Source organism: Ostrea edulis, chromosome 4, assembly GCF_947568905.1.
Source record: "Ostrea edulis chromosome 4, xbOstEdul1.1, whole genome shotgun sequence".
NCBI lineage: Eukaryota > Metazoa > Mollusca > Bivalvia > Ostreida > Ostreidae > Ostrea > Ostrea edulis.
The window spans coordinates 89,606,505-89,678,593 of NC_079167.1; the positions used below are offsets into that span (position 1 = coordinate 89,606,505).

At 36.7% G+C, this 72,089-nt stretch overlaps 2 protein-coding genes across 11 annotated transcripts in view; both read right to left on the reverse strand.

Annotated features, from left to right (window-relative positions):
• Positions 1-3,610: 3,610 nt before the first annotated feature.
• Positions 3,611-51,242, reverse strand: LOC125668373 (uncharacterized). 4 transcript variants are annotated; one of them, XM_048902487.2, is made up of 21 exons: positions 46,942-51,242; positions 44,471-44,554; positions 35,941-36,035; positions 27,609-27,764; positions 18,437-18,730; positions 17,255-17,375; positions 16,978-17,159; positions 16,566-16,720; positions 16,154-16,298; positions 15,791-15,885; positions 15,365-15,566; positions 13,627-13,763; positions 10,907-11,078; positions 10,254-10,418; positions 9,903-10,061; positions 7,744-7,831; positions 7,514-7,589; positions 7,325-7,384; positions 6,848-7,148; positions 6,612-6,734; positions 3,611-6,367 (listed from the first exon to the last, which is right to left on the reverse strand). In XM_048902487.2, the coding sequence occupies exons 2-21, from the start codon at positions 44,542-44,544 to the stop codon at positions 5,457-5,459; spliced, it is 3,711 nt and encodes a 1,236-aa protein (XP_048758444.2). In that variant the 5' UTR covers positions 44,545-44,554; positions 46,942-51,242; the 3' UTR covers positions 3,611-5,456. The 4 variants fall into 4 exon arrangements, with proteins under 4 accessions (XP_048758444.2, XP_048758445.2, XP_048758446.2 ...); XM_048902488.2 differs by having other exon boundaries at positions 18,437-18,715; positions 46,942-51,241; XM_048902489.2 differs by lacking the exon at positions 44,471-44,554 and having other exon boundaries at positions 46,942-51,240.
• Positions 51,243-69,856: 18,614 nt separating this feature from the next.
• Positions 69,857-72,089, reverse strand: part of LOC125669229 (uncharacterized) — a 93,635-nt gene continuing 91,402 nt past the window's right edge. For 6 of the 7 annotated variants that reach the window (XM_056164237.1, XM_056164241.1, XM_056164238.1 and 3 more), the window contains one exon: positions 69,857-72,089. This exon is cut by the window's right edge and continues 3,477 nt beyond it. The gene's annotated coding sequence lies outside the window, so the exon portion shown is untranslated. The other variant, XR_008802743.1, reaches the window with a different exon arrangement.

Genomic DNA, 72,089 nt, shown 5'->3' on the forward strand with positions numbered 1-72,089 from the left:
TAATTCCAATCTTATCATCCGAATTTGTTTACATTTTCTCTGAGCCGTGTTGGAGTATTCACGTACAGCAATATCTCAATTTAGACCGCCTATATGCATTTTGTGTCTTCTTTTTTATCACTGATAACGATACATGATTTCCACAAATTTCGGAGAAACTGTTGTATATGCCTGGCTGGTGTCCATCTACAGTTGTACTATAATGCTTTAAATTATTTTCCAAGTACGTCATCACTCACATTTTAAACAATACAGAATCCTCCAGCGTTTTCAGATAGATGACTGATTGTATATTGTTTCACGTCCCGCTCGAAAATATTTCACTCATATGAAGACGTCACCATTACCGGTGAAGGGCTGCAAAATTTAGGCCTATCCTCGGTCCTTAGGACCTATGAGCAAGGATTGATCTTTATCGTGTTACAGCTGCTGTGATACGTGACCTCGTTTTTTTTTACGATCTCATCCAAAGGACTGCTTCATTTACTAGTTTTTACGACAAGCAAAGGATACTGAGGAACTATTCTTATCCGGATTCCCACGGGCTTTTCAGAAAGACTGTCAACAGATCCCTGAAGAATGTAAAATGTTGACCATGAACTTTTGAGTTCCCTGTAAAAATTCAGTCTCAGTTCAGTTTATTAACTCAAACCATAGACAATGAGTTACAAACAATGTGTAGCGATAAATTACAAATACATGTTATACTGGTCAGAGGTTCAGCGTGTACATGCAAGGTGAAGATAACGAACAGTGATCAATCTCATAACTCCTACAAGCAATACAAAATAGATAGTTGGGCAAACCCCTAGACACACCAGAGGTGGGATCAGGTGCCGAGGAGGAGTAAGCATCCCCTGTTGACCGGTCACACCCGCCGTGAGCCCCATATCCTGATCAGGTAAACGGAGTTATCCGCAGTCAAAATCAGTGTACCAAGAACGGCTTAACAATCGGTATGAAACACGTCAGACAGCATTTGACCCAATGCGAGGTTGTATTGACAAACTAGATCGTTATAACGACCATAGAATTTGCGAAATGCTGACTTCAATCGAGACTGTTGAAATCCCTGTACCATCAACTTGTTTGTCAGTAGCTTACCTCGATTTAAAAACTGACTATACCCAGAACAAGCTCTTGCATATCAAATCAGTTGAGATATATAAACACCATATGCAGGTGATAATGGAATATTGCTACATAAATGTGGGAAGTTGACGATGGAGAAGCTGAAATCATCCCGTTTGTCATACAGTTGAGTTGTCAGTTTGCCGTTAATGTCTACTTTCAATAAAATATCTAAGTATGAAGCAGAAGTGGACGACTCTGTGGTGTCCTTTATTTCGAGCTCACAGGGATATATCAAATCGACATATGAATGAAAGCTATCATTGTTAATAGACAAAACGTCATCGATATATCTAAAAGTCGAATTGAAGGTCACAGCGAGAGATTTTTTTTTTCTCGCGTAGAAGTTTTCAAAAAAATTCTGCTTCATATGAATATAAAAACAGGTCAGCTGACAAAGGAGCACAATTCGTGCCACGGGAATTCCAACAGACTGTTGGAAGACCTGATCACCAAAGACCACGAAGATATTGTCAATGAGGAAGTCTAGCATATTTTTTATTTCAACTTCAGAGTACTTGTGCGTGGAATCAGAGTGGTGTTTAACAAAGTAAGTTTTTGAATGACTGATCACTAGATATGAATATTTCCGTTTTCCGTTTTTGTTGAAGAAGCAACTGTCTATGATGTAAAAAAGTCTAGTCTTTAATTTATCGTGAGGAATGGTCGTGTATAGTGTTGAAAAGTCATAGGTTTTAATGCTATTGATTTGGGAAAAATTCTGTGATTTCAAGTTTACTTAAAGTGTTAAGAATAAGTTATAAAACAAGATGTGTTTGTGAAACACAAATACCCCCGATAATGGCCAATTCCGAAGATGGACAAGGTCACAAGGACAAATATCTTGGTACCAGTAGAAAGATCTTGTCACAAGAAATGCTCATGTACGATATGAAAGCTCTAATATTTACCATTTAGAAGTTATGAGCAATGTAAAAAAAAAAACAATTAAAAGTAGGTCAAATGTCAAGGTCAAAATGTTTAGTACCAACGAAAAGGTCTTGTCACAAGGAATACGCATGTGAAATATCAAAGCTGTATCACTTACTGTTCAAAAGTTATAAGTAAGGTTAACATTTTCAAAAAATATGTCAAACTCCAAGGTCACAGGGTCAAAAAGGTTGGTACCCTTGGAAAAGGTTTGTCACAAGGAATACTCATGTGAAATATCAAAGCTCTATCACTTACTGTTCAAAAGTTATTAGCAAGGTTAAAGTTTCAGACAGAATTACAAGATTACAGAATGACAGACAGGACAAAAACAATATGCCCCCCCCCCCGATCTTCGATCTTGGGGGCATAAAAATAAAGATAAACATCGTATGTACATGTATAGAAAAACCAAGTCACATTCATGGAGGATAGACTAATTCATAAATCTTTACAATATATGTAGTTTTCTAAGGTCAATCCGATACGCATGTATGCCTTGCCTCTGCCTCTGTTGCCTTTGAAGACAAATAATATCATATTCTTAGTGGTTAACTGAGGCACATTGCTGTCACATTATTGACACGAACTATTAATTGCACATATTCATGTGTACTTTAATTATTTCCACTTCATTATGTCAATATAGGGGGCATCTCTCTCCCTTCTCTCAATGTATATAGAGATATACTATGAATACAGCTACATGTATATATTTCTTATACATTGAAAAAAAGTTTGAAAATGTGTCTGCTTGTCAAATAGGTCTTGACATATTGATAGCACTCATGCAACAGATGTGTTGGAAGACATACATATAAATTAATACTCTCCTTCTCTGCATTTATTAGGGAGGCAAAATGGGTTGTGATTGAGTTTTTTCAATAGCACCATGTAAGGTGAAGATAACGAACAGTGATCAATCTCACAACTCCTATAAGCAATACAAAATAGATAGTTGGGCAAACACGGACCCCTGGACACACCAGAGGTGGGATCAGGTGCCTTGGAGGAGTAAGCACCCCCTGTTGATCGGTCACACCCGCCGTGAGCCAGAATTCCCCAAACTCCTCGGTTTATTTTTACACGATGTTATTGATTCATTAAAACTTCACGATGCTGGAAAAAGATTTCTCCAAACCATTAAAAATAGCATATGTTCCCCTGATAATTACTGCATCATCAGTAATGATTTGCCCGTATTTTTTTTCATCTTGTTTATTTCTGCTTTTTTGTGGTTCTACATATATTGTCACATAGAATCATCAGTAGCTTTAGGTGAAACGTCACAAAATTTGACTTGCGCACGGGGCTTACGGCCGTAGCAGTGGGGTTCTTTGACGTTCCAACGCCTACCGTGAGAAGGGGGTTTCCGTTTCAAGTCCATGTACAAAACGTACGAACGACCCCTGAATTTCACTTCCAATACTAGGTGTTAAGCGAAGCAAGTCACTACCTATGTTAAACATGATTGGTTTGAATCGGCATCGGTACCAAGAATCGTATACAGGCTTTTCTGTTGCGAAGCCAATAACAGCCGCAACAGGTATACACGCGCAGTGATTTTATTCCAGATACCATAACACTGTTGTTAAAAACAAATTGAAATCCTTCAGTTATGATTGTAGTCAAGTAAAATATGAGGGCTGTTCGATATGAAATGTGTATTGTACGATATCTCAAAAACATTCGACTCAAATAGTGAAATGAACATTAAATTCCTTCAAAGTATTAACTGTTTGAAATACAGCATTTCAATCTCTGAATCCATTTCTGAAATGCGTCACGGTATGCTGATTTAGGTAGACCTTTGAAGCACTGACTGATGGCTGAGCCAAGGGCTTGTCGGGATTTGTAATGACGACTAGGATATAAGAACTTTTAAGTTTTGGAAAAAGGAAAAAAGTCGCATGGGGTTACATCTGGAGAGTATGGTAGGTGTGGCAAGACGGTAACCTTCTCCTACTTCATAAATGGCTTCACAAGCTCAGATGTATGTGATGGAGCATTATCATGAAGTAGACGAACATGCCTAAATCCTGACAAAGGGCCGTTTATGATAATATTTCTTGACCATTTTTAGTATAACATCTCGGTAATACCGACCTGTAACACGTTTGCCGTTCGGCAACGCCATTTGTACGGCTATACCATCACATGAGAAGAATATGCAATAAAAAACCTTATTTGTGCTTATGGTCCTTTTGGCAACTACAGGCCGTGTTTAGTTAGCCATATTGTGTTTCCAATATTTCTTACTGGTTCGAAATAGTGAACCCATGTTTCGTTACCAGTAACAATGTTTGCAAATTGCCTTTGATTGGATTTGGGAAACATTTTGAGCAATTGCTTAGCGGTTTGTACTCTTTCCCGTTTCTGGTCATCTGTCAATATATGCGGTATCAATCTAGCAGAAATATTTCCTACTTTCACAATACGCTTCAAAATAAAAATGCACCCACGATAGCGATATGCCAACAGCTTTGGTAATAGCACGAATCATGTATCTGCCATCACTTTAAATTATTTCCCTGAATTTTGAGACATTTTCCTTGCCTGTTACAGTCACAGGTCGGCCAGATTTTGCTGCATCTTTGACGGACGTTCTTTCTCCACCTACGAACTGTCTCATAAGATACCTTATCATACCCAAATACTTCCTACAATTCAGTAAAAAATCTGCATTTCCGAATGACCAAGTTTTGTACGAACTCTTATTTAAGCTCTAATTTCTTCAATATTCCCAACCCGTTTCCCAACCATTTTTACAACAGTGGTCAACGACTGCCTCTATTGAAATGACTATAAGTTTAAAAGCTCGTGTTTATACCGTTGGAAAGGTAGTGAATAGAGCTGTGTGAATAGAGCTAGAAGTGCAAAGCGTTATCGCGCTGTGGTACAACACACATTACATATCGAACAGCCCTCGTAATTTTGGATTGTTTTCGCTTTTTGGATTGTCAATCAAATATGAAACTGTAGCTCGAAGAAGAGAATATATTTTGTAGTAGTTTGGTGTTTGTTAACAGAATGAAGTATTTTTTGTTGTCAGTAATCCATGCACAGCTTCATTAACATCATGTGGAAAGTACTGGTCTTCTCATCAAACAGCGTCTATAGCACGTTCATTATTTTCATGTAGAATATGTTTGCTTGGACGATGGATTTGCATTGTTTTTTCTTATAATATCATGTCATGAGATTCAGTAGTTAGTCTGTCTTAGTGTTTCTAATTCATTAGAGACAAAGCGATGTCAGGAAGAACGTAATTCAGAGAGACACCTAGAACATCAGAAGGACTACTTAATGATTGTTCTGAGCAAATACTCCTGGATTTCGCAGTTTGAAGTATCACATCTCCCCATTCCGTCTGCATCGAGTACATAATCCATGCGCTATTCAACGATGACAAGAGACTTATCAATCTCGTCTGATGACCAATCGCACCAATCTTCGATCTTATTACCAACATAGTCTGATTGCCCTACATTGACCAATGGTTTGCTCAACTCATCCGACGACCAATCGCACCAATCCTCGATCTTATTACTAACATAGTCTGGATGCGATACACTGACCAGAGACTTGTCATTCTCGTCCGATGACCGATCACACCAATCTTCAATCTTATCACTAACATAGTCCGATTGTTCTACACTGACCATAGACTTGTTATTCTCGTCCGATGACCGATCACACCAATCTTCAATCTTATTACTAACATAGTCTGGATGTTCTACACTGACCAGATACTTGTCATTCTCTTCCGGTGACCGATCACACCAATCTTCAATCTTATTACTAACATAGTCTGATTGTTCTACACTGACCAGAGACTTGTCATTCTCGTCCGATGACCGATCACACCCATCTTCAATCTTATCACTAACATAGTCTGATTGTTCTACACTGACCAGAGACTTGTCATTCTCGTCCGATGACCGATCACACCAATCTTCAATCTTATCACTAACATAGTCTGATTGTTCTACACTGACCAGAGACTTGTCATTCTCGTCAGATGGATCTTGGCACCAATCTTCTGTGTTATTACTGACATATTGTGCATCATGCACTGAACAGTCAGTAAGACAATCTGGGGATGCATTTAAAATGTTGTTTTGACCATTTATGTATTCATACAATCCACCTTTATAGTTTTCGATTTCGGGATTATCCATTGGTTGTTTCAGATTTTCGCGACTTCCATTTGCATCAATGTCATCCTCACAAGAATTGCGTGATGTAAAATTTGTTTGTGGGGCCTGAACCACATATGTAATCATCTCAAGATGAGGATATCTATCTACAATATAAATGTTTTACGTTAATTATATTGGGGGGGGGGGGGTGTCTATGAAAAGGGTGCTATATAAATATGGTATTATTATATTTTATCGAATACAAGCTTCACTTTGTTAAAATTAAATTCGTGTTTATTGATTCAATATATCCTTTGATTTCCTGTGTGTGTAGAAAAGGAAATTCAGTATAATTCCTCTGACTTCATCTGTAGGAGAATGATAACTATATCAATAATTAATCCCTACCTGGAATGCAATCCTCAAACTTCTTGTAGCAATTGTCCCATTGTACTCTACACTCTTCAGCATCTGATTCAAACTGTGATGTATTTGAATCGTTTGTACTATCAGCTGAAGACTGCTGTAAACCTTAAAAAATAATCAGAATGAAATATTGAATGAATTAGGAATTATGGTGATTGTTTTACATTTTCCGTCTCAAACATATTGTACATTCTACCATTTTGTATTTCATTCATTACCTTGAACTGTTACTGTGGTGGCCCTAACATAATTAGTTGATATAACTGGTGAGTCACCATTCAATACCAGTCTCTCTTTTATCATTGACTCTCCAGATGAAGGAGATAGATTTGGTAATGAGAGAGTAACACTTCCATGCGCGTTGTTTTCTTTTTTCCCTCCTTTACTTCCAATAACTTCCAATTGGTCACTGCAAGAATTAGAAGATGGAATTCGTTGTCGACTTCTATCCAAGTACTTTATTAGTGTTTCTTGAGAGTCTGAATGAAAACTCGTTTCAACTGATGATTGTCCTTTGATCTAAATTGTGAAAGCATGTGTCAATTGGATTGGACATGTGTATATCTCAGAATCATGATAGTATCTATTGGTATGTTTCCAATAGCAACACAAAGAATCTTTCATTTTGTATTGTACTAAGATATAATCAACGCAATTCCAGACGAACATGCTTTAGCTTGATAGTAATAACTTACGGCTAAAAGTGGAGTTCGGGTTGTATAATTTTCTGAATTAATATCTGGATCTTCCCGAGACTGCAAAAGATTAACCATAATAGATAAATAACTGCAGAAAATTGAGCGCTTAAATCTTATACATAAATAGGGAATTGTTTTTTTTTTCTTACAACCCTTTAAGAAAATATTTCACGATATTGATCTTACCATGGATTTCATTGGCACTATTTGAATGGTTTGGATGGGGTACTTTTCATGAATCCCGAGTTTGTTTCCCAGATGTCTATGTATCAAAATGTAACGTTCAAATAAATTGCTCACTCATCCTTATTGTTTGAAGTAATAAATTCAAAGATTATAACGCAGTGAAACAGAGCAAAAGATAAAGTTTTTAAAGTTGTGTCAAAACAAAATTTAAGGAATATTTACAGACTTACCGTAAAATGTAAACAATTCCGGATAGCACCAGGACGAGAGTGAATCCTCCAGCAACAACTATCCCACCAAGAGCACCATCTGATAAATCTGTCCAAACAATGTGTTCTATTCAACATTAACATTCAACGCTTATTTGTGAATTTCAAATACATTGCACTATTACATTGTTCTCCCTTTAAGCTTCTCTGGTGTTTTAGCTCTGGGAAAAACTACCATATATTGTTTTACAAGTACTTCCCATTCACGAAGTGGGTTTGTTTTCATTTATATTGGGACATCGCCAGCTGTAGGAGAATGCCACAATTTTTTACGAATATGTGCTTGAATATCAAAGATGTGGTACTCTACACTGACACGGGACTTCAGTTCTATAAAGTTTCATCCAAAAGTCCCGTTACTTTTACTTTCATCGCCTGGGGCTTGTCGAAGGGACGACTTAGGGGTCTATCACAACTCATCGAAAGACAACTCGTCGAAAAATTCATAAATATGACAAGTCGTCAATACGACAAATCATAGTGTGGACATTTCATAAATATACAACAATCTATCGACACTCATCGAAACTAGTAAAAAAAAAATACAGGAATTATAATTTTCTTTATGCTTTTTTATTAACTGTTTCAATAAAAAATTATTGCGTGCCCGACCCTCAATTTATTTTCCAATTTCTACCATGGAAGAAAGTGAAGATACAATAGTATAATTTTTATGTTTCTTTTAATTTCCTTCTTGCGAGGAAGATCAATCTCGTCAACATGCACAAGGGAACTTCCGTTCTGGACTGTTCTAAATATCCTTTAAGAGAAGATATTTTGTAGATGTCGGGGTGCGATACACCGACAACACACGAGGAGGTTTATAACACCCTTTTACATGTAAAAAGAAATGTTGTGCGGGGGTCATTGGTTAAAACGGGATCCGAATCCAGTGCTCAATGGAATAACGGGCTTGTTAGTTTGCCATGTTTAAAACTACTTTTGTAATGACCGATAAAGTGTGTCTCGGGTGACAGTGATGAAATATACACACACACAAAAAATAAATTTAAAAAATTCTCTATTTTATTATTCAATACAAGTGACGTCGATAAGTTGTCTTCATCCATGAGTTGTCATTCTCTGACTTCGGTGAGTTTTACTTTAGATTTTAGTACTTCGTTACTAGCTTGAAAATACGGATGTATATTTAATTGCTGTTATAAAATTTAGAAATTCATTTCAAAATTAAGGATTATCTTCCTCATGCATAGCTCTTATCCTTGGACGAATTTGGCTCCACTTTTTTTTTGGCACGCTGTTTTTGGCTATATTTAGCTCCAAAAACTTCATAGTTATTTCGGATTTCAAACATTTCGGTTGAGCATCACTGAAGAGACATTATTTATCGAAATGCGCATCTGGTGCATCAAAATTGGTACCGTATAAGTTTTACATTATGACCCCTGGGTCGAGGCCTCTGCTGGTGGACTGTTAGTCCCCAGGGGTCTCTACAGCCCAGTAGCTAAGTACTTCGTTATTAGCTTGAAAATACGGATGTATATTTAATTGCTGTTATAAAATTTAGAAATTCATTTCAAAATTAAGGATTATCTCCCTCATACATAGCTCTTATCCTTGGATGAATTTGGCTCCACTTTTTTGGCACGCTATTTTTGGCTATATTTAGCTCCAAAACTTCATAGTTATTTCGGATTTCAAACATTTCGGTTGAGCATCACTGAAGAGACATTATTTGTCGAAATGCGCATCTGGTGCATCAAAATTGGTACCGTATAAGTTTTACATTAGATGACTTTCGGCGAGTTATCGTTCGATCAACATCTTCGGTTTCACCTAGCTGACGGGAATCAAACCGGGAACCTCACGGTTGTGAAGCGAGCGCCATAACTATAACGTTATCGTAACCAGTACCACCCCACTCCCAGTTCACTTAAACATTTTAGTCATAAGCGAAAATATAGTCCAAATGATATCTAATATGGGTGAAAATTTCAACAATAGACTCTTATTTAAAAAGGTCAAATCTATGAATTCAAATGGCATTACTAGCAAATGTAACATTGTTTATATGATGAAATGCTTATTTTTATTCAAGAATAATTCCAAGGACGGAAGTAATTTCAGCACGTGTTGTATTTATAACATGCAATCCGTACCGTTATTGGTAGGTTGACCAGTCACCATGATACTGATAGGTCCCTGATTTGTCAGTGAAACTGCTCGTACCCACACACCATAAGTGGCATCTGGGACCAGATCTTTTATTGTCAGCTGCGTTTTGCCAGATGCTGAAACCTCTATTCGATTTGGTTCACCTATATTTATGATTTTAAAAAAGAAGTATAGTGCAGTAAAACGAGAAATGAACATACATTAACATATAATTTATCATTAACGGTTTCCTATTAACACGAAAATCATAATCAGGGTGATCTTATTTTCAGTACTTCATATTCCAAGGTTTACGATACATTATGCAGTAATATTATCTGCACAGATATGCTTACCTTTGCAATGACCTTGGGAGCTTATCTCACAGTACGTTATGAGGTAAGAGTGTACATAGACATTATGTGTAATTGAGGCATCACACGTGACCGCCGACCAAGATACCATGAGGCTGTTCTCGGGGGCTTCAGGAAGAAGTTCCACGTCTGTGATATTATTTGGTACTGTAGGAAAAGGCTACAAGTTTTACTTATATTGATATTCGATTTGTGTGGATATCAGATGTGTGGATATCGGATCTGTGTGGATATAAGATCTTTGTGGATATCAAATCTGTGTGGATATCACATCTATTTCATATATATGTGGATATGTGCAGTACACTTAAAATGTCTAGTTTGTAAGATGTTTTAAGAACTAGTATTCTTTTTAATCAAAGTTCAAAGTTTGCACGTCAAATAGTCTCGATTGTATTTTTTACCTGGATTAGTACTACTCTAATACCCTTTGACATGTAAGCTACGATAGCACTTGTATATCTATATACCTAGATGTCATTAAAAAATTCCAAAAGGACAAACGAGAGACTTCTGACACTGGTATATTTGTCCTTGAAGCGTACTCTATTATGTCATTGTTAGGTAATTGTAATTTTTCATTGTAAATTCATGTAGATTTTAAAGATAATAAAGTATCACATTCATTTAGTTACCTGTATTTCTGATGTATCTACATTCCTTCTGCCATCTAATCCCACTGCTGATATTTTGCTCGTTGAGGATAGCCACACCAAAGATGACGCTGTCCACAGGCGCGTCGACAGTGTCCGAATCCAAAACAATACTATGATTACTGCCATTCATACGTAGTGTGCGTATTTCATCCTGATGAACAATTAAATCATTCATATATATATATATATATATTATATATATATATATATATATATATATATATATATATATATATATATATAATTATATTGTTTCTATTGTTTCAAGTATCTTCTGCCGTTAAGACCAACCAAAGCTCCTAATGTACATGCTCCAATTTTATCATTTAATCCAATTTTCTGACAAGTTTTGTAGATACATGCAGCTATCTAGACAACTATAACAGGTGTGATGAGAGTCAATTCATCCGAAGTATCAAAATTCATTGTAAAGACATGCTTAGAAACAGTCACAAACATCCAAACCCCAATCTGCAAAAGTTAAACAAAACACAACAAATCAGTATTGGTTATAAAGATCTATAAATTCTACACACTTTTTGACCAAAATACAATCCGCGTGAACAGTTTCGCCAAAGTCACCAACAACAAACTCATTTGTTATGTGCTACCGAAGTTATATAATACATAGTAAAAAAAACAAGAAGCCCATCTGAGCAACAGTTCCTTGCAATAAACAAGCTTGAGCAAAACTATCGTTATACAAGTAGCTTGGTTCAGAAAATACTTTTCAAAGGTAAAGACTAAACATTCATTAATTATCAAGCTTAATCATTAAATTTGACTACAAATTCATTAATTATCATTGCTGTTGTAGATGAGTATGGCTTTCATATTAATACATTTCATCTAAGGATGCTTTGTGCCAAGTTTGGATCCCTATACATTCGCATGTAAAACTTTATTCCCCTATTCTGTCCCTAACCCCCCCCCCCCCCCCCCCCCCGTCATGATTTTTACAAACTTGAATCTCCACTTTGTCCGTACATTTTCATGTAAATTTCGGCTCCTCTGGCCAAGTGGATCTTGAAAAGAAGATTTCTAAATGCCCTCCCTTGCATTGTTGTAATTATCTCCCCTTTGAGGGGACATGACCCTTCATTTTAAAAAAAAAATTGAATGCCCTTCACGCAAGGATGCTTTTGTGACAAGTTTGGTTGAAAGCTGAAATTGGCCCAGTGGTTATGAAGAAGATGAATATGAGAAAAGATTACGTCGACAAACAACAGAAAGTTTTGATCAGAACATCTCAATTAAGCCTTCGGCTCAGGTGAGCTAAAATTCGAAACATCACTCTGATTCTGCTCATAAGTACTCTGAAGTTGAAATAAAAAATATACTAGAGTTTCACATTGACAATATCTTCGTAGTCTTTCAAGATCAGATCCTCCAACAGTCTGTTGGAATTCCCATGGTCACAAATTGTGCTATTTTGTTAGTTGACTTGTTTTCATATTGTTATGAAGCAGATTTTATTTCAAAAACGGATCCCCGGACATACTTGAGGTGGGGTCAGGTGCCTATGAGGAGTAAGCACCCCCTATCGACCGGTCACACCCACCGTAAATCCTATATCTTGATCATGTAAATGGAGTAATACGTAGTCAAAAAGACTCTACATGAGAAGAAAAAAATCTCTTTTTGTGGCTTTCAACTCAGTGTTTATATATATCGATGACGTTTTATTTCTTGAAAATAATCATTTTCACCCATGTTTCGATTCAATATATCCTTGTGACTTTGAAATAAAAAGACACCATATAATCTTCCACATTTGCATTGAAAATAAATATTATATTGAACAGCAAATTGAGAACTCAACTTTATAACAAACGAGATGATTTAAGCTTCTTCATCGTCAACTTCCCATATTTATGTAGCAATCTTAAAACATAGCCGATGTAGGCCCTCTCCTAAAACATAGCCGATGTAGGCCCTCTCCTAAAATATAGCCGATGTAGGCCCTCTCCTAAAACATATATTTAGTTTGCTGGGGGCTACGGTAATATTTTCTGGTTTTAACAATGTCAAGTTAACAAACGTTGACTTTACATATTTTCATCTCTTCAAGAAATACTGGTCCAATTTCAACTCTAGTTGCCACAAATTCCACAAGTCGTGCTGATTCAAATAAAAGACCACATCGCCTTTCGGTGGGAGATAATTAGGAAATCGTTTTTAAAAAATCTTGATATGCAGCAAAATATCGTTAGATATTTATCACCGTCTAACAAAATAATCCATATTTGCAACATCCACTTTTTCAGACAAAACTCGCAACAACAACAAAATGATACGTAATTACAGTGTACAGTAAAGTTGTTTAAATAGTGGTACCCACTGTCAGCACGAGGTTACAACCTAGGTTCCAGTTTTATATACGAATATATTTGGAAATTTGAAACATCTTTCTGTTACGAACAAAACTATAATTTGAATAGCAATAGAATAAATGCAGCGAGTGTAAATGATATGCGAACAGCTTGGTACATGCAGTGTACAATGTTTCCGAATAATGAATCTTCGATTGTTGTTATGAATCTCGTTTTCTAAACAACGTGTTTTCTGTGAGCATTGTGGTATATGGGTATCTTGCTTTCACGATAAATATCAAGGCATTTTCATCTACCTGTACATGTACATAATGAGCATACCGTACTACATTCAATTTTCTCACAGACCAAAGCAACACCGAATACCTTGCACTGCAATACGGCGGGTAGACCACTACACCACACAATGTCTGCCGCTGTCTGATGTACTGCTTCAAACCATGATAAGTGCCATTTAGACCTGCCGCTGCTTTCCATTACCACGAACCGCAGAGGAGTAATATCTGTTAAATGCAAAACCAAAATTAATATTCGATAACAATTCAATTTGAACATACCATATAATAGGATCTCCCATGGTTTGTGGTATAGTATATATGGTAGTATAGTAGATGGTTAACTCTTTATGGCGGTATTGTAGGTGGATGACTAACTCTATATGTCTTAAGGTGTGACCATGTTTGAGGGCGAAGCAAAAAGTGTAAGTATTAGTATTCATATTCATAACAGGATAAAAGAAATTCTGAAGTTATCTGGACGTGTATGTATAGATGTCAAAGCACATAACACCTTGTTACAGGACTCAAGACATTTGATCCCCTATTCATTGAGAGCGGGAAAAATTACGCAATTGCTGTAAAAATGCATTGTGGCGTTATATTTAGCATCGGTGTTTAGAAAATTTACAAACATAGGAGACGACTGGTACAATCGAGGAGTGATAATATGGTTTACAGCTTTTACGGATTTTTTTAAACATCTCAGAACGGCTTGATCTTCGGTAGACGAAATTCAAAATGGCAAGATACATGTCCTCGCGATTGCATACATGTGACCTTATTGGGAGAGCTCGCCTCTCACCGCCCTTCAGGGATTCGCTCTCTATGGCAGTATGGTAAGTGGATGATTATCCCTATATATTAGTATAGTAAGTGGATAATTAACTCTATGAGTGGCATTGATTGTATATTGTTTAACGTCCTTCTCAAGAATCTCACACTAATTTGGAAAGGTCACCGTTCCCGGTGAAGGGCTGCAAAATGTTGGCCTATGGCCTATGATCAGCGGTTATGGCCATCAATCAGAGAGGGATCTTAATGGTACCTTCACATTCACGGAATTTTCTTACGGATCCTTACGTATTCCACAAATCCGTAAAAGTACACGGATTGTTACAATTTAGACACGGATACCAACGAGTGGTTTACGAATGCTTGCGATTGACTACAAGTCGGAGATCCGTAAGGACTCGTAAGAAAAATCCGTGAGTGTGAAGGTGGTATTATCTTGCCACACCTACTGTAACATGAGGTCTTGGTATTTTTTGGTCTCATCCGAAGGATCAAACCGTCACGGTGGTCTAGAGGAAGGTCTCATGGGTTCGAATCCCGACCGCGACAGACGGAAGTCGTTAAAACAGGTAGTGACAGTTCCATCGCCAAACGCTCGGCACCAGGTGTGGATGTCATGGGTCCTCGGAAATGACTTTAGAAACGGATGTCCCGTGTCACGGTAGGTGTGGCATGCTAAAGAACCCTTACTGATTAAAAGCCGTAAGCGCCGAGCAAAGGCCTAAATTTGAAGCCCTTCACCGGTCTCGATGACGTCTCCATATGAGTAAAAAGTTTACGAGAGGGACGTTAAACAAGATACAATCAATCCGAAGGATCGCCCCATTTAGTCGCCTCTTACAACATGGGGAACTGAGGACCTATTCTAACTCAGATTCCCACAGGAACTATTGGTGATATTGTAAGTAGATGATAAACTGTGTATAGAGGTATGGTAAGTGGATGATTACTTCATGAAAGGTGAAGATAAGGTGAAGACGAACAGTGATCAATCAATTCATATGGCGATATGCATGTAGTAAGTGAATGCTTACTTTCGTATGATGGTATTGTAATGGACGCTTCTGTAGAACACCCTTGCCGATTACATCCCCTTACAGATATAACACGACTGCCTTCACATGGAATAGAAATATACCCGAAAGAGTTGCTTGCCCCTACTCTGGTCTGATTACCGGAATCAGAAGTAATTTCGTAGTGAGTCAATTTTCCATTTCGATTCTTCTTGGGAATTTTCTGTAATCGTTTTAAATTATTAGCTTCACAATACAAGACAACATCCTAGATCGTTATACTAAACAGTTGACGAAGGAGTAGATTGACCTTGTTGATTTTAAACTAATATCCATTTCAGAAATGAATAATTCATATATAATACAATATTCATAAATCAAATAAAACTTAGGACAAATATATCTAATCTAGATATGCATTCTTTTAAATCATCTTACGTGTATTACCTTCCAGTAAATTGTTACTGTGCGAAATATAGAATTGCCATCGCATTTACTGGCGGAATATCCACTAGAGAACATAGTAGGTTTCTTTGATGGAGCTAAAATTAGAGTAAACTAGATATCATTGTGTAGGCAAGCACCATGAAAGGACATTGTTTGCTACGTTCAAAGTTCATAACTCTTTCAATAGAGGTCACGAAAGCCAAATCCAAACGTGATCTGTAAAGTTTGGAAACTCTCAATGAACGAATAGATGGACGCACAGGCTGATTGCAACAAGGCCCCTAGCTATTGACGGGCTCTAATGATATTCTTTGCACAAACATTTTAAAATATGTCTAAATTCAATGGAGGCCTTATCCTTGCCTGTTGAGCATGTGGTAAATTCCACTTTCTTCGCTTCGCTATAGTACTTTCCTCCCGTTGGCTTCAACTGAATCTCAACCTTATACACGGAGGCGGGTACCAGATTACACACGTTTAATCTGGTTTTCACTTTCACATTATGTACCTATAATACAAAGTCTCACTGTGAGTTTTTCATCTGCCTGGTACCATGGTTCAAATAGGATATTTACTATATTAAATACATCTTTTGATTTTCTTACAGATGTAATCTAAATATTTCCGGAAATCAACATTTCAATAATAAAACAAATTATCTTAGTTTGAAATAAATTGTAATACTTTTTCCGTTGAATTGCACGTTCTGAGAAATACATAACACGTTAAAAGTTACACTGAAGGAGATTGAATAGAAATTTATATAAAGCCTTACCCAAGAATCCTTGTTCCACGCTGAGAGGGACTTTACAGAAACTCTGGAGGATAGTTCCTTGATCCCGGGAAGCCCCTCCCACGATACGGTCACACATTTACATTCCGTACAGTTCTCATGTCTGACGTCTATAGTATTAGTTGGATTGTATTTTGCTACAAAATTTATATAAAAAATATTTGCCCTCTTTCGACTGATAAGTTTATATTCTTCGATGGGCTTCTTAAATACATGAATTATATTGTCAGAATTCCACATGTAAAATATAACGATTGTTCAGTTTTCACTGAAGGCATAAGATTCATCTTAATATTTGCAACTAATTTATTCACACTTACATGTAATAAAGAAAGCGGGCTTTACATCGTCCAATGAAATACAGGGTATCAAAAGAAAACAAAAGAATACTTACTTATATACCGAGTAATGTAATCCCTCCGAAATGATTTTCTGATTTTAAATTCTTTGTTAGTTATGTTCAGTAGAACGATTCTTGACATTGATCCTATTTCGCCGTCTGCTGCTGTCCATGTACAATTTTGTAGCACCTTTCTCTGTGGACAGGGGATGGTTGTTCGGCCATTGTCAGTCGACCTGAATAATGTCAACGTGGCGTTATACACTTTTCTCTTATTCTTTTTTATATGTTTAAAAATCAGATGATATATTGAGAATAAATAAAGAATTACATGACTATCTTGATGTCTAGGTATGCCCGATGTTTATATTTTCCAAGGTCCCAGCTACAGGAAAACTTTTCGTGTTGGTGTAAGATACAGGAAAAAATTTTAACGTCCCGTACAGGCTCGTCTGAAACAGATACAGCACAATTCTATGGTCGTTATAACGATCTAGTTTATCAATACAACTTATCATTGGGTCAAGTGCTGTCTGTTACACCCCAAACGTCACCCCATCCCAAATCGTCGCCGGCGACGATTTGGAATGACATTTCACCCCCAATCATCGCCTGGCATCCCAAATCGTCGCCCCGGCCACGATTGGGACAAAATTGCACTATCATTAGGGGTGACGTTTTGGGATGTACTATAGTACACCCAAATCGTCGCCTGCCAATATTTTATTGACGTTTTTAGGATAGATTACACAGAAGTTTTTCTATTGTACCCCCTCCTATATGGGGGGGGGGGGGTACATAGGTTTCACTTGGACGTCTCCATATGAGTGAAATATTCTCGAGAGGGACGTTAAACAATATTTAATCAATCAATCAATCATGTTTCTGTTGCTTGTCGATCGGGCTGAAATTTTGTATGTAGATTACAAGTCACCCTCGGATATGCCTCCTTAAAACTGAGAAGTCTGGAATGAGAGCTTAAAGCGCCGCGAGTTGCCAATTTGGGACGGGCGACGATTTGGGGTGTAACATTGTCTGACGTGTTTCATGCCGATTGTTCGGCCGCTCTTGGCACACCGATTTTGACTACGAATAATTCCGTTTACCTGATCAAGATATAGGGCTAACGGCGGGTGTGACCGGTCGACGGGGGATGCTTACTTCTCCTAGGCACCTGATCCCACCTCTGGTATGTCAGGGGGTTCGTGTTTGTCCAACTCTCTATTTTGTATTGCTTATAGGAGTTATGAGATTGATCACTGTTCGTTATCGTCACCTTGCATGTATTATGTTTCTCAAGTATATTGGAACAAATATAATACCTTTAGTACGCTAGTTGCAACCTGAATAAACCATTATAAATTTCTTAAGTTAAAGGTATATGTATTGTACATTGTTGAAATGAAAAGCGGGTAGTTGTGATAAACATTTAATAAAAGGATGGCTAAATGTTTACACTGTTGTTATTAATGAATAAATTCGCGAATGGATACGCAATGTGGGGTGGACTTACACTCAGTGACAAGATGCGCAGAACCAACAGAGCTGCGTGGTAATCCATCAACATCTGTTCGTTTACACACGTAGTGCCCTTCCTCATTGACACTGGTGATGTTTTTCCTGAACAACAGGGTGCGTTCCCCTGCGGAAATCATAGCGTCTCTGGGCACTCTGCTTCCGGTATAATCTTCCCAGAACAGCATCGAGGCATTCAGTCCAGAATCCTCATACACGGTGCAGTTCAGCTCTAGAATTTGATTTACTGATACAGTGGGGTTTGTTGGGGTTATTTCTGTAAAAACATGGACTGAATTAGTGTACTGACACATCGGAGTGTGTCGGTGTTATTTCTGTAAAAACATGGACTGAATTAGTCCCATAGTTTGATTTACTGACACAGCGGGGCATGTCGGTGTTATTTCTGTAAAACCATGGACTGACTTAGTCCCCGCATGTCGGTGTAATTTCTGTAAAAATATGGACTGAATTAGTCAGTGGTATTCTTTATGCCGTTGGTTAGTTTGATAATACAAATTGTGGTTGTAGGTTTGGAAGAATATTACACGAAATATTGGATGACTGTACGATACGCAGCGTAAAGAATATATTACCAATTACTTCAAGATTTTACCCTACACGCATCTGAAAATGAGGTTTGCCTATCGGAGTGTTTATATCCTTTGTGAAAATGGGGGTGGGGGTCCAAACACGAGTTAAGTGCCACACACTCAACATCAAAAAAGATTCACAAATCTCCATATTGGACCTTTTAGTGAAAGCATAATTTGGATCATAAAATGTAAGAAGAGGTATTTCTTATGAATATCAAAGTATATAGTAAAACGTTCTGCCAACTCCTAAGTGTTAAATCAATACCCACCATTCGTTTTCTACCGGGAAATTAAAGGTGTCATCTGATAGACTATGCTGAGTCTAAATATTTCAAAACTACATTTGTTACAGGTAACTCGCCTGACAAAGGAAAAAGACAAAGAAATCCTACTGAAAAAATAGAGTTCATATACAAAACAAATTCCGATAGGATTCTAACAAAACAGTTCAAAATCAAAAAATTTTAAAAAGAAATTACAGAAACTCCATTTAGACAATTTTAAATATCCTATTCTAACAGGGTTTTATTAAAATCCTAAGGGAATTTTATTTCTCCTATTGGCGATTTATTTTCTGTACAAATTAAAGAAATTCTTAATTTTAGATTTCGGTCTTTCTTTAAAAGGTTTATTATGAGAAAGGCAGTTTTAAAGTCTAACCGATGGCACCAAAAATCCCTTGAGAAATAAAGACAGATATTTTTCCGCGAATGTGTTTAGTTCATTAAGGTTTCAAATCTTGTACTCTATTTTCTATTTTACTTGCAGAACAAGTTGGGTTTTTTTTTTTTCAAGTTATGCCACCGTCAATTATGAAATGCATATTTCTTAGTTTTCGTGTCAACTCAAAGATTTATTCAATTATAAACGGTTTTTAATGGTAGTTTTATTAGTCCCAGTAATAAAACAATCAGAAATACAGATACATGTAATCAGACCACCTACCATGTTATGAAAATATGATATGACTTTCACAATGAGTTTTAAACAGCTTTTCGATAAATAACGTTCAAGAACTCCTTTTAGAAAATAGTAATATAAAATAATGTTGTCATTTCAAGGGTAAAGTGCCTGAAATTTAAAAGATGTTATTTCAAAGTTCAGTCGAAATATTCTTGAAATACACAGAAATATAAAAAAAAAAAAAATAAAATAAAAAAAAAATAAAACGTTCAAGTAAATAACCCTGGAAACGACCGTTGTAAATTAAAACAAAAAATTATTTTCAGTGCTTAAAAGTTACGTGCAATGCAATGCTTTCTCTCTCTCTCTTCTCTCTCTCCTCTCTCTCTCGTAAATAAAAAAAATTGGTTTGGGTTAAACAAATGTAACAAGTCAAAGCTAAAAGGTATAAATTTAGAATTTATATTCCAGCGAAAAAAAACCCTAAGATCTATGTTAAAATAAGAAACATATTTCACTTGTGATGCCGAGAAAATGTCAACTTTCCATGGGCTGTTTCATTTGTTCATCAACATAATCTGTCGCGTGACAGTAGAAGTCCGCATGTACTAGACATATCCTATGATTACTTACAAGCAGACGATGTTGGTATTCTGTCATTGCCAGCTCCCCTCTGCTCAAACTCAACAGAAGACCAAGAGGATGTTTAGGACAAACAATTTAGAGACCACCTTAATCCGCCACTATCCTTGTAATGATGCGTTTCTTGGGCAACCCGTGTGTACAATTTAGCACATTAATCCGCCACTATCCTTGTAATGATGCGTTTCTTGGGCAACTCGTGTGTACAATATAGTGCTGGGTAAAGACGATTCATTTTCCAAAAATACGTGTTGCATCAGATAAAATGAGATTTTGCAGTGAATATAAGGAATTCATTTAAAATCAATCAATCAGTCATAAAAGACGTCTCCTTTACTACACATAAATCTCATTCTGCTGATATTCTGTACCCACCGGATGATGCGGTCGTTATCAAATCGTCTTCAGTCAGAGTACCAGACACTTCATACTCGCGGATTTATCAACCTACTTTTGGAAACACAATATTGGGGGTATTGGGAAAATTTATCGACTATCTTTTAATAGAAATCTAATGTATCAATAATAATGATAATGACAGAAAAAAAACTTTATTCAAATGAAATATCTTACTATCCCATTGTACAATGTAGTACACAATATTCCCATTGTACAATGTAATACACAATATTTCCATTGTACAATGTAGTACACAATATTCCCATTGTACAATGTAATACACAATATTTCCATTGTACAATGTAGTACACAATATTTCCATTGTACAATGTAATACACAATATTTCTACTTCTGGTTTTTAGACTACCCAAACTAAGTGAACAGTTTCAATGATTTATTTGAATAATAATTTCCACTAAAAATGCACTGAAATGTATTTTGACTATGTATGAGTTACCTCATAATCCCTACCCAGCATATCTGAACTCGATTTAGTAAGTGGAAATAATTTATAATGCAGATTACCTTAAAAGAAAAATGGAGAAAATACGGATTAATAGAAAAAAATTACCGATGTTTTTCGAGTGTTTATAAAAATGAATTATGACTGAATTACTACTGGTGGAAATTCAAGAACAATAGAACCATGTTACTTGTATTTTTCCCAAAGATTAAACATGAAACGTAATATTAAATCAGATCTTCACTGGAAAATTTTTTTTTTTGAAAAATAGGGTCGGCGCTATAAATTAAGGTTGGTTGGGAAAGAGGAAACAAACATATTTTTAGACCTTATCCTGCATTATCCACAAAAAAACAAGAACTTTCTTGCTTCTCTAGTACGGTTCAAAAATATAGAGCCGATCGTTTCCATATACAGCTACAAATTAGGTCATTTGTGACGTTATAGCAGCTTCGTGTATTTTTGCGGACAGATTTTTAAAGATAATTTGAATTACTTAGTTTGATGCTGACGAGCTATATCAATGCGCTATGTCTGTGCTCTGCTCTGAATGGTGATTTCTTATACACATTCCAACAAACCTGCACACTTGTGGAAGAGGGTCAACTTGTCTGTGTACCACTATTCATGTTCACATGTGTATCGATCTCGGAAAGCAGAAGATTAATTTTTCGTTGAATGTCAAATATCCTTCAGTCATTTATGAAATTCTTTGTGACATATATTGATCCATTTTATGATAATGAAATCAAATTATTACTTATGAATTTTATTGTTGTATTAACAAGACACCACGTGTAAAAACAGTATGTAGTATCGCGGAAAACGTCAAATCAGATCGAAGACGTCAAACCGATATGGTCTCAATTAGTTTTACGTTTTAAACCCATATATCTATTTTTTGTGGAAGTTTGATATGGTATCATTGTTCCGATAATCTTTTGATTAAATTGGTATATATTGGACAATAATGGACGCGGTATTTCTTTCATCTTAGAGATAGCTGTGGTAGAATAGATAATTCAAGCCTACTTTAAGCTTTCAGCTCAATAACCATTAATCACTCATTCATATTTGATCATTGCAAATGCATTAATATTGGATAGTTCTCCGTCGTCAATTTATTAACAAAAAACCAAGTTGTTTCAGGCCTAAAAGCATATTTGGAATGCAACTGAGATAATTCATTATTAAGCGAGCTGCATGTACAGCGAACTAGTGGCCTAAACATGTATCTCGCAAGTACGCAAAAAGATGGTGGCAAGGACATGACTAAATGAAATTACTTGATCTAGTTCCAGAGTTGAAGTACTTGCAATTTTTTGAAAACACACCGGATGTCAATGCTATTCGTCGTGGGGCTAATGAGTTCTATTTACAGTGAGTGTTTTCTTTCGTTTGTACAAATGTACAATGTATGTATAAAAAAAAATTAAAAAAATTAATGTACGGAGAGGCGTGGCAGTCGAGTGACACCTCCCTGTACAATAAATTATATACAAACAAAACACAGTATCTGTAAATGTCTTGTGTCATGAATCTTTATAAATATATCATTTGAAAATTGCGCGCGATGTGACGTCATAAGACTGGGGCTGTGAAACGTTTAAAGTAAGGTACTAAAATCGCTGCATTCGACATGGAGATCGATGGCATTGACCTTTTATAGTTTCATAATGATTTGTATGACATTACGTTTTCTCAAATATGCATGTTACTGGGTAATGAAAAAAAGGCGGATGAGGGATTGCCCAGGCACGGGTATCTTGCAGACTTTAGCTACATAGAACACGTGCGTTTCGTAATTGATTGATTGATTATTTGTGTTTTACGCCGTTCTGGAAATATTTCAGCTTTTTTACGTCGGTTAACTACTTAAGATATGTTCGGTAGTGAGGTTTTTCTTTTTCAGCGTTTATATTGATGTGTAAGGTGAAGATAACGGTGATCAATCTCACAACTCCGACAAGCAACTCAAAACAGAGAGCTGGGCAAACACGGACCCCTGGATATACCAGAGATGGGATTAGGTGCCTAGGAGGAGTTCGCATATTCCCTGTCGACCGGTCACACCCGCCGTGAGCCCTATATCTTGATAAGGTAAACGGAGTTATCCGTAGTCAAAGTCAGTGTGCCAAGAACAGCCTAACAATCGGTATGAAACACACCAGACAGCATTTGATCCAATGATAGGTTGTTTTGGCAAACTAGATCGTTACAACGACCATAGAATTTGCGAAGTGCTGACTTTAAACGAGACTGTTGGAACCCCTGCATCATCAACTTGTTTGTGAGTAGCCTGCTTCGATTCAAAAAGTGACCATAAGCAGAACAAGCTCTTGCTTATCGGATCAGTTGAGAAATATAATCACCATATGCAGGTGATAATGGAATATTGCTACATGAATGTGTGTCAATTGCAGTGGCGGATTTAGAGGAAGGACCGTCACCCTACTTTTCTCGCCACAAATTCACAAAACATTTCTTATGTTTTCATCATTGAGTAGGTGCTACAAAATTGTTGCTTTTCTATGTTTATAGTATGGAAGTTATAGTACGGTTCAGTGGAAGTTATCGTGCAGCTAAAATCCACTTCTAAAAATTATTGTATCTTGGAATTCTGGCAAAGGTTTTCTGTCTGATTTAAGGTACTTGTAGTACAAAACAGATACGTATAAAAAAATTTCTCAAATTCATTTTGTTTTTAAACTTTAACATTTTGTTTTCAGGAACAAAACATCTTACTGTGCATGGTATAAAAGAAATCTATCCTGTCTTTTTTCTCTCCACATAGTTTCAAATACTAGTATCGGATATTATACCCCAGTTGGTAAAGTGTGAAATTAAACTCTCGTTATAAGAATGTGCCCTATGTAAGAATTATCTATATAGATTTTACAAAATATTTTTTATAAAGCTGACACATTTCTTATCAAATCTCAACAAAATATATTGTAATTGATACATTTGTATACACCGCGATGTACAATATAACTTGGCTCGTCAATAGTAAATCTTAAACGTAAAATTGCTACATATCTGTTGGAATTCTCATGGGCACGAATTGTGCTCCTTTGTTACCTGACCTGTTTTTATATTCTTATGAAGCAAAGTTTATTCAAAAGCTTCTACATGAGAAGGAATTGCTGTAGCCCACTGAAACTGATGTCTCCCCTTCCATAGTTTTTAAACATTCTATAGGGATCATCTATAAAGTGGAAACTTAATAGTTACGGTACATAACAGTCACCTAAATGTATATGACTGCTTCAACCAAGGAACAGTGTTGTGAACATATGATAGTAAATTAAACTTACCAACATACCAAATATTAAAGGTCGCCTGTGTCATAAAACATTTGGTCAGGACAAAAAACAAATACCCCAATAATTCTATTATTTGACCTTTACATAAAAGGTCAAAGTCAAAGGCAATCAAAAATGGCACACAACACACTCTCTTATCATGGTATAATATATACCCACATACTAAATATCAAATGCCTATGTCAAAAGACAAAAACGTCCAGACAAAAAAAAAGACCTAAAAAATTCTATTATTTGACCTTTACATAAAAGGTCAAAGTCATCAATATGGCACGCGACACACTGTCTTATTTATCATGGTATACCCACATATCAAATATCAAAGGCCTTTGTCAAGAGACAAAAAAGTTATGGCCCGGAAAAACTTTGTAAGAGAAGCGGAAGTATTCACACTAAAACAATACCAGTATATCCCCCTTTTAGGAAGGGGAAACATAATTATAGAAATAAAATGATTTGCTATATATACGCTCATTTTCTCTTTCAAAACTAGATGTGTCGGCACGACACGAATGCCCCCGCCTGCAGTAAAGTCAAATTTAGGAAATCCATCGAAGTATAGCATTGAATGTGGTATTCAGATTGTATGTTACACGCATTTAGTACAATGAAGAACTCAACAACAATCCTTTATAAGTTTCAACAGCAATGAAATAAATCTGGTGATAACAGTAATTTGTCTACGTTAAAGGGGCACAACTCCATCAAAAATAAACGAACCGGAACAATACTCAAACTCGATCTGTAACTGATTATTATACACCAGCCTACAAAAATCAATGCAATATATCAAGGCGTTTAGGAAAAAAAAGTCCGGAACACTGGTCCTAACATTAATATTTCTACGTTATAGGGGCACAACTCCATCAAAACATAACGAACCGAGACAAAACTCAAACTCATAAAAAGTAAGTTGGAAAAGTTTACGCTATTTTATAAACCGTTTCGCGGTTATAATACGTAAACTGTTCCAACTTACTTTAAATCGTATAAAATGAGGAAAACCCACTTTCATTCCTTAAATGGAGAGAGAGAGAGAGAGAGAGAGAGAGAGAGAGAGAGAGAGGTCGAATATACTTAATCGGCTTTGTGATATTTTTTTTATATGGATTTTTTTTTTTTGGTGAATACAATAAGTTTCAGTTGCTTAGATATAATAATTCTGAGGAAACAAAATACCTGACGTTCACATTTACTACACCGCTGTGTCTACATAATGCAGGGTTCCCTATTGTCTCCTGTCCCAGAGTGAAATATAACAAAGAGTAAAAATGTAGCACGTGGTCCCTTAGCATTCTAAAATACAAAGTATGACCCAGACAAATCGTGACATGACAGACAAACACCGCGATCCCTCAATAAAGTAACTAACTAACCTCTGTACCCCTGGATCGAGTTTCAGAATCCTGACTTTGGACAATAATCCTATAATCAGACGATGAGCCGGGCAGTAGATATAACGGACTCGGCAGAATTAATGAGCTATCAGTTTTTAGACATTTCGAATATTGCAAAAGTAAAGTTGTATAGATTCTTTATTGTAGTAATTTTAAAAATGCTGAATGTAGAATATATCAGTGTTTTTTGTCCATTTTGTTTTAAATTTCTGGTACAAAAATTATTAGATCTGTTTACCCCATTATTATCATTAATACTAGTATGACAACACGTACATAATATTCAGAAAAATAATATTTGCGGAATCAAAGAAAAGTACATCTCTACTGTCGTAATACTCCTAAAAAAAATAATTGTGGTGTACATGTACATGTATGTGGTAAACAAAAAGAAGTCACAGAAAAATGAATATCAAATCATAGGCTTATGTGTTGTGTATTGCATTGTGGAAAATTATTTCAATATTACGCCATAACAAGGTAAGATACTTTTTTCATGCAAAGTTACATATGTGGTTTTATGATAGAAAACATTTCAGATCGAAAAATTCTCAGATCATTACATTTCAATTTCTTTCTGTATCATATTCAGCTACTATCTGAAACAGCCAACAGGTATATAGATGATACTAAGGAAAAAATGAAAGAAAACGTGGTCAGTTTCAGTTCCAGATTTGATTTTTACAATCTTATGATGTCTACAGTGAATTTCTTTTTTTGATATAACGATGACGTACAAATAAAATTATTTATTCATTATTTATGCAGAAAGCATTAAAATGACCCATTAACACCGACAAAAATATTGTCGAATTTTCAGGACCAAGAAAAGTTACATGGAAATGAACAAAATGCAAAAATAGATAGATAAAATACAAGCTTTTTTAAATCTACGTGTACTAACGCTTATATAGTAGTTAATTACATTCTTATAGAATTGTTGTTCAACGATGATATATGCAAAAATAATTATAAATGATTGAAAATAGATTATTTCCTAAATGAATTCTTTGATTTATGGTTCTGCTTCTAAAGTTTCATTTTCATTTTATCCAAACTTCTTGTAGTTCGCTTTTGTAAGTTTTTTAATGTTTGATTAAACACATGTCGTCAAATATTTAAATACTTTATTTAAGGATCAGTCAATAAAAAGACCAAAAAAAAAAAAAAAAACCAACAACAAATAATTTATGATGTCAAATACAAGGTGTGGATTAAAAGAACTGAATATATTCGTTACAATATTCTTAAGGTGATGAAACATGTATTCATAATTAAAACCCCCAATCAATGTCTTCATTAATACATGTATTATCATATTGTGATTTTCGAATTTATAAAACATTTACAATATGCTAATATGGCCCACTGTCCATTGTCTTTGAGGTTAAACATTTATGATACCATACTGACCATAACCATAATAAGTAGAAATATACAAACCTCCTACTCTATTTCCAGCATTCATAAAAAAAGCGCCACCAATCTGACTGTTCAAAAACAGCAGGAATCCGACCATCATTCCATGAACCATGTTCCTTGTTCTGCCAACTGACGGCTCATCTGCAAACTTTCCCTGTGGAGCCGTCCTTACATATCCTGTATCAACAAATTAAATGCAAAAATCACAAAGGTTGCCGAAACCTCCAGGTAAACCTGTATATATCTGAGTCAGTGGATATAAAGCGGGTTCATTAATGTAGCACTCACAGCGACCGCTCTAAAGGGGAATGACTGAACTGAGGAGGCTTAATATAACATAGATTGTCGTACATGTATATCCAAAACCGAAATATTGTCATTCTATTCAAGATTTTGAGATATTTTATAGCTTTTCGGTATACATGCATTTCCACAGCCATTCATAATTCACTTAAAAAGTATTGAACCGCAATGAAAAACCACAATAATTACAAGTAATGACACTCGTTTTGGTTAAATACAAAGAGTAAATGTCAATTGTTATTTTTTTCCATTAAATTTATTCAGTTTAGATAACGATGAAATATAACATCAAAACCTTATGAAAATTTCTAAACATCATTATATTTGAAAATTTTACAGAAAGTACGAAAAATCATGAGCATCTAAAATATCTCCGTACTTCAACATGGTTACTGGTATCTAACCAAATCCAATTAAAATCTGGTAAAGCAACACCATGGAGACTTCAAACTCTAGTAAAGAATCCATTGTCAGCCTATTTTCTATGACCTGACCATTCCGATCTATAGATATCCATACGCCGTAAATATTTCCTGAAAATGAAATATCGTAGATCTCACTGCAACGTCGTGTGCGTCCAATCGATTGGTGGCAAAAAAATGACAAACCTATGGTATTGGGAAGACTTACTGACGTAATAGTCACTGACTGAATATCATATCTCTGCATGAAGATTACTCTAGCATTATGGATTGCTGTAGATGCAAGACAGACATAAATGGGGAAATGATTGAATTTAGATGTAATTGCCCCGATAGAACAGATAATTGTTTCTTCGTTGACAACTGCTTCCTATTTACTAAATTGTATTCTTCAGTTTTCAGATTAGAACGGTTTAAAACAAAATGAAAAGTGAATCAAAGTTCTAATTTTTTCCATATTTATGTTTGAAAGGATATAGAATAAAAATAATATTCCTTCCTGTGAAGAGATCGACATATTGCGGTATCTTAGTGTTTAGGGCGATCGGTTCCCAAACGCCGTCTCCGTGAGGATCCGGGTTCGAATAGGTCCTCACTACCACTTGCATGAGCGTAGCTTCGTTAGGCTCGAGTAGGCACATGCCTACGCATTTTTTTCTCATTCCCAAAACACATTTTTTTCATAGATGTTTGCAAAAAATGATATGTTCATATATATTTCTAGTTTTTGAAATTATTATTCCGTCAGGCCCTTTCTTTTTATAATTTATTCTACATGATGTAAATAATGGTTATATTTTTTCTATAAAATTATGGTGATCACAATGACTCACTCGACTCGGTTTAAAAACCTTTGAAAAATTGCAATATTTAATGTCCATTACAATGATTTTGATGCTCAGACTAGTGCAAATGAGTCCTAATATTTAAAAAAATTCTCGGGGCGATCCCCTCCCGCACCTACCCCCCCCCCCCGGGCTTCGCCTCAGTGAAACCTTCATCTTTCGGGCCTACACATTGAAATGGTCCTAGCTACGACCCTGAGTCTTGGTTGTCGTAAGAGGCGACTAAATAGGGGTGGTCCTTCGGATGAGACAGCAAAAAACGAGGCCCGTGTCACAGCAGGTGTGGCACGATAAAGATCCCTCTCTGCTCAATGGCCAAAAGCGCTAGGAATAGCAAAATAAATTTGCAGCCTTTCACCGGCAATGACATATGAGTGATAAATTCTAGAGAGGGACGTTAAACAATATACAATCAACCCAAACGCCGCGTCAAACCTAAGCGTGAACAATTCTCTTATGAACAATTCTCTTATGGGACGTAACAATCAACGTGCAAGTTTTTGTCCAACTCTTTATTTTGTATTGCTTGTAGGAGTTAGGAGATTGATCACTGTTCGTTATCTTCACCTTTCATTTAAGCAAACGAAGCAATCGACTCATAAGCAAAAGTTCACAATTCCTATGTAGGTTATGTTTATAATGAGGTACAAGACACATGGATTTAGATAAATGGAGGTTCTTTGTATGAAATCCGTGTGTATACACTTTTACATTTGCAGTATGGAGTGTAAAATGTCTCCTTGACGACCGTGATAAATCAAATTGTAATGTACGACCCAAATTCTGCTCTGCTCTTTGGAACTTACATATGGATAATCTATAGAATACGTTTAACCACTGACTTACTAGCCGTCTGTGTGCAGACATAAACTTAAACAAATTGAGTTCAAACGACTACACAACATATTGGATGAGAATGATTAACAATTTGTTTTATCCCACAGTTCAATTTCACACCCGCTGTTGTGACTGTTATATCGCCTGAATTTCCCCCACTGATCCGTTCCACACGCAAAGCTGAGACAATGTTATATCGCCTGAATTTTTCCCCACTGATCTATTCCACACCCTCTTTGGTCACTGTATTTTTTCCACTGTTCCATTCAACGCCCTTGGTTGTGATTGTTGTATGGACTAAAGTTTCCCTACTGTTGCGTTCCACACCCTCGTTTGTTTGTTTTACGTCCGGTCGAAAAATGTTCACTCATATTGAGACGTCACCAGCTGTAGGTGATGTACCACACATTTAGACCTATATTCAGCGCTCAGGGCCGTAGCAGTGGGGATTCTTTAAGGTGCCAACGCCTGCCGCGACAAGGGACCTCCGTTTATAAGGTTGATTCTCACTTTTAAATGCCGAACGCGCGTTTTGCGAGGAGCAATCAGTACCTATCTTTACGTTTTAGGTTTGACGCGGTCATGACATGAGCGGGGCTCGAACCCACGACATCCCGGTTACGAAGCGAACGCTCTACCATAAAGCTACCGTAACCGGTCACACCCGGTCACACCCTCGGTTGTGATTGAGTTGCATATAGAGCTCCAAATTAACAAAAACTCAAATAACTGAAGATATTTTAAATCTTTTGAAGATATCAATTCAATTATTGTGCGCAATAATTGAATTGATGCGTGTATCAAATCAAATATTGCTCTCATCAATTCAATTGATGAGAGCATCAATTCAATTAGTGCGTGTAATGATTGAATCAACGCGTATCAATTCAATTGATGAGAGCAATAATTCAGTTGATGTGTGCATTAATTCAATTATTGCTCTCATCAATTCAATTCAATGTAGTGGAATTATTGCTCGCAAATTGCATTTTGAGCTCGGTATAATTGATTAGATGTTGAAGATACCTCAAATCATATAGTTGCTCTCTGTAAAAGAAATTTTGCGCGCATCAATTGAATTAATGATACCATTAATTCTATTGAAGAGAGCAATAAGTCAAGTATTGCGAGCGTTAATTGAATTGATGGGCGCATTAATTCAATCAATTCAGCAGAAAAAATAAAGATATCAACAATTCAGTTAATGCGGGCAATAATTCAGAATAGAAGATATCATTTCAAATTATTTGAAGAGATCTTTAAACAACAATTATGTAAATAATTGCATTTATGTGTTGAATGCTGTTTTTTACATGTAAATGTTAGTAAGTTAATATACTTTTTGTATTGTTTGTAACTCTGTGGCTTTGATTTTTCTTTATATGTAATGTTACTGGTCTTCCCCCAGGCCTTGCAGGTGTCAGGTGCCATATTATGTAATTTTTCACAGTTCTGCAGTTGCGGCAGACTTGTTACGCAATTCCGAAATTTTCCATGGCCAAATCTTACCCCCTTGTCTGATAACAGCAAATCAAAATTTATTATCGTTGTCACGTGTTCTGATGCTGTCGGTAACTGACCAGTCAGCCTTGGGTCATTCTCGCTTCATCGAAGCTATTGATAGCATCAAAAAATTTGGCACACCCACCACCACCCCATCTTTTCCTACCTTACTTGCATTGATATGTTTTAAGATATGTTATGAGCTTTGTATTTTTGATGTGCCATCTTTTTGCTGTAGACCTAATCAATTTTATAATTTTTGCATATATTGTTCTTCCGTAAATTTAGGGGATCAGCAGATTGATATGTCATTATGTATTGTGTGAATAGTTTTTGGTCTGATCCCCGTATTATATTATGTATATATTTTTCCTTATTTGCGTCATTTGAATAAATGACATATTTCATCTCTACAGTGGTGTTGATGTTATTGATCTAAACTCAGCATAAACGGAGCTGTGGTGAGCTTGTGCAGCATGAGGAAACATAAACTGAATTGATCATATCTTCGAATAATTAAAAATATCTTCAATTATATGAGCTTACGTTAATATGGCGTTCCATATTTGCAACGACTGGAACAGTTCCACACCCTCCGTTGTGACTATATTGCATCGACTGTATTCTATTATAAAACTGCATGCCAGCTGAATCTTAAATCCTAAATATTAGATTAAACATTGCCCATGCCTACTTGCCTGCTTACTAGCGACAAGTGCACGGTGAGGGTAATGTACACGTTGAGGAAAGGTCTGCAATATTTCATTTTAACAGTGTGATATAGACACATTTTAAAGTACATATAATTTCACTTGCCAAATCTAACATGTATGTGGAAGAATATGTTACCATCCAGAAAAGCTTTCGTGGCAAAAAAAAAAAATAATAATAGCTGACATATCTAAAACTCGTCACAAGAAATTGATACACTGAACACAACCCAGCAACTAATTCAAGCAATTTATTTTGGTCAGTTTTTACAAGAACAAGGAACATTTTGAGTGAATGTATGTACAATATGCATGTTGTGTAATTAACATGCCTCGTTTTCAGCTTGTTAAAGTGGTACTTCTCAGTACATATGTACGTCTTTCATTTTTCGCATTTTGACACATACCCAGTAAATTCAAAATAAGAGATAAATCAAACATACACATGCCTCCGCTTTCTCTTCAAAGGCAGATTCCCTCCTGTTACGCTGAGTATTATTTCCTCAATGTTATCCGGTTTAGCATAAAATACAGGATTTATCATTGTTCAAAAATTATATTTGTGTTGGCCGATAGAGACGTTTCCTCCAATTGTCCTAAGCCTTTATATCATCTTACCGGGGGGGGGGGTGCATTTGTATGTTGATATCATATCGATGTGTAATTCTGTGTTATTTGACTAAAATAATTGAATTCCCAGTTTGTTCTTTGTGTCCCAGCGTCATCGGCACAATGAACAGTTTAGCATAGATCTATATGGATGTAGAATGCTTTCGTACATTTCTATATTAATAAATTCAAATTATTGATAGCAAGAAATAACGTAGCTGCAGAACTGTAGCTCTCTGAGAAACAAGAGATGTTTGTAAAGCATATATGCCCTCCATGGTGCAAAAATGAAAAGGGTTATACACATGCATCATTTGATTGATAGTAGCATCACCAATTCAAAATATTGAGCAAACAATATCTTTCTATGTCCGAAGTGGATTGACCATGTGTTCTAAAACTCAATAGGGGTCAGCTACTCCTTATGCTGTACCAGTGTACCACATTTGGTGTCAATCTAGCAAATAATTCTTAAAATATAGAAGACAAGATATTACTATGTCCCGTTTAACCCTTGACCTTTGATCATGTGACCTCAAAATCAAGAGGAGTTATACTCTCCTGAAAATGTACCAGTGTACCAAGTTTGATGTCTGTCAAGCAAAGCGTTCTCTAGACATTGAGTGGTCAGTATATTCCTATATCCAGTTTGACCCTTGATCTTTGACCATGTGACCTCAAAATCAATAGGGGTTATCTACTCCTTGGGATGTATCAAGTTTGGTGCCTGTTAAGCAAAGGTTTCACAAGATATTGAGTGGACAATGTCTTCCTATATCCAGAGTAGATTGACCCTTGACCTTTTGACCTGAAAAACAATCGTGGTCCTCTTCTACTCATAAACAACCCATAATGAAATATCATTATGATCAAGTGAGTGGTTCTCAAGATATTGAGCGGACAACATGTGGTCTACCGACCGACCGACCGACATACCGACCGACCGACAGATGCAAAGCAATATGCCCCTCTTTGATCTTCCAGATCTGATCTGTCCCAATATTTTCTCAGAGAGCTACAGTTCTGAAGCTCGAAATAACGGGGCTTTTTTGTCAATAATTTGATCTAGTGACTTAAAGGTCCTATGGGCTGGGTGCAAATTATAGGTATAGATATAATACATTTGTGTGTGAGCTTGTAATTGTGCACATGTCACTATGATAAATAATTACTTATTTAACTATTGGTGATATCATTAAAGGGAAATCAGGATTTCCAAAAATTTCAATTAACTGTTGTAAGTAAGTCAAATGCCGTACGATACGAATACTTCTCAACCAAATTCTAATGTCTGGTATCAATGATTAGCCATATGCAATGAATAATAAAACAGACACCGCTGAAACACCTTGATCCGTGAACATTTTCTGGATACCCCCTCCCCCCTTTAGAATTTTCTTAATTCGAATGTGGACAACGAAACATGAAGAAAATAAATATCATACACATGACGAATGCGATCATGATTTTAAATACTGAAATTCTAGTAAGTAAAATATCAGGGACCATCCTACACCTTCAATAAAAGGGACTTTGAGATGACGCTTAATTCCTTGTCAAACTAACCACGGCGGGTGCTCTGTGCGTCTCCGTTACTATGATAGACGAAGGAATCAATAACAACACTCGTCAAATGTAACACCCCCAAGTGGAACACTGTTATCGTTTAATAGGAATATTTTCAATTGATAATTATCCATTTTTTTTTCATTGTGCTTGATAGCACTTCACATACAATGTTACTTGTATTAAACACTACATCTACCATTAAGAATTCTTGATGTTACGTAAAAATAACAAGCAACCATACAAAAATCACCGCAATAAACCGTAATGAATTTTTTGTCTTATTAGACAATGAAACATAACATATTGTCAGAGTGAAAAGCTAGACGTTTACCACACGACGATAGTAGTTTGACATGCATTCCCCGTGATTTATGGAAGATTTAGACATTTAAGCCAGTTGTTTTGACATTGACGAAGAGACAAAAAAATAAATCTGAGGCATAATTTTCCGTGAACCCACATGCTGATGAACTGCAAACATCCTGTTGTTCTCAGGCAGTTAAATGAATGATTTTGAAAGCCAGCGATAAGAAGCAGCTATCAATATGATTGACGAGGCAGTTGTTCGTAAAGTTACATCTACGTAAACAAACTCGGAATTTTCATTCTGTCTCTCTTAACATCCCGGGCCAATATATTATTGTGCTATTTATCAGGCATGTTTAGGAATTCCATACATGCATTTCAAAAATCCAAAAAATTTGTTCCAACTTTATCAAATAAGCGAACGGCAGGGATGCGGTTCCGATCTTAAATGTCCTTATATTCATCTTGCGTTTACGTATCGGCTTAAATTTTCATCAAATTTTCAAATTGCAAACTTTATTTTAATGTATTTATATACGGTAGCCATATTATTTCAAGTACCCCATTGCAATGCATATATACCCCATAATCACATGTACCTTATTCTAATATATTTATATACCACATAATTACATGTACCTTATTCTAATGTATTTATATACCACATAATCACATGTAATCCATTCTAATGTATTTATATACCACATAATTGTATGTAATCCATTCTGATGTATTTATATACCACACAATTGTATGTAATCCATTCTAATATATTTATATACCACATAATCACATGTACCCCATTCTAATGTATTTATATACCACATAATTACATGTACCTTATTCTAATGTATTTATATACCACATAATCACATGTACCTTATTCTAATGTATTTATATACCACATAATCACATGTACCCCATTCTAATGTATTTATATACCACACAATCACATGTAATCCATTCTGATGTATTTATATACCACACAATTGTATGTAATCCATTCTGATGTATTTATATACCACACAATTGTATGTAATCCATTCTGATGTATTTATATACCACACAATTGTATGTAATCCATTCTGATGTATTTATATACCACACAATTGTATGTAATCCATTCTGATGTATTTATATACCACACAATTGCATGTACCTTATTCTAATGTATTTATATACCACATAATCACATGTAATCCATTCTGATGTATTTATATACCACATAATTATAAGCCATAATGCTCACCTGTTACTTCTTGCACAAAACAGAAATGTATTAGGACATCACACAAGCGCCTTCCCTGGGTAACGACAATATTCACAAGGTCATCGACAGGAATTCTAAAACAGTAGAAAATTTATATTAGTTAAAGGAAACAGTGTCTGTTATCTTACTTCTCAATCATTTTTTTTTCTTCTTTCATTTTAGAATTATTTCACTTTATTTACACCTTACTCTGATCGGGGAGATTTCCATCAAACTGCTCGTGATGTCAGTTTGATTAAGTATTAAAACACTCATGCACTGTAAACCTTAAAATACACTTCCTTATTTTCACTCGGTCCATTTTCATATCCTGTGTAAGTAGATATGCTTCCCTTCGATTCAACCAAAAATTATTTTCATTCCATTCAATGTTTTCAAAGGTATAAAAACCGATAAATTTCAACACACACACACATCTTTTTGGGTGTTTTTCAATCACCTGCGGTATCATACAATATCAATAACAGTCACTGGACCATTCTATTAAGAAAAGATAACTATAGCCTTTATTTTTCATACCATTAATTTTTAGATACATATTTCACGTCCCATACCCTTCCTAGCCTCAGGGTCTACGGCTTGAACAAACCTTCCAGAATCTAAAGAACATTGGGATGTTTTTAGCTCCCCTCTCAAACTGTAATCTTGTTCTTCTGAACATTATCAAATGTTTCTATATATTCCTATTTAATCTAAACAGTATTTTATTGTGATAATTCATAACAGGATCGGACAGCAGGCACTGCCTATACAAGTCCTCTCTAACAGGATCGGACAGCAGGCACTGCCTATACAAGTCCTCTCTAACAGGATCGGACAGCAGGCACTGCCTATACAAGTCCTCTCTAACAGGATCGGACAGCAGGCACTGCCTGTACAAGTCCTCTCTAACAGGATCGGACATCAGGCACTGCCTGTACAAGTTCTCTCTAACAGAATCGGACAGCAGGCACTGCCTATACAAAACCTCTCTAACAGGATCGGACAGCATGTACTGCCTATACAAGTTCTCTCTAACAGGATCGGACAGCAGGCACTGCCTATACAAGTCCTCTCCATAATTCCTTTTTACCCCTACTCTAATGGCATAATTTTAACAAACATGCGACTACATATTTCTTAAACATGATTCTGGCAATTGCAGTCTAGTTTTCCAGAAGATTTTAATTTTCAAATATCAGTAGTATTTACTAAAGCGTCGCGCCTACTATACGGATCTAAGGACCTTGTTTGAATATTTATGAATGCACACGTAGCGTGGTTTTGACAAGCTGTAAACTTGACGCACTTGCTAAGATTTATTGATATTTGTCCTTTATGAAAAATTTGTTTCCCTTATTGTGGTTTCACACTTGTCATTGGCGGTCATACTTTTCTAGCAAATTATTCTTGAGAAGAATCTAAAACAGATATCCCGATGCCAAACCCCTGTCGCGGTCCCGGACATAGTCAATGCGAGTCATGAATTAATGTCTATGTCTCAGATGAGCTAAAAGAATAGTTTGTGAAAATTATGAGATAAAAATAGCATAATTACGAGTCAATCTTAGTAAATTTTAAAATCAGCATCCCTCTATAAGTCGTTCAAAAGTTCAAATTCCAAACAAATTCTGTCTGCAGTGCATTTATAGATTCTCGTAATCGATTTAAAAGCACTGATTCAAATTATTTATCTCCCTTATAATTATTCTATATATACTCTACATGCATGACGTTGCAATCTGAGGAAGCGCGGGAAATACGTCTGCTTCATTTAATTGCAGTCCCCCACGAGATAAGAATGGGTAAAAAAAAAAAAAAAAAAGTGTAAATAATCTATGATCTGAATATCTCCATCTGAAGGATTTTTCCAAAATAACAGAAATGGGGGAGGGGGGGGGGTAGTAAGGGCTTTTCATTTGATAGAAACAATAAATGCACTCTGTTAAGATTTTATGCATACTGAATAAACAAACATTTCTAGATGTAACATTCGGAGGTGAAAAGTGGTCTACAACAGCTATATGTACGTTCGTTTGATTTGATAAGAAGCAGTGTTTCGGGTCAGTAGAAAGTGAGCTACAATCTGAGATACAAAGAGTAGTTATCAAAGTCAAACCAATAGCTACTGTGGAAAAAAATCATCACCTTGAGATAGAAGATAAACTGAATATCAAATATTACCGGAGTGTTCACCTCAATAAAAATACTGCTACGTGTTCATACTGGTCCTACTGAGTAGTGAAGGAAGATGTAAACCTGAGCCAATATCTCCATGTCCGGTAAATTCTACAGTATTTGCAATAAAAAGCGCCTCTACGAATTTGTGACAGGAGGCGAAACTTGGTTGAAAATTTGTACACTAAAGACCAAATCGACATTTTAAAAGTTTACGTCTCTCAACAGTCAAACGAGGAAAGAGAGCAAGGTCCCCCACTCAGAAACGTGTACGTGTAACCTAAGTAGTGTATGTGGAAAAGATTTTTACTTGAATTTCAAGCGTCCTATGATATAAAGAAACCATGATCCAAAAGTGCATGGAATCAATACTTTATATGGCAATACGTCAATACAAATAACGCGAGACTTCTATGCATAGAAATGGGAAACAACAACTAGACGAGCTCCAAATTCACCAGACCATGCACTCATTTGCATGCTCCTGTGTCCCCACTTGAGAAATTAATAACCACTGGGAAATGAAGTGGAGCAAACACGTGATCAAATTCTTGACGTACCAAGGGTGATCTAAAACTCTAAATAAGCAGGCAAATTTGAAATATGACAATATCCACCCACCGTATTCCATAACGACGCAGTGACCTAGAAGTACCGATCATGCTGTGTAACATTAAAAAGTTTAACATTTTTTATCAAGAATGTCTGTCGTCTTTGTTCTGAAAGAACGTGTTTGTATCTGTAAAAGCATTTGAAATAACCGGTTCGGGCGAAGTAAAAGCAAAAGAAATGGGGGAGGGGGGCTAGATCGAAGTTTTTTAACGTTGACAAACTTTAAAGGGGACACACCCTCGTGTTTCACAATGTACCGAGTCGAGTTGCTGTGCTTTTGTTATATTGTAAACTTCTCTTCTAAACCACTGATACATGTAGATCCTTGGTACATTCTGGGCGTATGTTTCTGTCTGATTGATGTCCCAGCCTCGAGCAGGCGTCTGACGTCATGACATTTAACCTCCCAAAAATGTAAAGCTATTAAGTTTTGGTATGTGTATATAACAAAAGAATAACACAAATACACACATTTTAAGATAATGTTATCTGGATGCTCTAGCAGCTTTTAAGATTTCCGGGTCATCGCTTATGAAGAACATACATGTACCTATTTGGATTGCAGAACTGGTAGAAGTATTGATGACCACATGGGAATAATTGTGGGGGGAAGATAATGAAATTATATATTCACCCCCAGAGTCACTATTTAATTAATGCCCCTTGTATAAAGACAGTTTTGAATTTGAAGTAGCTTACAATAGAATAATTTTATCTAAAATACACAAAGAACATTGTCGCTGTATCTCAGTCGGTAGAGCGCACGCTGAATTTGACTCCAAATAGGTAGCGACTGTATGTGAAGTCGCGGGGTTTAGAACCAATATAGGTCACGTGTCACTGTCCACTCCGTCGATGTTGACACATTAACCACAAAATGGCATAGTGCATTTAACGATGGCACACAAGTAAAAATGTTCCAACTCCAAATGCTAAATACTAGGGTCCTGTGATGATTTTTATCTTCAATTATAATTTTTTGCCAAATCTAATTCTTAATTTACCTAGACGACGCAGTAATACTCTCTCGATTTCCCAAGATTTACACTACATAATCTCGATCCCCATAATGAGTAACATTTGTATGTTAATTTGTTCTCAGTGAAAAACATGGTGAACATGCAAATGCATTTTCGAAAGTGAGAGGTTGTGATTTCAGGTCCTTTGATTGCTAGGAACATTTGAATGTGTTTACCAATGTAAAAGATGATAATCATAAGAAGCTGTGTATCGATAAAGCGCACGCTAGGATGCATGATGGAACTACATGCACATGATGCGTATCTATAAGCCCCGCTCACATGCTCTGATTTACTCACGGGATGCAAATTCTGCATATATGCAAAATCTGCACCCGGGTGTAAATTTGAGCATGTGAACGCAATTGCGTATATGCAAAAGTAAATATACATATGTGCAAATACACACCCGGGTGTAAATCTGCACCTACTCAGACCAGATGCAAATTTACTTTTGCATATGTGTATATTTACTCCTAGTGTATTTTTCGTCATGTGAACGCACACACCGTATACAACGTCACACTCGAGGAGTAGTCACTGTGGATCACGAGGGCTCGTCTCCGAAGAGGAGCAAACGCAGTATCACCGAATATGATATCGTTTTTCTCATAAAATAGACCGTATTTCTGCAAACATCATATTGCATAGAGTGTCGTAGACATATCTTGATCAATCAAATTTGTCACCGAAGACTACACAGAAAGGGAAAATCCTCCTTCTCAATCGAAAATAATCCGCCATCTTTATCAAACTTCGAGAATCATTGCCATTTGACCCTAATTTGTTAAGTACCATGTGAACGCTTAGCAAATATACTTTTACACACGGGTGCAATTTTTGCATATATGCAAAATTTGCACCCCGTGAGTAAATCAGCGCATGTGAACGGGGATTATGTTTTTATATTCCAACATCGATCAGATCGATTTTGATGGCGCTAAGCTAGATTGATTGATTGCATATATATATATATATATATTGTTAACGTCGCTCTCGAGAATTTTTCTCTAATGGAGACATCATCATAGCCGGTGAAGGGCTGCAAAATTTGGGCCTATGTTCGACGCTTATGGCCTTTGAGCAGGGAGGGGATCTTTATCGTGCCACACTTGCTGTAACACGATACCTCGGTCTTTGCGGTCTCATCCGAAGGACCACCCCATTTGTTTGCCTCTTAAGACAAGCAAGGAGTACTGATGACCTATTCTAACCCGGATCCCCACGGAACAGTGTGAAATATATGATTCGGACACGATTAATTTGACTGCCACAGGGGCTAAGCCTGTTTTGAGTCCGAACTCTGTAATGCCATATATAGTGAGAGGGATCTAATTCTGACCCAGATATATAAAAAAAAAATATCCACTCGCTTCAAATGCCTAAACAAAATCAGAAATTAAGTGTGGTCTCCTTGCATAGATCAATGTTTTAACTACTTGCATGCCAAATTTCAAGCTACAGGTTTTTAAAATACAGAGATATACATCATCGATCTCTCGATTTCACCTGTTTATTTTTACTAGGACATTGTCCAGGTCACCGAGTGGTTTCTCGCCTATGGCAGCAGGGAAATTCAGATAAATTGTGGACGATTAGCCCCTGTGGACTATGTGTATCCAAAAAATCCTAAAATGAGGTAACGTTATCACTCCCTCCCCCAAAATGCACCAACTGACCAATGTCCTAGACCTCACAGTGTGCAAGATACGATCCGGACACGATTTGACTACATAGCCATGACATTCCAGAAGGAGGCCATAGTGACCTTTTTGAGGTCACGACCCCCCTCCCCTCACCCGATACATCAGCTGACTACTATATATGATAGTTCTAAGCCTCACAATACCAAAGATACTACCTGGCCATGAAAAGCTACTAGACAGAGAGACAGACAGACAAACGAGAGAGTCCATGCCGTACTACGACCCATCAAAAGACAGGAGTATAAATATACTCACCGAAAGAAACTTCCGCTATCGATAAGTGAAAAAAGTGCCCCTTTCAAGCAAAATAGAGAACGCTTTAATTCGAAGGCTGTAAGAAAGCAATTACAATTTTTGTGTACATTTAGCATACTTTCTTTTTCAAATATCGAAGTTCTTCAACATTAATTACCATAATGATGTAAATTAACAACGCGGATGTAAGAGTTGCTTACACATATTAAAGATATGTAAATGATGTTATTTCCATGGAAATATGATCAGACTAATGTCTAAGGGCCACATCACTCACCGGAGCAGATGCACATTCTCATATAATCGCCATTACATAATCATGCAACTGTGCAGGGGGTTATGATGGAATGATTCTTGAATCTTGCATGCGTGCATACTAAACCACAGAGACTGAAACCCCAGACTAAGAGTCATGACACATGCATATTCATATGAAAAATTGCTTCCTTGCCAAGAGCATTTCTAAAACATTTTCCTTCAACTAATCATGATGCAAAATTGCAAACCCCTTCCATTGTCAAATCCTGGGTCTGGCGGCAATAGTTTGAACTACTGCTAAGTCACTGTACATAAGGATGGTTGTACATGTTCATCGATTAAATTTTAAAATTCTACTTGTGGTTCTTGATATGAATTTTCAGGATTTGTTATTGCATATTCCTATTCAAATAACTAAACCCTAATTGTGGCTTCGTCCTGGTCCAAGGGGTCAAACTCTACAATATTGAATCTTTATGCTTTGCATAAAAAAGCTTTCATGCATGTTTGAAATTTACTGGTCCTTACTGAAGGTCTTGAGATTTTTAAACGACCCACCTTTGCTATCTACCTGTGTTTGGAAGGGTGAGAAATTCCCCAGATGAACATACTTTAATATCTTCAAATCATGGATGCTTTGTGACAATTTCGGTCGAAAATGGCCCAGGTCCTAGATAGTGAGGCACATTAAAATCATGACAATAATTACAGACGGGCAAACGGATGGACTACCGACGAATAAATTTCAGTTTAAAAAGTTTCCTTGAGCCCTCAGCTCAGATTAGCTAATTATGAAAGTTTGGTCTCCAGCGTGTCGAGAACTGGCAATTAGGCACAATGTTTTAACTAGGGGGAGCAGCAGACACGTTAATGATCGGAATTGTAAGAATTATATTTTGTTGTAGTAGCGTGTGCGTAATGCAACAAGCACCTCAAGATGATATTGTGTCCTCGAACTCCTCCGTAAGACGTGTTCAAAACAGGGTGGTCTACACTAATGCATAAACTTATCCTTAATGATGTTACAGGCACAACACTGTTCAGTTTGGAAAGGGAACCTTTTCATTTCCGTCAGACGGAGATATTTAGATAAACTAAGATCTTTGTAAACTTCTTGATTGTTTAACGTACATTAAATATATCTTTGCTCTGAGATTTACATAATTAAACCAACCTGAATTTGAAGTATGTAAATATAGAGACTAAAATCTTAAACAAAAGCCAAAACACCAAAAACAAAAACAAAACAACAACAAGCAAGCACAATTAACAATTGAGAATAGTTTTTAGTTTTAGATATATTGTTGTCGTAGATTTCTTCCAGCAAATTACACAGTGATTCATTAAAACTAAAAGCTATGCGTGTAACAAGTAAACATATATGGGATAGCGACATTTTGGGACAAAGATTTTTTGCACTCTAAATTACGTAACTTGACATATAGCACACCTTTATTTACATTTTGAATTAATGTAAAGGGAGAGAGAAAAAGAAAGAGAGATATAGCTATGATAATGGGCTAGTGTTGTGCATGGATATTATAACTATTGTTAAACCTATATGATAATATAAAGGGACATGTGCTCCAATTTTTATGTTAGATTCTAATGAAGATATCGGTAGTACGATATTCTGTGAAAAGAAATTAAACAAAAAACTCTCAAATATACATACAAAAAGAAAATAGTTTCAAAATACAGCCTGTCTTTTTAAACACTTTCTTTCCGAAACATGCCGAATGTTGACCATGTGATTGTCTTATTAGTAAAGCACATGCTATTTTCCCAGCAACTCTTGTATGAAAGGTGAAGATAACGATCTCATAACTCCTGTAAGGAATACAAAATGAAGAGTTGGGCAAACACGGACCCCTGGATATACCAGAGGTGGGACCAGGTGCCATGGAGGAGTAAGCATCCCATGTCGACCGGTCACACCCGCCGTGAGTCTTATATCTTGATCAGGTAAACAGAGTAATCCGTAGTCAAAATCAGTGTGTCGAGAACGGCATAACAATAAATATGAAACATGTCAGACAGCATTTGACCCAATGACAAATTGTAATGGCAAACTAAACCGTTATAACGACCATAGAATTTGCGAAATGCTGACTTTAAACGAGACTGTTGAAACCCCTATAACATCAACTTGTTTGTCAGTAGCCAGCCTCGAATTAAAATATGCGGATTTCTAACTACCCTTTAGTGTTTTACATATGATCTAGCGTAGTAAATTTACTCTGATAGGTCCTCACCCTTATATATACAGTTTATGATAAACCAACGCCTTTGTTTTCTTTCCGACCAGTGTGAAGAAGGCGTGCCCAATGCAAAAGCCAATCGAAGATGTCCAAGGGTTAAAGAAATGCAAGCTGTAACTGACGGTATTTTCCAACTTTCCAAGTATGCACTAGTTAACACCTATCAGTATAACTAATATAATCCCTAAGGTCTGATGAAAAATTCAGCAAAATAAACAAGGACTTTTGCTTGAAAGCATACCTATAATGAGAGTTTCGTATAAACCGCCATATAGCGTCGTATACTCCGACACGGGAACAGTGATTACCGAACATAATCGGGTTCCTACAAAGATGGAAACTGACGTGAGTAAAGTACATATTTCGTTTGTTTTAAAATATCAATTCTTGAATGACTTTAAGTATTAATAGGGGGCGAAACCCTCTCACGGCCCGCATTGCCGTGAGAGCGGAGCTCTCCTTATAGGTAACACGTATATACATGTTTAAAAGGAAAATATAGAAAACTAATGAAAAATTAAACAATACCTATGGAACTTGAATATTTTGGTCCCAATGGCATCGATTCGAATATTAGCGCGTGAACATGAATTTTTCCATTTTGAATCTCGTGTACTCAAGTTCACGTCGTTCTGAGATGTTACATAAAATCCGTAAAAGCATGTAAATCTCATTTTCTTAATCATGTATAATCACTTCTCGATCACGGCCCTTCGAGAAATAATAATTACGCAAATGTGCCACTCAAATGAATATTTGGTAATGAATTTGCTATAAAATTAGCATATCCAATTGTTTACAAATCTGACACTTTCGCAGTGTCTCTCTTCTGCATTTGTGCGACCTTGTGACCTTCAAGGTAAATGCACATCGGAGATTACGAACAGGAATTTTGTCAGGAAGACAGTAATTCATGAATCGATATTTTCTGTTGATTTGACGGGTTTCTTGCTTCGGATGCACTCTATTTCAAAGAGATTATATAATTATTCAATCACAAATATGTTACTCTTTTTGTTCTTTTATTTTTCAATTTATCTACTATCAGTAACGTTAGCTTGTATTGCATTAAATCGGTCAAGAGTGAAACTTTAAATTTCGACCTATTTCTTTTTATCTGGGGTGAAATTTTCAAAAATAGTTTACGTTGCATAAATTATTATACATCGCCATTATAGATGCACTAATTATGTCATTTTGGAAACAAAAACATCTCGATTATTATTACGTAAATGGTTCTACAACAAATTACCAAAGTCATATTTAATAATCAATACCTGATACCTGATTTTACTTAGATCCATTATTATTTATCACCAATTATGATTAATGACTGAAAATATTGATAATTGTTTTGTTATTACATTACAGTACATGGTGATTGCGTAACCATGTGAAGGCAATCAAAGGTCGAATTTCTTGCATTCTGTGTACTTGGAAATAAAACTTTGCTAATTTTGTTACACAATTCTAATGATTTATTGATTGAATATTGTTTAACGTCCCTCTCGAGAATATTTCACTCATAAGGAGACATCACCACTGCCGGTGAAGGGCTGCAAAATTTAGGCCTATGCTCGGTGCTTATGGCCATTGAGCAAGGAGGGATCTTTATTGTGCCACGACTGCTGTGACACGGGACCTCGGTTTTTGCGGTCTCATCAGAAAGACCGCCCAATTTAGTCGCCTCTTACGACAAGCATGGGGTACTGAGGACCTATTCTAATCCGGATCTCCACGAGACAACAATTATAATGCAGTTATCACATCATCCATTTCCAGTATCTCTGTATTGATTAATGTTTGTGATGTTTTATAGTACCACATGTTAAATGCCTTCCTTAAATGCCTTCACAACGGGATTGACCGCCGCGGTGGTCTAAAGGTAGATCGTTCGCCCCGCACACGGAAGGTCGAGGTTCGAATCCCGGCTGCGACAGACCTAAGACGTTAAAAACAGGTAGTGACAGTTTCATTGCCAAACGCTCGGCATCAGGTGTGAATGTCACGGGTTCTCGGAGATGACCTTAAAAACGGATGTCCCTTGTCACAGTAGGTGTAGCACGCTAAAGAACTACCCGTAAGCGCCGAGCATACTAGGCCTAAATTTGTCAGTCCTTCATCGGTCTCGGTGACGTCTCCATGGGTGAAAAATTCTCAAAAGGGACATTAAATAATATACAATCAATCACAACAGGATTAATACATTAAAGCCATTTGACCCCCACCCCCCACCCCACCCCCCAAACTCGATTACAAACAAATATACAGTTTGTATATTGTAAAATGTTGATATTGAAAAAATACTGTTTTAAACTAAATCAAACATAGTTCTAAATTCGTTACTCAGAGTCATACAAGATATTTCAAATGCTCTTAGACTTCTCTTTAATATAACTATGACATTCAGTGAATCAGGCAGTACAGGCCTGAAAATGACTTCAATTCCACTACTGGAAAGTGCCCGATCCCTTACAGATGATATTTGTATTCAGCTGAATTTTAATTTATTCAGTAATTTCACACATCATATTTCACGATTTAATACGATCCTGCTCTTGATCACTAGGAGAAGCAAGTTTTACTTTCACTTTCGATACAAAATGAAAATAACGTTTTTTTTTATTACACAGTGTACCAAAAGATTGACACAAAACGATTTATTCAAAATTAAAGTACAAGTATTAAGAATAACAAAATAAATATATTTACCTTATTCTGTCAGAATATCTTTCAGTCCTAAAAGAAATCCGCCATCGATTGGATTTTATAAACAACGCCGCGGATTAGTATTGCCACTGTTTTGAGAGGAAAACCTTGCACTGTTTCAACTTTGCACGCGTAATTTATATATAGAATGATGGAAATCTGCATGCTCTCGGTGAACAATATCCCCTCTGCATGCAGTAATTAATCACACCCTCGATTTGTTGGTAGTTATTCAGAGGACGATATACATTTTGTATGCGATTTACTTCACTGATTAGTCCGTACAGGTATGTCCTTGTTGAGTTCATTGAAGTTTTGTCTTTTGATATAATTTGCATTCTAGATTATCGTTAGACGTTAACATGTCAAAAAAAATCACAGTTCATCTTTGTTTATAACCCGTTTCATACACCTGCACGGGGTCTCAGCACATGCTTCTTAAACAACAGCACCACTTCCCAGAAAAATAGTCCTTCTCATTATTCTTAAAACGTACATGTACAAAAGGAGAACCTGAATGTTGTCATTATATAGGTAAGTTGCATTTTTTTTTTTTTTTTTTTTTTTTTTTTTTATTATTTTTTACTTTTCTGCGTTTTTCGTCATTCGAGAACCTGACTTGTTTTTTCTATGTGCCGATTTAGGTCACACGCGACGTTTCTCAATAACATATAATTTTTCGCGAAATTTCAGATACAATTTTTACCTGCATTTTGTTTTTACAAAAAATAAATCCCACACTGAAATTGACCGTTTATTTAGGAATTCCTGGAAGTATCTGCTACAGCGATATGTACAGACGCAATGCGTCTTAGCTATTCTATATGGAGTGGTAGAATAATTGAAAATTTCACCAAATATCGATCGAATTTGCATCCTTACGTGTGGTTGCCAAATATTGTTGAAGTGTTCACCTATTTCCAGCACCAACTGCAAGGTGGGAAACGAGTAAGAGTAATTAAGCGGTATGTTAGTATAAAACTAGTTTTATCTCTATAGCTAAATATGTCAACTTATCTAGTAAAACACGCTTCGAATTCCGTACCTCCTAAGATCACTATTCCGCACCCCCTACGGTGGAGTTGTACACGGTGGTTATGTAATTTCAAACTTCTCCATGGTCTAATAGCTAATAGCCAATAGATATTGATCCTCATGATCACGTGATTTGATGCAGGTTGGTAAGTGGCCATTGAGTATTTGGTGATTCTCACTTTAGCGACAGTAGTAAAGCAACATAAAATTTCAGCACACCCATCACCACCCAAACTTTCCTACCTTACTTCCAATTGCACTTTTATTTATTTATTGTCTATGTTGATGTACATATCATCTTTTTGCTGTATACTTTATGTAGTTTGTATTTTTGCGCATGTATATTGTACATCTGTAATTGTAGGGGATCGGCATATTGAAATACCATTTTGCATTGTGCGATTACCTGTTAGTCTGATCTATATATTTTTCATGATTTTCAATAAATGACATTTTTCACCTCTACACTAGTGTTGATTTAATTGATCCTTACTCAGCAAAAACAGAGCTGTGAGACTGAAACATAAATATATTTCGTGAAGATTCTAGTGTACAAATGTCGCAAAGGACACTGATGATAACATTCCTTTTAGAAATCCAAGTGATCGGACGTTTGCGAGAAAAGTTTCAAGGAGATATTAGCAATAATCCCAGTAAGCTTATCATTGATTCTAACGCGGGGGAGGGGATGACAGCAGTGGCGGATCTAGAGGGCACAGACCCATTGGATGTAGCAACTCCCGTCCTTTGGTTGAAATTCTTTTTTAACAAAACGGTCATATTTTGCCAATTTGGGCCGGAACAAGTACAAAGTTGGGTCGCATCAACCTTTTTTTTTTCTGGACCCGCCTCTGGTCAGTATGCATTCTTAGGTCACCGTGGTGATATTTAAGGTGTTCAATACTTTCTCATGAATGGATCTTCCGTAGCCACACATGTTTATTGTATATCTAATTACAACTTAATTTAGATATTACACAATGCCCCTACCTAAAGACGTCGTTCTTACATTGAATCGTCAATTCTCTAGGAGATCATTTAGTGCCTCTATTTGAAAGCTTCCTTCTTTATACGAGCCAATTCTTCGTTTCAGTATTTTGAAAATGTGCTGTGGTATATGTATGTACATGTAGCCATATTGTCCGAGGCAAGCAGACTTTTAAGAACGGGAAGCAGGGGCGTATTTAGAGGAATGACGTGGCAAGGGGTTTGGAACCCAAATAGGCCCATGACAAAGCCCTGAGGGGGATTCCCAGGAAGCTGGTGTTCTTAACATCTTGATACGGAGTTTAGTATATCTGCCGGAGGACAAGAAATTCATATTTTGCTCAGGTATTCGGCATTATTCTTTTTTATACGTATAGTATTACTGCAACGGTGGAAAATTTACAAAGTTGAAGAAAATTCGTGCATTTTTGTTAATTTTCCGTGGTATTTTCGAGAAAACAAGCAATCGGAAGAGATATGACAAACGCCATTCTTTCCTCGCCTGTAATGACTTTACCCAAGTCAATGAAAAATTCATCTTTATTATTTTTTCCCCATCTACTTTTTTGTATTCTATCGTTTTTTTTAATCTCTTCATTTATTTTGTCAATGGACGTGGAGTACAATCACACGCCTAAACACACCCTTGGGAATTTAAAAAAAAAAAATAATTGTACATGTATTTTCATTATCACCAGTTTTTCTAATTATTTTATTAAATATGCACAACCAATGATACATGGCACTTTGTATATGACAGCGTTAGATTAGGGTTAATGATGCTCAACAGTAGATTAATATTCAATTATATTTCAAATGTTTGAATTCTTTGCAAATGTATATTTTGACATTGATGAATAAGATATATCCAACTGAAAAAGCCAATTTAGAAAATATTCAGAGTTTCCCCTGCAATTTAGGAAATATTCAGAGTTTCCCCTGCAATTTAGGAAATATTCAGAGTTTCCACTGCAATTTAGGAAATATTCAGAGTTTCCCCTGCAATTTAGAATCAAAAGAACGTTCACCAAATGTTCAACGCTAGCTACAAGCATTCAAAATGGAAATTTGGATGGAAAATGTATCTTGTTATCTTCACTAGCCAAGGGTCTGCGGTCCACTCCGATCCCCATAAAGGAGCGAAAACCCTGGGCTAGTGAAGATGGTATCTTGTACGAATTTCTAAATTCCCAAGCATGTGACCATGGTCTTCTACTTGTATCCTGGAAACCATAGTATCCAATTAAAATCAAGAGATGGTTTGTACATGGTTGTTTAAATCATGTACATAAGCCATAAGGCTGACCAAACAAATGCATATATAATAATGTCAATATTTCACACAATACTGGTGTTATGTTTCAATGTTGTTCCATCATTATATGGAACTTTGCCAGAGCACCAATTTGTGATATGCGAACTCATTCTCTATCTACATTGTATATGTAATTATTGTAACAGTCTGTATTTAAGGTCATTTTGTGGTTTTTAACCAGCTCAAGTTTCTGATGTATTGTCCAATCATATGGTAAGGTCATATCACGTGATGTTTAGATCGCGTCAGTTCTGAAATTGAATTGTTACAAGGAGGAATTTTGACGTTTTACACACCCTCCTTCTCCTTCCTCCACCTATATATTTATAGACAGCTATTTTGTAATGTTTAGGCAGCTGCTGCTGTTTTTTCTGCTAGGCTGATTTTTTTTTTTTTGTATATATTTTTCGATTGTTCGATGATTTTTGGGATATTTTATTTTCTCAAGTTTTTAATTTTAGTTGTATAACAGGGGATATCACTTTATCATATTCAGGGATTTTTATACAAGCAACTTGTGCTGTCAGTATTATCTAGATCTCCCCGTAGCTTGTTTTTGTTATAATTATATAAAATGATAATATCTGTTTATTGTCATCTAATAAATGTCAATATTTCACACAGTACTGGTGTTATGTTATGTTGTTGTTCCATTATTATATGGAACTTTGCCAGAGCACCAATATTACATAAATGCGGTTCTACATTTCTCGGCGAGCCTGTTGTAAGGGGATCAATATCATTGTTCTGCGTATGGTCAGTTTTTAAATCGAGGCAAGCTACTGACAAACAAGTTGATGGTACAGGGGTTTCAACAGTCTCGATTGAAGTCAGCATTTCGCAAATTTTATGGTCGTTATAACGAACTAGTTCGTCAATGCAACCTATCATTGGGTCAAATGTTGTCTGACGTGTTTCATACCGATTGTTAAACCGTTCTTGGTACACTAATTTTGACTGCAGAAAACTCCGTTTACCTGATCAGGATATAGGGCTCGCGGCGGGTGTGACTTGTCAACTGGGGATGCTTACTCCTCCTAGGCACCTGATCCTACCTCTGGTGTGTCCAGGGGTCCGTGTTTGTCCAACTATCTATTTTGTATTGCTTGTATGAGTTATGAGATTGATCACTGTTCGTTATCGTCACCTTTCATCATTGTTACCAATGTTTTAGAGAGATCAGAGTGAGTGTGGTGTTCTATGTTGCAGTTATTTAAGTGAAGTTTAATATGTAAGTTCAGTTTTGTAGAATCATCATTGTATAAATTCAATCTAACACGACTGTATATAACCATTGATATTCATAAGCAAGGTTAATACCAGAAATATATTCTGGCACACAGTCTTGAAGAAGTGTAAGGAAATACATGTAGTTTAATCTTAATTAATTACATTTTCACTATTTTATGTGCGTGATTAATAGAATCCTTCATTAGTACGAGTGTGGGATAGGGAAATTCCACCGAGGGGACAAGATTCGCAGTCTAGGACGAGGCTTTGTTCCAGAGGTGGAATTTCCCTATCCCACACGAGTAAATAATGAAGGATTATTTTTCTCACATTTTACCTACAGTTTAGTGTATAAATTTAGCTTTGAGAAAATTCTAAATTATCAAAATCCTCATTTGAACTTCGATGCAAAAACTAATTAGATAGACAGAAAGAGCATACCCGAAAATGGTTTACACTGTAAGTGTAAACTAAAAAAAAAACCAAGGTTGTCCGCCAGAAAGCTATATAAATTAATATTCAAAGATAACAATGCAAAATATTTTTACTTCACCATGTAACGTAAATCTTCACCGTGTAACGTAAATCATAGAAAATATATGACGTCACAATCAAATGACGTCGCAGCAGTGTGAGACATATAGAATATCACACTCTAATGTTGATCTCGGACCTGGGATTGGCCCCGAGAGTTGATCTCGGCCCGAGCCCGTAGGGCGAGGGCCGAGATCACTCGAGGGGCAATCCCAGGTCCGAGATCAACATTAGAGTGTGATATTGTTTATATCATATACCTAAAACACAACAAGTTGATAAACATTTTTTGAAAAATTGGGGGGGGGGGGGGGGGGGTATTGGCCCAAACATAAATACATGGTATACTATATACAACGATATTTGACTACTTTATTCCTTCAGTGAGTTTACTTTAATGGTTATGTTTCCAGTACTATTGGCATTGTGAAACATGCTAAAGTCTGGGTTTTGTAGCTTTATTCCACTGCTGGTCACAATAATTGGATGATTAATCATGGACATCCCTTCATGTGGTCTAGAATCTGGACGTTTCAATTAACTGAACTGCTTGGCTGAGAAACTCGTCATATCTATCGTTGTGCTGTTCATGTACATGTATATACTATTAAGCAGCTCCTAGGGGCCTGCCAATGAATACTAAAATTGGAAAATAAGTGAATTATTTTTATTTCTTTTTTCGGATTTACCAAACTCGCCCGTTTTCATTATTTCATATAATTTGTAAGAGTTGTAGAACTTTGTTGACGTGGCGTCATCGTATGAACGGGAATGTTTACAGATCTGATGCTGCTATTTATTTGCTTAGGGAATGTTACCTTATACTGAAGTAAGTTTTTTTTACCGTTTCCCATCTGTTTAGCATCTATAAGTCGTTGAAAAACGTTGGAAGATATTGGTTCTGCTTTTCTCGTTTTATTGCCAAGCCCTCGGGATTTTAGGTTTCAGAAATCGTTTTAAAGAAGTTTTCTACATCAAAATTACCGTAAATTATCATTTTGATCTCCATTAGGAACGGGAATTTCTATTAATGCTTAAGTATCACCCTCCATAATCCTTCTACTGTTTTCTGTCGCCTAGAACGTTGCTTGTTTTTAAATGAAGTTAAACGTGCTATTGTTCTAAATAAACAATTGTTACTTGGGTTACCCCCCTTTGCTTAGATACTCGCTACAATTTAGCGCTGTTTTTGAAAACGTTTTTATTTAATTTTTCTGCTTAAATTGAATTTTGTCGTGGATAAAAGTATTATATTTGAAAAAAAAATTGTGTCTAACATCATTTTTTCATATAGTTATGTTAGATTTCAAAAGATTAAAGAAGAAATGGCCATTTGAAATTTGAGGGCGAGACAGCCCCTTGACAACGGGCCGAGACAGAGATATCTCGGCCCTTAGGGCGAGACAGCCCTACCTACTTGCAGCTGTCTCACCCTAGCCAAGATAGGTGTATCAGGGCTGATATCAGGTATATGATATAGAAAAATCTCACATGGCTGACTCACATGGGTAAAGTCAATCTCACACTGGTGATTATGTGAGAAATCAAAGTCTTTGTACATGTATGCATTACAAACACGGGGTGCATTGCGTCATTTTCTACAGTCATAGCTCACAACTATAATTCTTATATATGTTGGCTTCTTATATATGACCTTCTTTTGTTTTTGTTGCAACACAAAAAATTGGGTGAGTTCTCTAGGATTTTTTTTATTATCAGGAGCTGGCCTACTGCTATTTTCAATGAGATGATTCGGTAGCTGGTCTACTGCTATTTTTAGTGAGAGTCAGAGACGATTCGGTAGCTGGTCTACTGCTATTTTCAGTGAGACGATTCGGTAGCTGGTCTACTGCTATTTTCAATGAGACGATTCGGTAGCCGCCCACTGCTATTTTCAGTGAGACGATTCGGTAGCTGGTCTACTGTTATTTTCAGTGAGACGATTCGGTAGCTGGTCTACTGCTATTTTCAGTGAGACGATTCGGGAGCTGCTCTACTGCTATTTTCAGTGAGACTATTCGGGAGCTGCTCTACTGCTATTTTTAGTGAGACTATTCGGGAGCTGGTCTACTGCTATTTTTAGTGAGACGATTCGGTAGCTGGTCTACTGCTATTTTCAGTGAGACGATTCGGGAGCTGAAGAAGACGACAGGAAAAAGCAGACTGGACTTCCTGAAATATTCTTCTTTCTTGGGGGGTTGGGGTGGGCAATTATTCTAAAATCAACATTCAACTATTACATTGACCGTACATTGACCCTGAATGTCCATTCAATTTAGCCATTCACTTCAGCATATTCAGAGCACTTATTTAGACACATTGTAGCCCGATTGTGATCAAATAGAAAATTATCCTACGAAGTAGATGCATGACTAATATATATTACATGCACATGATTCGTACCAGAAACTTAATTACTAGTACTGAGTACATTTGTATACTATTACTAGATGTTATCTTAACATGTTTAAATAGTAATTCATATGACTGAAATGCGAAGACCAATATCATATCTCCAACAAGGAATGCAAAATAAAGAGTTGGGCAAGCACGGATCCCTGGACATACCAGGGTGGGATCAGGTATACCTAGGAGGAGTAAGCATCCCCTGTCGACCGGCCATGCCCGCCATAAACCCTACATGTATGTCTTGATATACAAGATAAACGGAGAAATCCGTAGTCAAAATTAGTGTACCAACAACGGCCTAACAATCGGTAAGAAACCTGTTAAACAGCATTTGGCCCAATGATAGGTTATATGGGCAAACTAGATCATTATATATCATTGCTGGGTTTAGAATATCACTTGTACAGTCCGATATATTTTTGACATTGTATCCAATATTTGCAATTACCACTGTTTTGTCAGTACTAAACCTCTGATGTTTCATTGTCTACAATATAATTCTCAATATAAATTGTAAGAAAAAAGATTAATTACGAAATATGAAGATTTGAACAATGAAAGCATGGAGTAATTTCTGATTAATCGGCTTACAATTACCGCGTGATTCTCCACCCCCACCCCATCTAAACAATTAAAGTAGACATTTATTATTATTATTATAGGTTTTTTTAATGATACTTTTATTGCAGTGACACAAGAAAGCATGCTTTTCCCCATACACCGGTCCATACCAGATACATATATAACATATATTTTATACACGTCTCTGCCCATATCGACCTTTGACACAGGTAGGGTCTTGGGATGGTTTAGGGTCCGATTTGGAAAACTGCAAATATATCATCCTCTATAATTGAATTATATACTATAACGGATTTGTAAATCTTGTTTATTTATTCTTTCTGAATTTGTTAACCTTTTGATGTGTAACATGCTCTCACAGGCACTCGGCGTTTTAAATATCTATAATAAAAAAAGGTATTCCTGTAAACATAATATAGATATTATGTTTACAGGAAGAATTTTTTTATTATTATTAATATTTAAAACGCCGAGTGCCTGTGCATGCTTTTCTTACAAAAATCCATCTTCTAATGGACACATCAAAATTACCCCCCCCCCCCCCCCCCCCCAAGGGAAAAACAAAACAAAATTGAAAATCATACTGCAATTTAATTGTAAATAGAATTAAATTTTGTACAGTTACATTTACAATAATATCTATGACGTGCAACTACAACAGTTAAAGTTTTTGACAGCGTAACATTACAAAAACTATCCATAAATGCGGCCGCTACGGGTTTTCTTCTTCATCCAGCTGTTCTTCAGATATTTGGATCTTGGGTGTTGTGGAGTGGGTCTGGTCTTCTCTTCCAGAACGATCTGTAGAAATCGCCGCAGGAATGTGTAATTCAGAAATAAATAAAACACAGTCAATGCTAGACGAGCGAACCAAAATGACGCAGGTTCCATAGTTATAGCGAAATCCTTGAATAATTCACAAATGGTAGCATTGACCTGGAGGTTAGTGAGGTGACACAGAGCCCCAAGTCCAAACCATTTACCGGACAATTTCAATAACCGCATGAGTTGCATCTTGTGTTTTTTACTCTCGGCGTTGCGAAGTTTCAATTGTGACGTCACGGTATTACGAGCCTCTATTATGACGTCATGGTTAATTTAAACAGATTCGTTGATTACATCACAAATGACAGTACTTGTCATTGAGCAGTTTTTCTTCTATTTCTTTTCTTGATATTCTGATTTAAATACGATAAATATTCTTAAACAATTTTCCTCCTTGTGAAATTTTCAAGCGTTTCTTAACTCTCAGTTACATTGTAGTAGAGCTTTTGGAGTGGCGTTCCAGAGTGGCACGTGTAAATGGGGGGGGGGGGGGGGGGGGGGGGGGTGTTCAGCAGAAAGGACCGAAGTTAGACACGGGAGGTGGTGTCCCTTTCGTGTACTGGGAATCAGGGGTGCCCCCCAATATGATGAAATATGGAGTACATTTCTCTCATTTATTTTGTAGATATCAACCTTTTTTAAATCAAGGGCAAGGAACGAGGTGGCGAGTGGAGAATTGTACAGGCATGGTTAGTCCGCCCCTGTGGTGGCGAGTGAAGAATTGTACAGGCGTGGTTAGTCCGCCCCTGGGGTGGAGAATTGTACAGGCGTGGAGAGTCCGCCCCTGAGGTGGCGAGTGAAGCATTGTACAGGCGTGGAGAGTCCGCCCCTCCTCCCATTTTAAAAGAAATGTACGTGTAAAATGTTGCAATATTGGCCAAACCCCTCCCCCCAGATTACCCCCTTGTTTAGACAAAGTGCTGTCCACTCATTGAGCGATCCTGAACGCGTCCAAACGAATTTGGGATATGAAGAAATTGTTGATTTTATATTTCAAAACAATTTTAATCACGAAAGAATTGGAAATAGATTTTTTTCGATACAGAAAATTAAAAGATAGAAACTATCAGAATCGTATTATGGATATACATTGCATTATACTATGCTTGTGTGACTCATTGTAAAATAATACCTAAAACTTGTATTTTTTAAAATCGAAATTGAGATTTACTTCTGTTTAGGCATGACCCATTTTATAATCACGTAGGTGAGGTTTGTTTTTGTTTTGTTTTTTCCATTTTGGGGGGGGGGGGGGGGGGGGTCGGGGCAAGAATTTTTTTTCCACCCCGAATCAAAAATGGTATGACGTACCTGGCTGTTTGAATTATTTTATCAATACATTATAAATTCTTTGCTTCAACTGATACTTGAGTACAGAATGATAAGTACGGGATGGATAAAAATATTGCGAATCGGTAGTCCAACAATCATGAAACCAAATATTTATGTAAAGAAATATATATATATATATATATATATATTTCAAGTCAGCAGTCTCGTTTAAATTCAGCATTTCGCAAATTCTAACTTCGCATTTGAGATTGATTACTGTTCGTTATCTTCACCTTTCATATGAGGAAAAATTACTGTCTTGCAAGACAATAATTATTTAATCACCTAAATCACATATTTATGTGCCTGTTGAGATTGAAAAGTATTTGAAATAATTGAATACTGGTGTTATTACTGAAATATATTATAGAGCGATTTTCATTGAATTTTGAGTTTTTGGTGACAAAATTACAGATAATACCCCTTTAACAGATCCTCTGCTAAAAGCGTTGGTAACTAATTCTTGTCACAAGTTGCTGAAATTCACCTCTGAAATATTTGACACCTCAATGACCTTCCTAAACACTACCGTTTACAATGTTCTCTAAAGAGCACAAATTAGATATACATGTACATGTAGAAGTATTCTCATATCAAACCTACCAACAGCTTCAAGCACATATATAAATAAAGTGTACATAGTACTTCAGTTTTTAATAGTTTAATTAATTGAAGGAAAATGCACAAGACATTTGACAAATACAAGGGACAAAGCGTTCAAAGCGAGGTTATGAAGAATCTGAAACTGAACTTATTTTTCATGCATCTATGTCAGCGGATAAAGATACAAACTCTTGAAAATGTGGAAAAGCCAAAGTAGTACCCAAGGCACTTATCACCAAGCTCGATCCGTGTTTTAAAAAGACTACTTTTAAAAGTGTTGGCATTTAAATTGTTTAATACATAAAAGAAGAGGGAAAATGTAACAAACTATTCTCGATAGATGATATTATGCACAATATAAACACAGGAACATCGGTGATCTTATTATGGAAAGATGAAACACATATAGGACAATTTACGTGTTTTCAAAATTGGACCCCCGATTAATCCACACAGACCGTGTGGATTAATGAACATTACTATATACACTAGCATACACTAGTATTTGCATCCAAATATCCTCGAACATTCTTAATCTAAAGGCAATTATATCGCTTAATCTATTAAAGAGTAAAGGTATAGATTGATTGATTTGCTGTTTTTCTGCCACACCCAACAATTTTTCAGTTTATACTGGCGGAAGAGAGAACCCAGATACAATGTACCTGGGAAGAGACCACCGACCTTCCGAAAGTAAACTGGAAAACTTTCTTACTTACCGGCGCGGTATTCGAACTCGAGCCGACCAAAGGTGTGATTTTGAGCGCGATGCTCTAACCACTCGGCCACGGAGGCCCCTTTAAAGGTATAAAACTCTAAATATAGGGTACCCAAGTTAGTCGATGTAAAAACAATAAACCAAATGGTTTAAAATTCTGCTCTGTATTCTAATATATTCATACATAATCAATCTATATCTACATTACTACCAAAGTTCATCTCGAAATTCTAAGATATGCAGAAATTAATTCGGAAAAAATGCCTATCATTTTCGGTCGACTTTTAGCTGGATGTTTGAGCATAGCAACAATCTATTACATAGAATGTGCAGCATTAAATATCATATATAAGGTGCGCCAATATGCAGCACTAACGCCTTTACAAACAATGTCAAATCCTGTAAGGATAAAATTAATTCAACTGGAACAACAACGTGCAAAACACGACCCGCACAATAATAGGTAGCAGGGGACAGTTTCGCACTATAGGCCCGGTCAACTTTTTCAAAAAATGGAATTACCCCGTATTTGAAGTGATATTACATGTGTAAAAATGTATACAATAATTTTAGGATGCATGTCAAATGTAGCTGAGTGCTTAGTAAAAATGTTGATATACAACATGTATGTGTCACCATGATTCCTAGCATATAGATGGGTGCAAATACAAAACTAAGACACGTGGTCAGTTGCTGAAGAAATTCCGGTGAAAACATGCAGGGTCTAGCAAAAGGTCTGTAGCTGTGAGGGAAAGTGGATGGCCCCATATGAGAGGTAGATTTTTGAGAAGGGCAGATAGGGTTCTTGATTGTGCAGTGTCTAAATCCCCATGTTTGGTACTGTGATGGTGTGGGGGTGGTGCGGATTAGCCCAAATGAGGGGAAATCAAAGCAAAAAAGGGGAACCTGCATGTTTTGTGCACCAGCACCAGTATTTATAGATGACATGTAATTTAGGGTCATAATTTATTAACTACACTAATATGAAATACAAGTATTGACATAAAATGGAAATATGATTTTTCATTAGTCTGTCATAATCTGACTTTGGTGTATACCCCCTATCCACATGTTTCAAAACCAAAGAAACTGTCCCCTGCCACCATAGACAATTCGGATTCCGATTAATAGTTAGTTAAACCGTTCACAGTCACTTCGGATAACACATATAATACAATGGTGCATCTTCCTTTTGCTCTCTTTGGAATAATAACATCCTTATAAATGACACCGATATTGGTATTATACCGAATATATGATAGTCAGTTCCATAGGTATCATGCCTTTCTTCGACACTGTCCGGATTATCCTCATGTTCTTCATTGTCATCATATTGGTATTTAGGTATCAACTTGGACTGGGATATTTCACAAGGAATATGATAGCACTCTACTAGTTTCATTTTGTAGGAATTTGTTGCCCAGAGAATTTTTTGATATAACATTCTCTGTCAATTGCTGTGATTATGTAGCGGTTCCGTGCTTTAGATTTGTCACGATCAAAATAAAAATATACCAGGTCGCCTATTTGGAGTGACTGCTGATGCTGGGTCTTGCCGCTTTTCCATTTTGATAAAGCACTGGAAGAATGGTTGGCTTCCCGAAGGATCTGCTTGGAAGTAATAGTATAGAGATCTGACACTGGAATTTGTTCGTTGGTGCACTGACTTCGCTGAGTCCACAATTTACGAACTGAGAGTCCAGTGAACCGGATCCGAGAGTTGAGTCTCGCAACTGCTATGGTCAGTTTTAGGTCAGTCACAGGATCTCCACCTGGTTCCTGTTGAAGTATTTCTTCCTCCAACTCTCCTATGGCCTTTTCAGCTACTTGGTTTTCGTTCTTATTTTTTACCCGACCGATTTATATGGTGATTCGGTACTTCATAAGAGTGTCATCTTCACGAAGCCCTATAAACCCAGGAGCACGATCTACACGAATAACAGCTGAGGGCCCATCTAGAGGTCGTAACTCTAGAGTCAGACGGAGAATAGCTTCCCGTAAGGTATCTCGTTTCTCATCAGATATGAGACAGGCAACAGTACATGATGTCACACATTCTCTGAGAAGGATGAGTTGGCAGGTTTGCCTCAGTACATCGGCAGCAAACATACCAAATGTTTCAGTTAGTTCTTCAGAACAAGCTGATCTGGGAATTTTTTCAAGGAAACATATACATGACATGTTTCACACACATCAGGTCAAGAGCATACAAATGTCGTGTTATGACTAGATGCATTTGGTTACGCGTAGGGTGGTCAAGTGAGACATGTAGTGCAGTAATTAATCCTTCCAATACTGATCTGGGCACTATGATTACTTCTGCAGTAGGTTGAAATGGATTGGTACAAGGGTTTCAACAGTCTCGATTGAAGTCAGCATTTCTCAAATTCTATGGTCGTCATAACGATCTAGTTCGTCAATACAACCTATCATTGGGTCAAATGCTGTCTGACGTGTTTCATACCGATTGTTAAGCCGTTCTTGGCACATTGATTTTGACTGAGATAACTCCGTTTACCTGATAAGGATATAGGGCTCACGGCGGGTGTGACCGGTCAACAGGGGGTGCTTACCCCTCATAGACACCTGATCCCACCTCTGGTATATCCATGGGTCCGTGTTTGCCCAACTATCTATTTGCATTGCTTATAGGAGTTATGAGATTGATCACTGTTCGTTATCTTCACCTTGCCTTGAAACGACGTACAACTAAGATACCATTTCTAGAAATGCTAGCAACGCTAAGGTACCTCTTCAGATCTCTAATGTTACTTAGCTTCCGGGATGTACGAGTTTTGCAAGTCAGGGTACTCTGACTTTATGGCCACCCAAGCAGAGCGCGTTGTTCAAGGTAGATTGACTTTGCTATCTAGCACATCTTGTAAGCACACTGACCATACGACAGAGTCTTCTGTTTGAGCAATAAAACTGCATATCTGGCATCGTTGTTCGGAACACTCTGGGGCATTCCGACTTGCGAAATGAGAGGGTACATTAGCTGAACCAGCAAGGTGTTGAATAGAAGTTCGGCACCGACTAGCTACGGACAAAAAGAGTGTGACTTTTGGACTTTCTGAGAACTCCTCTCGACCAAGTTTTTCAAAAGCTTTCACAAATTGTTCACTGTCAGTAAGTACGCGAGTCTGTTTTACTGACTGAATTATGAATGGACTAAAATGTCTAATTGCTGCTGCGATACATAATGCTTCAATTTCACACAGAAGCCATGTTATATGATGCTTTCTTAATTTAGCACTAAAAATCCTACAAGATTTAGTTTTCCTTCCGCACGACATACATAGTAGCTCCTAGGGCTCGTTTGCTAACGGAACCATCCGTAACAATCCAAAGTTCATAAGATGAAATTGGTAAGATAATTGTTTAGTTGAATGGCAGCTTTTCTTGAGGATTCCTGAAATGTTGACGCAGCTTATCAGTCCACTGTAATTTGTCTTTGGACTGCATTTCTCCCATTGGGTTTTCCAATGGAGTAAGTATATCAGAACAGTTTGGAATCACCCGTTCAAGAATTGATCTAAGGCCTTAGGCACACTGCATGCAGATATCTTCCCTTCCGTCCAATTTCATCCAAGTATTGTGGTTGCATGGGGGCACATGATGGATTTGGTAGGAGACAAATGAAGCCCGCTCCGTGCAAGTGACTCAAGCACCCATTCCCAATTGTTGAGTTGTTCCTCCACTGTTTGCCCTCCACAATATTCACTTTGTAGGTCATCAGCTAGCTCAGCTACACAACCTTCTTGTAAACAATCTCCGAGTACTCTGCACATTAGCTCCTCGAGAGCAGTTTCTGAGCCCGGCATGCCCATTGCATACGTGCATTCCTCGAAATGGCGTCACAATGCAAGAGTACTTTAAGGATGATTTCGAAAGGGGAATCTGATGGAATGCACTTGTCAAGTCGGAGACGATAATGTATTTCCATCGGTCGATGGTGCGGAGAGTTGAATCCGGCATGAGTGATGGATGTGGCTTACTGTAGCGCCTCACGTCTTTGGTTTTTTGTCGAAAAAGGAAAAAATTGAGATATTCAAAAGAGATGTCCAACTCCTCGGGTTTTCTAAGAACGCCCAAGGTCTCGTGTTCATCATACTTTTGTTGTAGTTCATGTAAGTCTCTGTGGTAGCCTTCCTTTTCGCTGTGGAGGTTGAACAGGTCCCATATTTATATGACATTAAGATTTGCCAGCTGCCCCATTGTGTCCTCTAAAACTTGGATCAAATATAGAGTCATACTTTTTAAATAGTTTGTTGAACTTCTGACGATCGGGTTTGCTCAGAATATTGTCTGGATCAATACTGTGTCTGAGTGGAGATTTGATGATCCTGCCATTCTATCAGTGGTGGAGATATGATCTTTTTCATAGTCTGTACTCCCATCTAAATCGATGTAATTTGTAGATGTATGGTGAAGCAGGCACAAGTGATCATTTTTGTGAATTAAACATGCCTCATTAGTGTCATTCAAAAGTCGAATTTTTCCACCCACAGCTTCGATCACAGTCGGCTTAGGTCAGTCCAGGATTTCGATTGTGTTCCGATTCAATCGTGGTTCCATGGAAAGAGTTGATTCAGGGTGTAAGACATCAGCAATTTTGAGCTCCAAGTATGATCCAGGCCAAACGATTGTTGTTGATTCCGCTCTGAGGATGAAAGCCTGAGCACGGCGCATATGACGAGGTGTTTTGGACTGATCACCAGGTATGTATTGGATAATGGTAGAATCCCCAATAGTTACTTGGTTTTTGGAGGGATGTATGTCAATGTCATTGCATTTCATGAATGACATTCCTGCCAAAATGTCAACATCCAAATCGTTGACAACCAAAGCGTCAAGGTGAAGTATTTTGTTGTTTCGAGATAGAGTGAGATGTACCTCCCCGACACTGTCAAGAGGTGTCATTCCATCGGCTTGATGAGCATTTTGCAATGTCCTTTTGGTAGGGGCTCCGATCAGTTCTGCAAATGGGGTCCTAATCATGTTAATTTCTGCTCCAGAATCAATAGTCAAATACACAGGATGGTGCTCATAAAACACATTAATTTGAGCAGATTTGGTAGTGCTGACGCGGCGAGTTGATGGAGTAAATGATGGGTCCTCATCTTCTACTGAGGACGGGGTACAGATGTTGGCTGAGAACTCTTCACTATCTGAGTCATCCACTTGAACTGGTCGTCTGGACTTGTTCCTGAAACGTTCGTCTCCCTCTGATAGATATTTACACGTCGACTGTGACCCGTCCTGCTTGTTTACATAATGGGCACTCGCGTTTTAGCGTTGTAGTAAGAGAATTCTTATTTGAAGTTTTTGTTTGTTTAACAAAGGCATTTCGCAGGACTTTGGATTCATGAGATGCATGTATTTCATCAAATAAGCTGTCAAGAGCTTGTGGAATTCTGGTTTAATGGAGGCCAGCGTTTTTTAACGTAGCTCTGTCCCATACATCTTCGCTAGCCAAGTTTAAGATCCGCTCCGCTTCTATACAAACCCTTGGCAGATTTAGTGCGATTTTGGTAGCTTTGAGTGATGCCCTCTAGCGGATGGAGAAAGCAACCCTGTTTGGATTACATCATGCTTATCCAATGAAAATTCGTGTTTCAGCTACTGTTTAAAAGTTGTTTAGAAATGGCTGCGCTCAGAGAGTAACGCAATGTGGTATGCAAATCAATCAAAATATTAATAATAAATTTAACTATCACTTAATTGCATACTTGAAAAAGAAATCAGTGAGAATATTATTTAGAAAATAAACATGTGTGATCCCGTGAAATATATGAAGTCGTAGAGTTTACGTCTAAAAATAACCCCACGTGTGTAAGGTGAATTCCAAATTGAGGAAAATAGCTCTGACGCAACTGTCTAAATCTGGGGTAGATAGAACATAAAACAACGAATTACAAGAGATGTTTGATATTAAAATTATGGTACGGTACTGTAGTAAATAAAATGCACTTCTTTACGCAGATACGAGTCAGTCTGAACTGCGCACGTAACATCATTAGTTTGTTGATCCTTATTGATGAGTCTGAGCCAGGTGAGTATAACAAGATTTTCAAGTGTCGGGGTAAGTTCCTCCTCTGCCTGAGGGATTTCACTATAGTGACTGATGTTTCCAGTGGGTGTAAGTAGATGGTCTTCTATGAAACTTGAAGGTGTTGATATAGGTCATCTGGTCTCTCGCCTGCCTCCAAATGAATATTGTCGAAATCAAGGAAATGACTTCGTGTTCACTGGAACCCATAATGTTGTCTTATTGACTGCCATATGGAAGGAAAGGAGGTAGAGTTTTTAACGATGGTGTTCCTGGACACCGCAAGACAAACGTTAGCTATCTGGCCTAGCATCAACTTGAGACGCGTTACCTTCTGTGCTGCCGTGAGCCTGGTATTCTCAGCTACATCCTGGCTATCATTCTGAAATCTTCTTAAGGGAGTGGTGGGCGTCTTTTTTATCTAGGTGAAACCATTGACGAGGAATGGTGCAAAGTTTGTGTCGAGGGAGAGTGTATATTGAAGACTTTGACGCCAAGCCTCAAACGAAGTAATAGTTTCACTTTTCGTTAATAGCCACTGTTTCGGGGCACGTATTGTAGTCATGGCGACTGTTTAACATAAATCAAAGTTACATATGATTATTTTGGTTCATACAGATTTTCGACTTGCGCAGTTCCTGTTTAACTGTGTTGTTTATATGCACTTTGGAAAATAGTCTGATCTACGGAGAATGTGATGGCGTTTCGCTGCCATCACACGAATATGTAAAACTAATGCCTTTACAAACAATGCCAAAACCTTTATGGGTGAAATTAATTCAATTGGAACAACGTCCAAAAGACGACCATTACGACGATAATGGACAAATCTGGTTCCGATTAATACAGTTAGTTAAACCGTTCACAGTCACTTCTGTATAACACATATAATACAATAGAAATTCTAACCCCAATTCATAAACTAACGTCCGTAATAGCTCGAAGCGACTGAAAATTGTACAACCCTCTGCACTTTCACTATCACAGCCATTTTGACCGGTGCCACTAACTACCCAAATGAACATCATTATTATAAATCGTCAAACGCCTGTGTTGATGTGGTTTGAATAAAAATAGACACAAGATATTTGTATATCTATGAAGATTAGTTATTCGCATAAGTTATGTACTTTAATGAATTTAAATAAAATATTGATAAAAATCAATACTTGAGTCTCTGAGTCGTTATGGGTCCTTTCATCCTTTTTGTGTAATTAGTTGTGCCCTTCAAAATGGTTGTGATAAGCTGAAGACACTTTCCTTTTTGACCATGATGGCAGTTCACGTACTTTCCGAGCAAAGTAAGGAACCTGATATTATCCAACTTAGCAAGAGGGCGCTTCCACCAGCAGAGGCCGCGAAAGTTAGAAAGTGCATCTACATGCATCTACATCAAAAAACGACATCCCTATGTCCCCTCGGATTGCGTATGGCGTGTCGTTCACCAGATAGTGGTTCCAGTGATAGAGGTATATTGTAGGGTTTGGCTCACAACACACCAATGGCAAGTAATTTAGGTGTCTTTAAGACAGAATTTTGAGTCATTTCATTGTCCCAAGTTGATAAAGAATGTTTCTGGATTTTGCAAGTCGTATCATGTTTGTCAGAGGGTGGGAAAACCCATTCAGAAAATTCTACCTGCTTTTTTTTCAACCAATTAAATTCCAGCTTGTGAACAGATGTTTAATCGAGTGTTATAGGATTCTGTAGACATTTGCCTAAGACTAGGCCAGGGAACTAGTATTTGCTTACTACTGTGTGTATGTCCTGTCAGTTCCCTGAAGCTATATCCACTTACGAACATTAAAGCAAAGACAATAGTTAAAGTCCTTATCGATTTTTCTTCAATTTGTCGATTTTTCTTCAATTTGTAGGAATACCTAAGACCATTCAGTCATATCAAGGTTTGAATTTCATGTCAGGGTTGTTTCAATTGTGCCGAATACAACTAACCCTTTACCAGTCCATGCATGAATTAGGTGTTAGATAGTGTTACAAAGTGTAAGTTCACATCTTGTCATCCCGAGTCTCAGGGCGCGCTTGGACGTTTTCACCAGACCTTTAAAACTATGATGAAGATATCTTGTTATCAGAATGACAAAAACTGACATGAAGGGGTTCTTGTTTTATTTGCTGCACGAGCAGTTCGGGGGTCTGTTGGATTCAGTCTTTTTGAACTAGCGTTTGGTCATTCAGTTAGAGGTCCTTTGAAATTGTTGAAAGAAGTGGTTGACTGAAACTTTTCGACTCAGTTCCAGTGGGGCCCCCTTGCTTGTCGTAAGAGGCGACTAAATGGGACGGTCCTTCGGATTAGACTGCAAAATCCGAGGTCCCGTGTCACAGCAGGTGTGGCACAATAAAGATCCCTCCCTAATCGCCGAGAACAGGCCTAAATTTTGCAGACCGTCGACGGCAATAGTGACGTCTCTATATGGGTGAAATGACGTAGAGGTAACCGAAATCTTGAACAATCAGTTTCCACTCTAACAAGCAAGATATTTCAAGATTGTACTGAAAACGTTAGTGGAAAAAATACCTTAGTAAAAAGACTTATACTGATTATACTGAAAATGTTAGCGTAGAGAATAGTACAAAAAAAACTTCAATCACATTGTCCGTTTGAAAAACTCGCCAGTCGTGATAGCAAGCTTGGACATAACAAATATTCACTAGAAAGAACAAGTTCAACATCCTTCCGTCTTTCTAGATGTTCAAAAATAGACATGTCATGATGTTATAGTGAGTAACGCTATACCCATCAAACAACATCCTTATCATGAAAGGTGAAGATAATGTATAGTGACCAATCTCATAACTCCTTCAAGCAATACAAAATAGTAGTAGGGCAAACACGGACCCCTGGACACACCAGAGGTAGGATCAGGTGCCTAGGAGGAGTAAGCATCCCATGTCGACCGGTTACACCTATATTCTGATCAGGTAAACGGAGTTATCCGTAGTCAAATCAGTGTGCCAAGAACGGCCTAACAATCGGTATGAAACACGTCAGACAGCATTTGACCCAATGATCAGTTATATTGACGAACAAGATCGTTATAACGTCCATCGAATTTGCAAAATGCTGACTTTAATCGAGGTTGTTGAAACCCCTGTACTTGCCAGTAGCTTGCCTCGATTTAAAAACTGACTATGCGCAGAACAAGCTCTTCCGTATCGAATCAGCTGAGAGATACAAACACCATATGCAGGTGATAATGGGATATTGCTACATGAATATGGGAAGTTGACGATGGAGAAGCTGAAGTCATCCCGTTTGTCATACAGTTGAATTGTCAGTTTGCCGTTAATGTCCATTTTCAATCAAATATCTAAGTATGAAGTGGACAATTCTGTGGTGTCTTTCATTTTGAGCTCACGGGTATATATCGAATCGACATATGAATGAAAGTAATTATCGTTAATAGATAAAACGTCGTCGATATATCTAAAAGTCGAATTGAAGGCCACAGCAAGATATGTTTTCCTCTCACGTAGAAGTTTTTGAATAAATTTTGCTTCATATGAATATAGAAACAGGTCAGCTAACAAAGAAGCACAATTCGTGTCCATGGGAATTCCAACAGACTGTTGGAAGATCTGATCACTAAAGACCACGAAGATATTGTCAATGAGGAACTCTAGCATATTTTTTATTTCAACTTCAGAGTACATGTGCGTGGAATCAGAGTATGTTTTTGGATGACTGATTACTAGGTTTACCATTATTGTTGAAGAAGCAAATGTCTATGATGTCAAAAAGTCTAGTCTTTAATTTATCGTCTTGTATAGCGTTGAAAAGTCATAGATTTTGATGTTATTGGTTTGCGAAAAGTTTTGTGATTTGAATCCATTACAATTACAGTACTCAAGAACAGCATTTCATGCACTTTTACCACAAAATCCATATAGTTTCATCCCGGATTCTGAACCCGGGTGTTATGAATTTCTTAACTTTGATAGAGGTTTCTATGTTCAACATGACTAGTTTGTTTCCTACACGTTCAGAAACACAGTGCATATCTTTTAACTATTAAATGCACTTTCTTTATATGTCAGATCAACATAGCCCAGCCTATAACTTAGGATCTATTTTAATAATTTTTATAGAGGCATTCACGCTCAGTATAACTATGTGTCCAGTTTTCTAAAAGCCTAGGAGTAGAGAAGGTTGTAGTTAGACGTTTTAGCCATATTACTTAGGCCCCAAAAGGGCAGGAACCACGATAGTTTAGTTTTCGGTACGGATAGCAAGAAGCCATGCAAGGGACTTAATTTAATTAAGTTACTTGAATCTAGCAAACCACAGAGTCAGGAAAGCCAAACCTACATGACAACTCCCTTATACCTGGAGATAGGGCGATACTGTAATTAGGTTTTAGTTTTAAAGAGGAATATATGTATATAGGAATCTAAAAAGAGGTCCATGGGCGTAAATGGTTATCCGAATATTCTGATTTTATCAAATAAATAAATTGTTCTAAGCTTTCCAGATTCCGTTTTCCAATGTCCAAGAGCAAGAGAAATTTAAAAAAAAAATAATTCTGTGCTGTATTTTCAGATTGCCGCTCCCTGTAACCCCAGTTACTACTGTAAATTCCGTATTTTACGTGAGTACTTAAAATGGAAAAATGAATCAGACTTCAAGTCGTGTGAATATGAATTCGTGTGTAGTCTGTTAATCGAGAGCTTTTATGTGTATTTTAACAGAAAGATTATAAAGTGAGTATTTTCATTTCGCGAGATTACGCGATAATTCCTCGTGTAAATATAGGAATTTACAGTAAATCCTGGGGCACGAATTCCACATTCTTCATAACCATACAACACAGGCACTCGACGTTTTAAATATCTATAATAAAAAAAAATTGTCTTCCTGTAAACATAATATTATGTTTACAGGAAGACAATTTTTTTTTTATTATTATAGATATTTAAAACGTCGAGTGCCTGTGCCATACAAATATCATGTCACAATGCACTTACATGTAAGGCAAGAAGATGATTTTACTAGTCCAAATATATCACCCCATTTTATCTAGTTAGCTCTGAACTAGAACCTAAACGTTTAAATGTTAACGTATCATTATGATTGTATACATCCATATGAAAAACAAAATGCCTGAACCTTTGACTTCCTGAAGATGAATCAATTCATTTGAAAGTTCATTAATTCTGCTGTGATGAAGAAAATTAACATAGTTTAAAATGACACATCAAACGTATATATTTACAATTGTTTAAAAATTCGTATATATAAGCAGTGTTTGACAGGTGCCCAAATAAAAGTTCCAGTCAATATGTTTCCATGATTTATTTGAACTGCTGAACAAAAACAGATACATACACGTGGATTTCAAGTAGATACAAATCATAATTTAAAAAAAAGTGAGATAAAATAAAATAAAAAGCATTTAAATTGCAATAACTAACGTTACAACTGTATAAACTATGCAATACTGCAGTGATTAAAACATATTAATATCTAAACTACAATTATAAAATATTAGTAATATGAAGATCATGCAATGGAAAACAGAACAGAGACAACTATTATGAATGAAAAGTGGAGGATATGTACAAAATATTCTGAAATTGAAACTGAAAAACTAGTTTTATGTCACCAGAAAATGAAAACAACAAGATGTGTTTGTGAAATACAAATTCCCGCGATAATGGCCAATTCCGAAGATGGCCAAGGTCACAAGGGCAAATATCTTGGTACCAGTAGAAAGATCTTGTCAAAAGAAATCTTCATGAACAATATGAAAGCTCTAATATTTACCATTTAGAAGTGATGACCAATGTAAACAAAAAAAAATTTCAAGTAGGTCAAATGCCAAGGTCAAAAGGTTCAATACCAACGGAAAGATCTTGTAACAAGGAATACTCATGTGAAATATCAAAGCTCTATCTCTTACTGTTCAAAAGTTATTAGCAAGCTTAAAGTTTTCAAAAAGTAGGTCAAACTCCAAGGTGAAGGGGTAAAAAATGTTGGTACCCACGGAAAGGTCTTGTCACAAGGAATACTCATGTGCAATATCAAAGGTCTATCTCATACTGTTCAAAAGTTATTAGCAAGGTTAAAGTTTTCAAAAAGTAGGTCAAACTCCAAGGTGAAGGGGTAAAAAATGTTGGTACCCACGGAAAGGTCTTGTCACAAGGAATACTCATGTGAAATATCAAAGCTCTATCTCATACTGTTCAAAAGTTATTAGCAAGGTTAAAGTTTTCAAAAAGTAGGTCAAACTCCAAGGTCAAGGTCATGGGGTCAAAGATGTTGGTACCCACGGAAAGGTCTTGTCACAAGGAATACTCATGTGCAATATCAAAGCTCTATCTCTTACTGTTCAAAAGTTATTAGCAAGGTTAAAGTTTCAGACAGAATTACAAAATGACAGACAGGACAAAAACAAGGATGCTACACTGAAGCTCTTCACTAGATGGTCGAGAACTCATGTTTTGAAAGATTATTGTTCCTGGGACTTAAGAAAATCATAACTTGTTACATGTACGTGGGACAATACTAAAAGTATTATAATACTTCCTGTTCTGTTCTCTGCAGTGTAATGAAGCAAAAATATAGTAAGCACTCGATAATGCAAGGTATAAAGAAAAAGTAAAACCTTCTTGAACTTAATTTTAAAAAAAACTAGCATATCTATAATAGAGACTCCAAAATGTGTAACAGATATAAATACATACACTATAAAAACAAAATCAGTAACTGATAATATGAATACTCTTAAGTATAGGAAAACTTGTTAGACTAGCTCCAGAAAAATATCATCGTAATACAAAGTATGCAAATCCTAAAGATATCTTTTTTTTAAAACAGTAAATTTTTTAGCAAAAGTGTTTTGGCAAATCCTAAAGCATGATAAATAAGATAAACTGAGCAATTGAGGGTATAAAATTGAAATTTGTGAAGACTGCCATGCTTCAATACTGTCACTTAAATCATTTATCATTTAAGATATTCCATTATAAATCAATAGCTACACTGGTCTTATACTTTAGTGTGCAAACGTTTTTCAACATTTTGTTATTTCAATCTCATTGTTTTCTTTTAAAACAATACATGCTGATTTTAAACTCATCACTTTTTCTTCAAATAAAAATAATAAATCAAATAACGTGCACTCATTTAAACGCCATTCATTATACTTCAGAATCCATTATTTTCCTGCTATTTCAAACATCATAATCAGTCTTTAACAGAAACAATCTGCCACAATTACATCTTCAAAAATAAATGTTTGGCCAATACTAATCAAACTTCCAATGTCAACAACAGTTGAAGAGTAAATTTACAGATACATACATGTAAAATCCAATCAATTAAAAGCTACTTTTTTATTTCTTTTTAACATCCCTTCAAAAACTTTTTTTTCATATTGTCATCAGTTATAGGTGAAGTGCCATAAATTCAGACCTATGCATGGCCTTCAGGGCCGTAGCAGTGGGGATTCTTTATCATAAATTCAGACCTATGCATGGCCTTCAGGGCCGTAGCAGTGGGGATTCTTCAT

Coding starts and splice junctions, on each gene's coding strand:
- LOC125668373 (XM_048902487.2), bottom strand. CDS start 44,544: ATGTTCGGTAATCACTGTTCCCGTGTCGGAGTATACGACGCTATATGG. Junction 10,419..10,906: donor TAGATACATCAGAAATACAG/GTAACTAAATGA, acceptor CTTTTCCTACAG/TACCAAATAATATCACAGAC. Junction 7,590..7,743: donor GGAATTGTTTACATTTTACG/GTAAGTCTGTAA, acceptor TTTGATACATAG/ACATCTGGGAAACAAACTCG.